A 63204-nucleotide genomic window follows, 5' to 3' on the forward strand; every position below is an offset into this window, starting at 1 on the left:
TGTTCCAAGGACTCTAGGACAAGCCCAGGCTCCACGGAGCAGGCACTTCCTAGCAGGGGGAACAGAAACCCCCCAGAACCCTTCCTTATATTTGGTAGAGCCTGAATTTGTATCTGAGGTTAGGGATGGAAGTGAAAAGGATGTGAGGAGGATGGGGGGGAGGTTGGGGGGACAACCCACAGACTAGGTTTGAAAATAGTAAACCAAACTAGGTAAGATGCTATTTGCCCATATGAGGCCGCCTGAGAGACACATTGGGACTCGGAGTGCGGTAGCAAATGCCTGTAATCCCAGCACTGGGGGAGGCAGAGGCAGGAGGATCTCTGAGAGTGTGAGGACAGTCTGGTCTACAGAGTGAGTCCAGGACAGCCAAGACTACACAGAGCAACCCTGTCTCAGAAAGAAAGAGAGAGAGATAAAGAATGAATGAATGAAAGGAAAAAAGGAAGCAAGAGAGCGGAGGACACAGAAAGTCACTTGTCTCCTTTTCCTTCTTCTCAAGGCCTGGAGCAGCATACTGGAAGACGGAAGGAAGTGGGTGTTGTCTGGGCTGTGAGGTAGCCTGCCCAATTAGGGAGGACCGGGCCCTGGGGCCAGCCTAGAGAAGGAATGATGCCTCAGGGTGGGCAGAGCTGAGTGAGAGTCTTCACACCTCCTCCTTGTCTGCTGAGCATTCCTGCGCTGCATACCCTCTGCTTGAGACATGGCTGGGCCTGGATGCAGGTTTGTGTATATGCGAATGTGTCAACACGTGATGCACATACCTGCATATGTATATGAGTGTGCCTGTTGTGTCGAGGCTTGTGTCCCCTTGAAGCTAACCCTGAGAAACATCCAGTGGGGAGCCATTTCAGGCAGTGCAGCAGAGCGATGGGAAGGAGATGGGGAAAGGCAGCCAGTGAGGGCCGTGAATCGCTACAGTGAACTGCTACAGTGAAAAATGGATAAGGTCCTACTGCGGACCCGTGGGAGCTAGGGGCAGTATGCCTGGTCTCCCATCCAAGGGGCACGACATCAAAGCTTCTTACCCACCCATGCCCACCAGGCACTGAGAGAAGGCTGAATGACCTCTCCAGTACTTTCAGTTTGACCTGCCTCTGGCCATGTGTCATCAAATGCCAGCATGCCGAGCGGGGAGAGGGATCTGGGCAGATGCTAGCACGTCTGCTTAGGGTGGTGGATATGGTGATGTGGACCCCAGGGACCTTCAGACAGTTCCCTATGGCTGGTCTCAGCTGAAGAAAGCTGGCTTCTTCAAGGTCACACTCCTTTCTGGGGGGCCCACAACCAGTGACTGATAGATGAGATCATAGCAAGGCCTGGCTTGTTGCCCTGGTTTGTGTCAACCCTGAAGAGCATCCTGGTCCTACCCTGGGTGGGTCAGGCTGTCATTCTGGACTACATCGAAGTCTGGCCTTTCCTTATTCCAAGACCTGCCACCTCCCTTCCGAAAACACATCCCGTATGCTAATTTCTCTTCTAAGATCTCTGGCTCATGCGGTACGAGTGGCTGTATACAGAGCTGGGTCTTATATGTGGATGTCCATGGGGCGTGGGTTATGTATAACACACCTCCCCAGGGCCTTCAAGAGACAGTGAATCTGAGGCCAGGCCAGCTCCTCTGCTAGGGGTCCAGGAGAGAGAGGATATTGGGGATTTAGTGCTGAGGCAGGAACCTGAGCACTTCCTCTCCACACTTCCCAGGAGCAGCTCTGGGAACAGAAGATGTAGGGGAGCAAACAATGGACAGCAGGGGAGTGGGACCATGGGCATGCCGAGCCCTGTGTCTGCCTCGCATTAGCTCGGGGCAGTTGTGTAGAAGGCAGTCACACTGGTTTCCATCTATCGCTCCCTTCTTGACCTCCAAGGCTTAGAAGAGCTTTTTCTGCAGGCTTGCGCCTTATCTTACCTTGCCTTGCTTAAGTCAAATGCAATCCATCAACCTCCATCCCAGCCACCCCAGGCCGGACATCCAGGAGCAGCACTGGCCTCTAGCCTCTCTTTCTCGAGGGCCGTGTGGAGAGATCCAGAACAACAGACATGGGATAACAAAGGTCAGCGCTGGAGACACGTGGGAGACAGGCACAGGACCACACGAGGCCCCAGGGGGCACCAGATGTTACAGAAAAGTTTATTACCAGGGTAAATAAAGACAGTAAGAGGGCATTAAAACTGCCAGTGCAGGGAGTGGAGGGCGGGTAACCCCTGAAGTGAGGCAGATAAGGAGGTGTGAGAGGCGGGTAGTGGTGGAACCACAACCCCATTTGGGACTTGATGGGGTGTGGGAACGAACAGGTTCCCCAAATCGTGCACAATAGTCCCGTAGCTTGAGTCCCGGTGGGCCTACCTTCCCACTGTCCTGTGTCCTTTGCCCTTCATGTCTGTGAGACCCTGACATTCCATAGTGCATGGGGATGGAGGGGTTTGAAAGCAGTCCTGAGTGATGGTTATCAGTGAAGGTGCTTGAAGCCGTTGCCAACACTACCCCATCATTCAGAGATGGGAGCGTATTGTGACACGTGGAAAGGCTTGGCCTTCCTGTGGGAGGGTTTAGAAACGGCTGCAAAATTACTCCCAACTGGATATTCCAGGTGAAATCTCAGCAGCCCGGGCACCTCCATGGGAGGCTCCTGCAAGCCCTGTCCTCCAGCACGGAGAGTTACGGAGAAGCAAATCCCTTAGACACGTGTCTATGTCCATATCCATCCTCGGCCTACACTTCCCAGTCCCCAGCACCCCTTCTCACCCTTTTCCCATAAGCCTGGATCTAGGACCCCGCACTCACTAGCTGGGGAGTAACAGTACCCAATCTCAGGCTCCTCTGGTAGGGGTGCCATCTCAGGGCCCTTCTAGTGGAGCCCAGAGAGGATGGTGGGATGAAGAACGGGGTCCGAGTTGGCAGGTCATGTGGTCCTGCAGCATTCCAGGCCCCCACCCCATCTGCCTCTGCCTCTGCCTTTTGTCTGGTACAGAAGAGCCCCAGCAACCTGCCCTTAGCACAGAGCTCACCAGCCCCGTCTCCACCTGGGAGACATGCAGTACCCAGAGTCAGGAAGAACAAGGAATGGCTGGGGTCCATGTGTTTCTCTCCTGATTGGAGGGTCTTGAGCATCATGTGGGGGGCAGGTGCTCAGGTTGTACGCAGGTGGGAACCCCCTCGGAGTGGAAGGACTGGCTGGGTCCTTTGTCCCTTGGGCATTCCTTTTCCTTCCTGGAACCTCCTGCTCTTTCTCTGTGGGGAAGATGGTAAGTGGAGGTTGAGCTGCCTGTGGGGCAGAGGCCCTGTAGGGAATGGGCAGAGGGGTTGGGCTCGGCCTGTTAGTCAACGCTGCTCCTGCTTCCCATCCACGCCTGGCCCGCTCTGGGACTGGGAACAGTGGACAAGAGGACAAGATTGCACTGTGTGAGCTGTAGAATGGAAGCCCCCCCTCCCCAACAAGCTATGCGACAGATTCTCTTCAGGGACAAGGCTCTCCATAGAGCACACAGTTCCAAGCCTTACACCTTCCTCTGGTAAGCCAGGAGAGGCAGGATGAAGGTCCTCCTACTGACCACTAGCCATGGCCATTCTGGGACATGTAAGCAGCCAGAGCCACCACCACAGCCACATAGAGACCGGCCCCCACAGCGATGGAGAGTGTGGCTAGGAAGAGCGCCCGACGGGAGGTGGTGCCGGCCAGGCGGAAGTCCCCTTTGGAGATGGCCTTGCTGGTCTAGGGAGACAAAAGGCTGATATAAGGCAACAGCTCCAGTCCACCAGGCCCTTGACCCCATCCTGCAGGGGAGTGTAAAGTCCTCCGGTAGAGAGAGGCATCTCTGGGTCCTCAGGACACTTACCCCCTGGGAGAAGTAGAAGGCAGCAATGCCCAGAGGCCAGAAGCAGCAGAGCATGGAGAAGAGCGTGAGCCCCAAGTGGTCCCTGGGAGGCAGGGTGAGGAAGGCGTCTTCACTCTCACTCTCTGTCGAGGCTGTATCGCTCTGCAAGAGAGTGGAGTTTGGTGGCAAAAACCCAGGGTCCTTATAAACCCTGCTAGACTGACAAGAGTTAAAAACACACAGGTGGGTAAGTAAAGGAGCCGGCCACCAATGGCCACCAATCCCTGCACGGTGGAAGGAGATAACTGATTCCTGCAAGTTGTCATCTGACTCCCTCACAGGAGCTGTGACCGCACATACAGCAAACAAACAGAGACATAAACAAACTTGACAAAACCAAACCAAAGGTAACAAAACAGGTAACACCCAGTGGGCAGGTACAGAGCAAACCTCCTCTGCTGTTGACAGGGGAGGCTGGCTTTGTCACTCTATGCCACTCCACCAGAAGCCTTTTCAGTGACCTTTTAGTGGTACTTTTAGGAACCTCTCACCATGGAAGAAGACAAGTCTCTGAGTCCAGAGACGTTTATCACAGCAGACAGACTGGAAGATGAGAAGCTTCCTCAGTGCCCGAAGACCGGGAGATCAAGTTAACAAATGATGGAAGGGCTCACAATGAAAGACCCTGTCACTTTACAAATCACCTTATAGAAGATATTAAATTACACAGAGCAATATCCTGGAAAATCAGGTTAGAAAGCCCCGTACTTTGTGGGAGAGAGGCAGAGAAGAAGCATGATCAGCTACCAACACAATCACGTTATTTTCAAGTGATTAATAGTTACTATTTACAATGGTCGCTGTTTATCACTTGAGTTGATAAATAGTTAACCCAAGCCAGTGCTTTTCCTCCTCTCTTCCCCTCTTCCTCTCCTCCTCCTTCAACAGGATATCATGCTAGCCTTTAACTTACCAGGTAGCCAAGGATGACCTTGAGCTCCTGATCTGTATCCAGCTCCCAAGTGCTGTGAATACAAGTGTGCTTTCTTTTTTTGAGAAGTCTTACTATGCAGTGCAGGCTGCCTTTGAACTCTATATAGACCAAGCTGACATCAAATCTTCTATCTTCCTGCTTCTGCCTCCTGAGTGCTGGGATTATAGGCATGCTCTCCATGAAGCCCAGCTTAAAACCTACATTTAAAAAAAAAAAAAAAGCTACTTACCTCCTCCTCCTGGCTGTCCTCCTGGCCCTGCAGCTCTTCTTGAACCCCATAGGACACAGTGTGGATGGTGACATCCTCCTCAGCTTGACCAGGCTCTGAGCCCTGCTCCGAGGGCCCAGCTGGGGATTCCCTGGCTTCTGTGAAGCTGGTCTCGCAGCTGCCTGTTTTGGGTTCCTTCACCTTGTCCCTCCCCAGGAGACAGCTGGGCCGATACCAAGCCTCTACGGCCAGCTGCAGGGACCCCGGGTCTAGGAGCTGGTGAGCCTGGGCAGGAGCGGCACCTCCAAGGAGGTAGGAATAAAGCTTCTCCTGGCAGGACCAGCTGGACGGGGCCTCCGAGTAGGCATAGGGACTGCGGAGGTGGGCGGGGCTCCTTGGCAGCAGCGGGTTCTGTAGTTCACTGAGGCTCTCCATGGTTCTGCCAGCAGTTGCCAGGGTGGGGAGCCTTGGCCCGCCACGCAGTCCTCACGGAGCCTGCTGGGAGAGCAAGACAGGTAGTCACAGAGGCCGGGCCACTGGATACGACGCGACCTGGAGTGTTTGAGCGTGTGAATTCCGTACTCCAACATGGCCCTAAGCCCTGATTTGCCGTTTGTCACCTGTGGGGCCGTGAGCGAGCTATTTCTCAGAGCCTCAGCTTCTTTGTGAAGTGGGGAAGGTAGCGGTACTCCCTTCAGAAGGCTGGTTCCATCGTTATTTAACTTGGCACACGTTATCTAGCTATATGTCAGGCACAGTACCCGGTGCTGAAAATACAGCAGTGGAAGAGGCAGCATTCAGGGGGGAGAGAGGTGTGCCTGCTTGTCTTAAGGACAAGCCACCCAAAGGCCTGTGTGTTGAAGGCTTAGTCCATGGTGTGTGGGAAAACTGTGGAAACCTTTGGGAGGCGGAGCCTAGCGGAGGTGTTAGGCCATGGGGGTGTGGCCTTGAAGGGGATTTGCTGGGAGCTGTCTTTCCTGCCCATTCTGGGGTTTTGTTTGTTTGTTTGTTTAACTTTCTGACTCCAGTAAGGGGTAATGGGTAAACTTCTGTTTATTATGCTCAATTATAAACCGGGTGGTGGCGGCACTCAGAACTCGGGAAGCTGTGAGTTCGAGGCTAGTCTGGTCTACAGAATGAGTTCCAGAGCAGCAAAGGCTACACAGAGAAACCCTGTCTCAAAAAACAAACAAACAAACAAAAACAAACAAAAAGGAGGTGGGGGAGACACACACAACAGCTCCCTCTGCTATAATCTCTGCAATCCTGGCTGCCTCACCACAGGCACAAAGCGACAGGGCCTATAGATCTTAGGTGGAAACCTCTGAAACAGTCAAAACAAGCCTTTATTCTTCTTAAATCGATTAAGCATTTCTGTCCCAGCCCCAGAAAGCTTATTTCACACAGAGAGTGCTGAGATTAAAAGTGTCTTATCCACCACTACCCGGCTCCATTTATTTATTTTGAGACAGGAGGCAAGAGGCCCACAGGGTTCAAGGTTGGCCTGGACTACAGAGATACTGGGAACCTAATGGTGGAGCTGGAGAAAAGGGGACAGGTGATGTTACAGGTCTTGGTGGTGGATGGGTCTGGAGGGTGAAGGAGGGTTTATTCTCAAGCCAGGCAGGAATGTACTTAGCTTGGCACAAGGGCTACTTTTACGTCTACAGCTTTTGCCAGGGGAGGGTGCTTTCCCTACCTACCCTCCGCCAAAACGTAGTTTTAAGAAGTGTACTTTAGGCTAATCTGCCCTCTGAGGTAAACTGAGCTTGGGACGTTCCTTCAGGACCTAAGCCTTCCTGCGTGCTGAGGCCTGCATCAGTGGACATGAGCACAGGGTTCATGGGTTGGGAGACACTGGGAGCCATTCCTGGAAGTACACACGCCTTCCGGTCACAGACTGTGGATGTACTGGAGGGCTGCCTTCCCTCCTCCAACTGTCTGTCTATCTGGAAGGTTGGCTGAAGGGAGGAGAAAAGCCATGGATCTGTTGCCTCCAACACATCCACACACTCCAGCAAGGAGGAATAGATATGAAGAGGGTGTTCGAGCAGCTTTAGGGACTTCCATAGTTTCAGGATGGTTCAGGAGTGACTTGCTGTGGATTTTGGTCTGCAGATTTGGATTCTTCCTTGGCTTTAAAGATGCCCGTGAACTTGCATGACCCCGAGTTTCATCACCCATAAAGACTAGATGATACTGGGTGGTGGTGGCACATACCTTTCATCCCAGCACTCGGGAGGCAGAGGCAAGTGGATCTCTTGAGCTTGAGGCCAGCCTGCTCTACAGAGTGAGTTCTAGGACAGCCAAGGCTACACAGGGAAACCCTGTCTTGAGAAACAAACAAACAAACAAACAAACAAACAAAGCAGATGATAATCCTTGCCTGTCCCATGAGGTTACCTTGAGGATCCGAAGAAATGGCTGAGGTATGTATGATACATATATGCATGTGAAGTACAGCACACATGCCTGCTGCCCACAGAGATCAAAAGAGCATGTCAGAACCCCTGGAACCGGAGTTATGGATAACTGTATGCCACCATGTGGATGCTGGGAACTAACTCAGGTCCTCTGGAAGAGCAACAAGTGCTCTTAACCACTGTGCCATCTCTTCAGCCCAAGAGGCTGCAATCCTTATTTCTGGGCTTCAGAACACTGGGGCCATTTCTGACCTCCCAGGTGCCATCCCACTAATGACAGAAGGGAAAGCATAGGGAGAGATTTCTGTTCCCAGGGCTGAGTTTATCTGATCCTTATCCCTGTTTCCAGCCCCTAGCAAGCCTTCACAGTCAGCGCCTGGGAAGGGGTCATTTCTACTCCTGCCCCCGAAGGACACAGCTGGATTTCTAGAAAGATGGTTCTGGAGTAATCTGAAGACAGAATGGCCCCAGGGAAAAATACCTGGGTAGTGGACAGAGGATGGGGGCATCAAGATGGGAGCAAGGCGCATGTGGGCATGTCCAAAAGGTGTTAGGCTCCCCTGGCTGACTCACCATTGGGGAGGGCATGGGTTGATACCCACATGAGGGCGGAGGAATGAGGAGAGGCTGCCGTGGTGCTGAGTCCCTGAGGGTTCTGCGCTGGACCTGGAGCTAGAGAAACGTCTAGTAGAGAATCATAAAGAGCAACTGTGGCCCAACAGTCTGACTCCCAAGGCGGAGAGGGCACAGGTGGTGCTGGGGTGCATGGCTGCCCTGTGTCTAGGGGCCTTGCTTAGTCATCACCCTGCTGTGGGTTCCATGTGGCTGTCACCGAAGCTTCCCAGTGCAATGACGGGGCCTAAGGCGTGGGCTGAGACACAGGTTCAGGTCACCACTGCAGGCTCTCACCTTTCGTCCCGAGAGTCTAAAAAGCCCATGGGACTGCTATGATGGGAGTGGTGTTTCTTCCTGCTGGCAGGTGGCTGGGGTGCCTAAATTACACTTGGGAAGCTCTGGGCAGATTCCTAGCAGGCCCATTCTCTCTGACCCCCCAAGAAAAGCCTCTGAACCCCATGGTATCCTCCTGTCTCCAAGCAAATGTGATCCACCAGTGTGGAGTTGAAGGCCACCTGAGCACAGGGCTCATGGGGTGGAAGTCAGGGACATTGGGTGCCCATTCCTGGCCCATCAGCATTTTCCGGCCTTTCAGTGTCCCTGAGTGACTGTAGCCCTGCCTTCCCAGTTCCACCCATGTCATGTCAGTCCCTGCCTCATCCCTACCTATCTCTCTGGGAACCTAGGCCATAGCTCCCAGAGGACCCCCAGTCTCTCCCCTAGATGGTCTCAATGTCTAGCTCTTGGGACCAGGGCCTCACAGTTGAAGCAGCGTTCTGTCACTCTCTTAGTGGCTGAGGTGTGCGGGAGCCTTGAGGAGGAGTGGGCAGCTCCAGGGCATTTAGAGCAGCTACACACATCAAACTCACTCCTGCCCTAACCTCTAGAGGCCTTGGCAAGTCTCTGTCCTTTCCTTTCATGCCCTCTCCTCCCCACCCCCAAAAGGATGGAGAGATGCCTGGAGACCAGAGGGGGATTCTCAAGCCCAAAGCAGCCAGAGGCAAGTGATCCCAGCTCACTCCCACTTCCTGTCATGTGGGGACCCAACTGAGTCCCCACCCACCCCAGGTCCCCCTCACAGTCCAGGGCATTCAGCCTTTTCTGGATCCCCTCCCTCCTTGTGCTCTGAGGCTAGCAACCCTTCCTGCACAAAGCTGTGTGGTTTTTCTTTTCTTTTCTTTTTTTGCACAGTAGAAAAACGAGAAGTCACTTGAGTGTCCAAGAACTGGAAACAAGTTCAGTAAATGCTGGTGTGCAATCCAGTGGAAAAGGCCTTTGAACAGGTTCACAAAGAATAATGACTTGAGAAAATGCTCATTGCCATTCCAATGAGAAGGAAGAAAAGCAATCGGCGCGTGCAGCCGTCTGTACTCCGCCAAAATGTCAACAGTGATTAGCTCCTGAGGTGGTAGCACAGGTGCTTTTCATTTTCCTCTTCATTCCCTTTTTTCTCCTGTTTCCCACGCCTATCTATTTATCTATCTATCTATCTATCTATCTATCTATCTATCTATCTATCTACTCTTTACAATGAGCATGTACTACTTTTAAATAAAAAAAAAAAATTAAGGGATTAGATTTCTTCCAAGCCAGTTTATCTAAAATCCGATGAAGGCTAAGAGCCCCTTCTGGGTTTGGTGGCTGAGCGCGATTTTAAAGCCTTTCCCTGCCCACACTCCTACCTATGCTTCTACTTTCGAAAAGTCACTGGTGGGTGGTGGCAGCCGAGAGTCATGAACCTCTGTACACCTCACGTCCATCCCCCCACCTCACCCCAGCCCAACAGAGTTCATGGCCTCGTCTCAGGGACTCAACCCTGAGTCCTCAGTGGCAGAAATGATAGTGGGGCATCAAGTCTTCAGTGCCGGTGGCCTGGCTGGACCTTTGGGCCTGATCCTTTGCTCTGCCTTCTTGTGCTTCTTGTTCCCCAGGGTAGGAGACCAAGGCAGGGCAGTACTTGTGGCCATCTCAGCTACCTGGTCTTCCACGGGCTGTGTGTGCTTTCCAGATGCTGGTGTGCTTGCTGGTACACCTGCAAGTATGTGTGTGTGTATGTGTGTGTGTGTGTGTGTGTGTGTGTGTGCACCTGTACTGTGCTCCAGAGGACAGGCATGAGAACACCTGGATTCTGAAGTTCCTGTAATTTACACAGGCTTTTCACGCACAGACCAAAGACAGGAAACCATCCCCGGGATCCCCCAGGGTCCAATTACAGCCTCCTGTGATGATACAGAGCAAGAGTAGAGACATCCTTACCCGGAGAATGTATGGGAGAGTTAGGAGGAGCTGACTGTGAAAACTCGGCTCAGTCGTTTCCCTGGAATTCTATTGGGAGAAGAACAATAACTCACACTTATTGAGCTTTTCACCACGTGCCAGGAACCAAACTGTTCTGAGTGCTCATTTGACTCTATAATTCTGACAGAGCATAACAATAGGGGGTGGCAGCGGCGGCGGCGGGCTTTCTCTTCCAGCTGTGACAGACTGTGAGTGTCACATTAAACTGCCAACAGAAGCTGGGAGAGCTGGGATGGGGGGTGGGTGGGGATGACAAGAGGGCCCCGAAGAATCACCGAATTCAAGGGGTTGCAATACCAAGCAAGATCCCAGAGGAAAGGGAGATCCAGGGAGGTGAGCCTGAGCTTCTCTGTGGGGCCGGCCTCTCCTCAGGGGCCGGTTCATTGCCGGCTGCTCACGGCAGCCTCAGGGAATGACAAGGGAGGGGGCGTCGGTTGACACCTCGATGGGACAGCACTCCAGAAGTAGGAGCAGACCAGAAGCAGATCAGCCCTCACGAGAACTGAGGCCAAGCTTGGAATCAGCCACCGCAAAGTAGACGTTGGCAACCGCACGACGTTGCTGTCCGCCTGAGCGACAGTGGTCCCTGGGCAGGGGTTCTCAGCCTTCAAAGGGCGGACTTGAATTCCACCCCCCGTAACTTACGGGTCTAGGAGAGGGCATGGCCAGTGCATGCGGTGCTGAGAATCAAACTTAGGAGGTCGTGCATGCTAGGCAAATACTCTGCCTTAGCTTTCTCTCTCTCTCTTATGTATCTGGGGCTTGGACCTTAACCATATTAGGCAAGTGCTCTACCACTGAGCTACATTCCCAGCTCTGCTTTTTATTTTTGTTTGTTTGTTTGTTTTGTTTTGAAAGTGGGTTGCCCAGGCTACTCTTGAACTTTCAGTCCTTCTGAACCTAGTCATCTGGGCACCTGTGTACTAGCAATCGGGAGCTGGGGACCGGAAAATGGATGAGTTGGGAGATGCCTGTGATTCCCGGCAACTGGGAGATGGAAGTGGGAGGATCAGGAGTTCAAGGGCACCCTCAGCTACAAATTGAGCTCAAGGCCAGCCTGGACTACCTGAGACCTTGCCCCTCTCTCCTCCCTCCTGAAAAATACACAAAATTAGGAAAGGCTAATCCTGTAGAAAGCAGACCAATGGTTGCTAAGCACAGGGGGCTATGGGGGAGACACCCAGAAGGGGCCCAGGGACTCTGGAGTGACAGGACTGTTTCCTATCCTGGGCTTTGGAGTGGTTATATAAATGAAGGTAAGTACCTAAAATTTATATCAAATATAATATATTTTCAGGTTAGAAAGGGCAAATGCATTATGACAGCGTAAGTGTGGTGGTACATGCTTGGTGTCAGCCTGAGTGCTAAGCCCCCGCCAAATGCTTCAGATGTTAACTATCTTCACGCCTGGCAGAGCTGGGGCCCAGAGGGGCTGATAGCATTTCTAAGATCCCACAGCTGGTGAGTGGCAGAGCCTGCTAAGTCTGTCTGGCCAGAGTACACACACTTAATCGCTAAGCAGAGATACCTCTTCAACCAGGAGGCGTGCGTGTGTGCATGCGTGCATGCGTTCCTTCATTCATAAAAGCATCCATACATGTGTTGGTCTCTCTGTGTGTATACATGTATGTGAGGACATGTTGAGCTTGGGTACCAGTCCAAGATTTCCACCCTGTGTGCAACGGAGTCACCTTGTTGCTTGCCTTTGTGCCTTTTTGTACGCCCCCCCTAGCTGATCCTGGAGCTTCCTGGGACTGTTCTGTGTCTGCCTCTGTGTCCCTGTAGGAATACTGGGGTTACAGATGTGCACCATAACATCCAGCTGCACAGAACAGTTCAGGGGATTTGAGCTCAGGTCCTCTCTTGTGTAGTAGGAAGTCTACCCACTGGCCCACCTTCCAGCCCCCTGTCTGTTCTTGAGACAGGTCTGGGTATGGTGCCAAGGCTGGTATGGAACTTTTTGGTCCTCCTGCTTTTACCTCCCAAGCTCCACCAGGGCCAGCTCTGTGAACATTATCTTAAAACCTTACATCAGAGCCAGATGTGGTGGCAGGAGATTCTTGAGTTCAAGACCAACCTTGGCTACCCTGAAAGGCCCTACAAACTAATAAAACAAAAAGTAACAAAGCTGATTATAACTGCTTCCTGTTATTTGTTTGTTTGTTTTTCGAGACAGGGTTTCTCTGTGTAGCTCTGGCTGTCCTGGACTCCTTTGTAGACCAGACTGGCCTCAAACTCACAGTGATCCACCTGCCTCTGACTCCCTGAGTGCTGGGATTACAGGCGTGAGCCACATCGGATCTCTGAGTTCAAGGCCAGCCTGGTCTACAGAGTGAGTTCCAGAACAGCCAGGTGCTCAGGATGGGAAATCTTTGGAGGCCTGGATTTCAGTTAAATACAGAGTTACTATGAGGGTCCTGAACTATCAGCCACCATCTCTCAGGGCAACAGGAAAGGCACTTTTAAACCAAGTTGGAAAAGCTAGGACTTTCCATGAGGCAGAAGATTAAACAGAAGTGATTACAATCCTGGGAAACAGTACAGTCTTTAAGGACAGGCACCAGCTGCACCACCTTCTAGTCAATAACACATAAACTGTTTGGCCAACTGTAAAGTGCTGTGACTTTGGTAGCTGTTGCTAGAAGGTTTATGCTGGATTGATGACTTTTGGCCCATAAGCAAGAGAGCCAGTAAGTGAGTTTGGCGTCATTAGCTGCAGCTCACTAAATGAGCCAGAAAAGAGAGAACGCCAGGCATGGGCACAACAGGCAAGGTGGTTTGAGCCAAGCAAAATGGAGAACATGGTTTTTTGTTTGTTTCAGCTCAGCAAACTTAACACAATTGATCACCTCCATCACAATTGTCTTCATAGCTCCTCATTCTTCCTAACTGCTTTTTGTCAGTTGTTTGTTTCTTACGGCTCTCTCTCTCTTTCTTAAGCGTCTCTTACACAGACCTTAAACTCACCATGTAGCTGAAGCTGGCCTTGAACTCCTAGCCCTGGGCCTCTACCTCCTAAGTACTAAGGATGTACCATCATGCCTGCTTCTAACAGTTCTTAAGCATACCATAGTCTCCACTTGAAAATGAAAATTGTGGGATGGCAAGACGGCTCAGTGGGTAAAAGGCCACATCTGATAAAGTCACTTCAATCCCTGGGATCCGCATGGCAGAAGGAGAAAAAACAACTCCAGAAGGTTGTCCTCTGACACATAAGCAAAGGCTTGGTCTCCCTGTTTCCCATCCCAGATAAAATTGATATCATAAAAATTTAAGGATCAATCACATCAAGGGGCCAGGGATGTGCTTTAGTTCATAGAGTGTTTACCTAGTATGCACGAAGCTCTGGGATTGACTTCAGAACTGCATGAACCAGGTGGAGACCCAGAGGATCAGAAGCTCCAGTCTTGGATACACTACAAGAGACTCTGGAGCTCGGTGACAGGGTGCTCGTCTAGGGAGCACAAGGACCCGTGTTCAGTCCCCAGTATCATGGAAAGAGAAGGGAACAGCAGGAGAAACTGGCTGCCAAACTTAGCAGCGAGTCCTCAGGCATCCTGCCACAGGAGTTTCCATCCCTGCCCCTCCTCTCTGCTCTGAGACAAGCGCAGAACACAGTGACGGTGGAGGGTGACTTTCAAGGGTAGGCTACAGAAGGCTGTGCGTCTTTCGTCTTCACCTCGCTAACTGGTGTGCCCTCTTGGAACCTCGAGCTGTCCTCTAGCGGTTGGACTGTTTGTGGCCATCGTGTGGTGTGAGCAGGGGTTCCGGTCGGTAGACCCCATGGTCATCAGCAAGATGCCAGACGTGTGAGCTAAGCCATCTTGGGCCCTCTGGAGTGTGCCCCTCTGTCACCAGGTGAGCTCTGTTGGCGCCACATGGAGTTGGTGAGTACACAGCTACTTCTGCCTGAGTGTCTGACCCAACAAAGCCAAGAGCATGATGAAGCGTCTGTTGTTTGAGCCACTGTGTTTTGGGGTGGTTGAGGCAGCAATAGACACGAAGGACACCCTCCTTGGTGCCCTTAGGACTGTCAGCTTCTCTTCCTCCGCTTCACAGCCGTGTTTCTGGGAAGCTCCCCTCACACGCGCTGGCTCACAGCTTAAAGGCCACTTCCTCGGGAAGGCTCTCCCGCATCCTCAGTTTAGATTTTGGTTCCCTGGTTATCTGCGCTCCAGTGTTCTGCGTTCTTCCTCTCAAAATGCTTATCACAGTCTCTATTTATATATGTGTGATTCCTTGATTAGTGTCTTTCTCCCTCACCAGATTGTGAGCTCCAGAGGGGTGGGATGTGAGTGTCTTGCTCATCCGTATATCCCCTTGCTTGGTGTATAGTAAGCACCCGATAGATAACCTCATGAATGAAAGACAGAATTCAAGAGCAAGGGAGCTAGATGTGCTGTACTAGACTGAGGCTCCTTGGAAGGAAAAGACTTTCTAGGGATGTAGAAAGGGCTCAGTGATTAAAAGAACTAGGTGCAGCGAGGCACCGTAGCCCACGTCTTTAATCCCAGACTTGGGAGGCAGAGACAGGCAGGTCTCTGAGGCCAGCCTGCTCTACAAAGCTAGTTCCAGAACTCCCAGGGCTACACAGAGAAACCCTGTCTGGGGAAAAACAAACAAACAGAGAGACAGAGAGACAGAGAGACAGAGGAAGAGGAGGCTCTTCTGGAAGGCCCAGGTTCAGTTCCTAACACCCACACGGCGGCACCAACAGCCTGTAATTGCAGGTTCAGGGGATCTGATGTCCTCTTATGTCCTCTTCTGTCCTCCATGGGAAGCTCCCCTCACACGCGCTGGCCAGGTACACAAGTGGTGCACAGACACACACTCAGGCACAACTTAAACTTAAAAGAAAACATTTTCTAGGACTGGGGATGAAGGGCATCACCGCCTGGAGACGTACTCATCTCTGTTCAGTAAACACGTCGTGGGCAGTTACTTCAGGACATTTCTTGGGATCCAAAAATAGACAGGAAGTGGCACCTGCTACGAGGAGGGGTGTACAGTCCGGACTAGCAGATCCAAGGCTTATGTAGAATGGAGGAAGCTGTGCAGCTGTGCACTGAAGGCAAGGGGCCTCCATCCTGAGATGGTGGGTATTAGGAAAGGCTCTCATAGCAGGCAACGTGGGCAATGAGTCTTGAAGGTTAAACGGGAATCACTTAGGTGAGAGAGTAAGAGCAGGATATTTCTCACAGAGGAGACAGAGGAAGACATGGCTGGTGGTAGGCAGGGTGGATGGAAGGAAGCAGGTGAGGCGAGAAGGCATCCTGCACCTATAGGGGGAAGTAGTGAGAAAAAGCGGGTACCACAAGGTTTAACGTGGCCTTGCCTGTGTTTGAGTGCTCTCTGAATGGCAACAGTAAGTAGAAGGGACGGGGGTGAGAGCTGAGTCAGAGGGGAGGCAAGAGTTGAGAGGCCATTGCTGAGGGCCGGAGTGAAGGCTCAGTGGCCAAGAGCACTTGATGCTCTTCCCGAGGGCTGAAGTTTGGCTTCTAGTATCTACAACTGACAGCTTGCCACAGCCACGCAGCTCGCTATGACTCCAACCTCGGGGGAGCTGACCCCCTCTTTAGGCCGAGACAGGCATCTGCACACACAGACACATAAAACTATGTCCTAGAGGGGACGAGACTGAAGCTGTGGGGCTGGTTGTAATGTGTACCTTTAAGTCCAGCAGTGGGGAGGCAGAGGCAGGAGGCTCCCTCTGAGTTCAAGGACAGCCCCATCTACAAAGCAAGTTCCAGGCCACCCAGAGCTACATAGTGGGACCTTGTCTAGAGAGAGCGAAGGGTCTGACTGTTGTAGCTTTGGTTTTAGTCAAAAGTAAATAAGATATGGAATCAACCAGCAATGAATGCATAAAGAGAATACGGTATATATCTGGGTTTGGTGGCTCACAGCTGTAACTGGGTTAAATAAAATAAGCCAGACCAGAAAGAACGGAGAACCAAACACCGCGTGTTCTGTCTCATATACGGGAGCTTTAACGTGGTTGATCTGTAAGTAGAATAGTTTGGTTATGAGAAGCTGGGAAGGTTGGAGAGGGGTGAGTTGCATACATACCAAACATAACCAGGTAAGCGGGAATAATTTCCCATGCCCCACAACAGAGTGGGATGACTATAATTCATAATAACGCATCATGCATTTTAGAAAGACCTAGAAGACAGTGTCTCCAAAGCTCCAGACATGAAGCGATAAGGAAACACATGCCACAGACCCCACAACATGTTGATGAGAAGAGAGGGAGAGGGCAAGGTGAGGGTGTGATATGACAGAATGGATGGAGAGGAAGTCCTATCTGAAGAGGGAATAGTCGGGAGGCTACCTAGGCAGGAGTTCGTGGTTAACTGAAGAGAGAGAGGAAGGAGTCCAGAATAACTTCAGGTTGCTGGTCAGGCAAAGAGTGATGTGAGCAACTGAGGCAGAAAAGCAATAGGAACCCTCCTGGTTCAAAAGGGCAGCCGGGGCATAAAGACTACTTCTGAAGCTGGGTGTGGTGGCATCCTGGGAGACAGAGGCAGGTGGCTCTCATGAGTTCGAGGCCAGCCTGGTCTACAAAGTGAGTCTAAGACAGCCAGGACGCTATAGAGAAACCCTGTTTCAAAACAAAACAAACAAATAAAAACTCCAAAAACCAACCAACCAACCAACAACAAAACCAAACCACTCTATTTCTTCTTCAGCTTTAGGGCCTGGAGAGATGGCTCAGTAAAGTGCTTGCTGTACTTTTATAAGGGCCTAAGTTCACATCCTTAGAGCTTACATTAAGAGCAAGGCCTAGTGGTGTGTCTGTAGCCTTAGTGCTAAGGGGCAGACAGACAGGACCCAAGAGCTCACTGGCAGGTAGCTTAGCACGCCTCAAAAGTCATGTGGAGACATGCTGAGGAAGGTGCTTGAGGTCAAATTGTCAACTTCTGACCTTCTGGCCTCCACAGGCTTCTGTGCATACCCTAACACACTTGCATGCACAAACACACACACACAGGCTTATTTGAATAGCAAGATGAGTAATTTTGGGGCTGGAGAGATGGACCAGCAGTTAAAAATGCTCTCTGCTCTTCTAGAGGTCTGAGTTCAATCCCCAGCAACCACATAGTGGCTCACAACCATCCATAATGAGATCTGATGCCCTCTTCTGGTATGCAGGTGTACATGCAGATAGAGCACTCACATATAAAATCAATAAATCCTAAAAAAAAGTGTGATATTAAAATAATAAAATAACCAGGGGCAGTGGGAAGCAGAATGAAGCAGGAATGCAGAATGAATCAGGAAGCAGAATGAAATGGATCCCTATGGTCTCAAGAACTACCAGTCAGAACTACAAAGTGACACTCTATCTCAAAAACAAAAAATAAAGTAATAACAAAACTAAAAACCCAAACAGACTGACATCTCTGGGCCAAAACGCTCATTTCCAAGAGACAAAGAGCAGATTATCCTTGACGAAGAAACCTTGGGACCTTCTAGTCCCAACACGAGAGGTAAGGGCAGCTCCCACTCACCACAGCTGCCTGCGGAGAAAACAAACTGTACTGCAGGGGGAATCCAAGTCATTGTCCCTTCCAGTCAACGCCTCCCTACAGTCATAGGTAAAAATGGACAAAGAAGAGTAGAGAAAAATCAGTTACAGCAAACTGAAACAGGACGATATCAGGAGCAGAGAATGATCAAAGAAGATTCCAGAATCATTCAAATTACAGAAAGGATCCTTACAAGTTTTTAAAAATTTATATCCTCAGGCAAATATGAGCATGTCACATCTGTAAAACAAGAAGAGACTGCTATGAAAAAGGAGCATTTCACAAACATGTAGGGTTTTGAAACTGAGAGTAATTCTCTGAATTTTGGAAAATTCAGTGGAGAGATTAAACAATGGAAGAACCATTATCTTAAAAGAAAATGTGAATGGAACTCCCCAAGAAGGAACCAAAAGACAAAAACATGGCACATATATAATAAAGGCGAGGCACAGAGAAGAATATCAGGTCTGTTGCGTGTTTAACAGGACTTTGAGAAAGACACAGGAAGAAAAACTAGAGGAGAAAAATACTGATGAAGCATCAAACTGCAATAGTAACATTGTGATCCGATCCTTATAGACTCAGTTAAAGAAGAGGAGGAGCAGAACGAGGAGGAGAAGGAGGAGGAGGAGGAAGCCGGGCATAGTGGCTCAGGCCTTTAATCTCAGCACTCAAGAGGCAGAGGTAGGCAGATCTCTGAGTTCCAGGACAGTCAAGGCTACACAAAGAAACCCTGTCTTAAAAAACAAAACAACAAGAAGAAATAAAGATGTAGAAGAAGAAAGTGTTTCCTGAGATCAAAACAATATTTGGACTGTGTCCTAAGCTAGAGAAACAGGATGGGAGCTGTGGGTGAGTCTGATTTGAAAGTGTTTGGGGATACAAGGATAGAAGTCTGCCTGTCATCTGATGTATGAAATGGGAGCCCTGGGTGGTGGTCTGGGTTAGAGAGGTTTGAGAGCCAACCAAGGACCTTTGGAGGGAGAAAAGAGAAAAGAGAGGAGAGGAAGAGATGGGAAAGAAGAGGTCAGAAGAGGGACAAATAAAGCACTTTGGGTGCTTTTCTGCTTTCTTGGGAATTGTCTTAGGTGTTGTCTTTCAAGGGGAATCACACTCAGGGCTTCCTTAGGCAAGCCTATTCTCCCCTCAAAGCACAAGCCACTTTGTTACAGGCTAAATGCTGGGAAGACTGGACTGTTGGCTCCGCTACTCAAACGAGTCCTTTGTCAGGTGGAAATCAAATCTTCATTCTCGAGGAATCAACCTGTCTCTCCATTGAGGCGGTTCATTCCAAACCACTTAAAACAGAGGTTCTCAACCTGCGGGTCAAGACCCTTTCAGACCTCAACCCAGCCCTTCCACAGGGGTCGCCTAAGACCATCAGAAAACAGTGTATGAGAAAGAAAAAATAGAGAGGAGGTGAGATGCATTCATATAAGGAACAGGGGCATGGTCCAGTCTTCATTGCTCCTAGTTTGCCATAGGGACCCCCATGTAGGGTGCCAACTGAACATTTGAGGGAGGACAAAGACGAGGAAAATGCAAGTTTTATGAATTAAGATGTTACTGCTTCCCTGATGGAAGAATGCTCCTTCTGTATCTATCTTACCTCTCTAGGACCCATAGACAAATTGGCCTTTGGATTTAAAGGCAATTAGTAGACAATTACAGACATTCTTTGACTGGGCCATTCTTTGAATGTCATAGAGAAGACACTTGGATGTATGTCACTGTCTCAGTTTCTCTTTACACACACACATACATGCAGACATGCACACACACACACACACACTTTCTTTTCCTCCTTCCCCCCTTGTTATGTAGTCTTGTTATGTAGCCCAGAATGGCCTGGAATTCACTGTGTGACCCAGCTTGGCCTCAAATTTCTGATCCTTCTGCCTTAGTCTTCAAAGTGCTAGGATTATAGGTGTGTGCCACTTTGCTTGATTCTGTATACCCTATTTCTTTTATTTAGAATTTAATGTTTGTTTGTTTGTTTTTAACTTTATGTGTGTGTGTGTTTTGCCTCCATGAATGTGTGTGCCTCAGGTCTCCTGGAACTGGAATTAGAGATGGTTGTGATTTGTCATGTGGATGTTGGGAATTGAGCCCAGGTCCTCAGGAAGTGCTTTCACCACTGAACCATCTCTCCAGCCTTGTATACCCTACTAACAACCACATTTAATTTATTCTTCCTCCTCCTCGGCTCTCCTCACCCCTACCCTACATAACTAAGGCCACACACACAGAAAAAGTAGCATTGCTGACTCTTGTCTTCCCTCTGAGGGGGAAGGGAAGTGGTAGGGAGGGGGCAGAAGGGGAGCGCAGGAATTAGCTGATGGATAGCTGGAAAAGGAACAAGATGTTATCTGCCTGGGTGACCAGAGGAACCCTGAACTGAGGGCTCTGGGGTGTGCATGGATACCCACACGCCTGCAGGTGGAGGGAAACTGTATTTTCCTTTGCCTAGTAGCAGTCTGGTCTCCCCGCCTCCCCCCCCCCCGACAAACCTGGAGAAAATAAAACCTCTTTCCTAGCTTGCTGTTGTTTCTGCCACTGTCACTTTGGTTATGGGGGTTAGTGACTGTCCATTAACTCCAGAGAGCTGACTCTCGCCAGTGCCGCACCAACAGCTGGGAGCCAGAAAGCGCTGACGTGGGGAAGGGGGGGCTGGTCCCCCACCCTGGCTGGGCACTCAGGGGATGTCAGAGAGGTCAGTGGCATGGCTTACTCAGCTCTACCAGAGTGCCAATTAGTGAAGGTTTGTTTTTTTTTCCCCCAGCATTGGCTGTGCCTGCCACAGTTGAGGGAAAATGATTGTAAGAGGAGCTTATTTATTTATTTATTAAAAATAAAACAGAATCCTGTCCACATGGATGGGTCTTTCCCTACTGTCTCCTCTTCTAGTCTTTCTAGGAGGGAGATCCTAGCCAACCAGGGTCTCTGGGAAGAGGGGCTCAAGTCCTTGGCTTCTCCTCCAAGTCCTCCTTGGTGGGGTAGTCTCTGGTCTCTTGGCTTGGAGGCTAAGGTCCTACCAGCTCCATCCCTCTGTATACACTGCAGCTTCCTTTGAGAAATAAGGAAAACAGGGATGCTAAATGTACAAGTGGCCTCTTCTGCTTCTTCTAGCTTTCCTCCACTCCATTCGTAAAACCCACTTCATCACGGAAAGGCCATTAACATACCCGCCACACCGGGTTAATGAAAGTGGTACCCTGTATCCAAGAAGAACTGAGAGGTTTGCTGTTCGGGACGGCCTCCGAGGGCTCCATAGAACAGCAGGCCCTGGGAATCTTAAATCTCATCGGATTCCAGTCTCCCCTGCTATGGAGGAGAAAACTGAAGGGAAGACACCTGCCTGAGACAGTCATAGGCAGATCTGGAACCGAACTCGGGGGGGGGGGGGGCTGATTTCCAGTCAAACTGACTCTGATACATTTTCACAGTTCATCCCTGTGTTTTGCACCCAATTACTGAGTCCTTACTATCTTCCAGGTGCTGTGGGGGGAGGGGCGTGGAGGGAAGCAAAGAGATGAAAACAACACAATCCTCGCCTTCAAGGAGCTATTTTCCCTGGATCTGCGACTCTTGGGGAAATATAAAAACAAAAACTATGAGTCAGGCTCTCGCCCTATATTATCTTCCATAGGTGTTGATGGAGGAAGGGTGCAGGAAATCCTTTTATTTCCTGAAGATTTATGAGTCGGGCTCCATTGTTTCTGGGACTCCTTAGAGGATGCAGGCAGAAGGAGCCATGGCTGGCCTGCAGAAGAGAGGGTGAAGATGACAATGAACACATCACGGTCAGCAGGCCTGTCTAGGGGATGGGAACAGTGAGAGTCACTGTGGGGGATGCGCCTCCAATTAATTATGTTGCTTCATGGAATCTCAAGACAGTTCCCCGAGGTGGGCAGATACCCAGAGTTCTTAGCGTCGCCTTAGGAATGAGGAAACTGAGGTTTAGAAGCTCCGGCAACTTGATGCCAGTAATTGGAAGCTGCCTACCAACCAGGCTTCCTATCTTCCGAGGGGAGAAAATTAAGCTGGGGGGGGGCAATGAACCAGTACGAAACCAGTGGTCGGCCACAGCGGTGAGCTAGAACTCCTTTTGTGCAGTTTTATTTTCACTGGTCCATTCTGCCACTCACAGAACTCTGCACTGAAGAACTGGAAGCACTTTGCAGGCCCGAATGAGCTCATTCAACACACTCTTGCCAGAGAGAGAGAGCGAGAACTCCAAATGGAGGCTCTGTCCAGGGTCATCAGCATTCAGGCATATAATAGAAAACCAGACCAGGTCCACTACTCTGTCCTCTCAAGCCAAGCAGTGCGATGAGAAACTGGCCTCTTTTCACGAGAAAGAGTGGCACAGGATAAAGCTGAGTTACCTCCTGGCATTTTTTTTTTCTTTTCCTCAGAGAAATGTATTAATCACTATTGAGGAGATAGACACCCCCACTTTCTTTGTCCCAAGGGCTATTCCAGGTCACAGAAATCTAAGAGCAAAAAGATCACGGCCTCTCCAGTCACCCTGGTGACCAGGTTTGGCTAGGGGAGAGGAGCTGAGTGAAACCCACTCGGGTTTTTACCAATGTCACGGAATTTTGGTGGAGGCTCCTGTGCCAGGGAGTCTGGGAGACTTAGTGTTCCTGCAACCAGTAAGCAAGGCGTCTCAGAGCGGTTTCGGGTCAGGGTCAAGGCCTGGAGTGCATAAGGGTCAAGGTGCTCGGGTGACTATCATAGTCTGGGTTCCTCCTAATGTCACCCAACAAGGAGGTGAGGAGTGGGGATGGACCTGGCCACAGCTCTGAAGGAGCGCAAGGACCTGTAGGGGCTTCATTGCTGGGAGGGTCCCCCAGCTCACCCCAGCCCCTTCGGAGCCTAGCTCCGCGCTCCCGCTGCGCCCCAGGAGGGCATCTTACCTGTCCCGCTGCGGACCGTCCCGCCTCCTCGCGGGGCTCGGGGACCGGGCATGGGCCGGCGAGCGACGGTGTCCCCGCCTCGCGGCCGCGGTGGAGCTTCCGGGAGAGCTCCCTGCTCCCGGCCCGAGTCCCTGTCGCTGTCGCCCGCCGCCGCTTCAGCACCGCGGACAGCTCCCGCGCGCCCGCCACCGCCCCGCGCGCCGAGCACGGTCCCGGGAGCCCCGCATCCCGGCCCCGCCGCTGCTCAGCGCTCAGCCTGGCTCGAGGCGGCTCCGCCAGACTTGGGGGAGCGGCGAGGAGGGTCCCCGCCTCCCGCCGCCACCGCCTGCCTCTCGCCTCCGTGCTCCCTTCCACGCTCCAGAATCAGCCCACCAGGCACTCCGGACCCAGCTCCCGGGAGGGGCGGGGCGGGGCGGGGCGGGAAGTCGGGGAGCCCGGAGGAGGAGACGGCGAGGGGCGCGCAGCTGGAACCGGCTCTTCTGCTTCCTGGAGCCAACCCCTCTTCTCCAGCCCCTCTCCCCTGGCTCCTCCCGCACACCCCAGAAGCGTTGCCTACAGCTCTTGGGCTTCTTAGGGCGTTTTTGGAGCTCCGAGGCTCCCAAGCTCTGAGTTCTAATTATCCATCAGCCCTAAAAGGAAAAACAAACAAAAAGCATTTATTGAATGCCTCTTAAATGCCAGACACCAAGCGGGCTATTTATTATTTATTTAGACAAAGTGATCTCATTTAATTGTCTTAATAACTTACTGGGCACCCTCTCCCAATATGGATGAGGATGCTGAGCTGAACACAGCTAACAATTTCGGGATTTGGGGATACCAGTTCTGTGTTGGGAAGCACATAGATTTCATAGCCCTCGGATCCAAGTTTTGGGGATGGCTCGTTCCACCACTGTGACCTGGATGAAGTTACCAAACCCATCAAATCCTCCAGACAGAATCCACCTATGGGAGGTCATGTAAGGACATAAGTGACACATTGGCATCCAATAGACCCAGCGGGTGAACCTTCTCCCCCTGGCCGTTCTCCCAGGGGGAGGCCTGGGATCTCACCATAGGGTTCTGCTGCTATGCGTTCTCCACAGGGCTCTTCTTCTGTGCCCCCATTTCCTTTGCTTTCTTTCTTTTTTACGTTTTATTTATTTATTTAGCAAGGGGATAGCCCTGCCGTGAGTGTTGTCAATGGATAAAGGTTTTTTTCGTGTCCTTCCCTCTACCCATGACAACGTCTTGAGATTCATCATGGTCCCCAGAGGTCGGGGGTTGGGGGTGGGAGGAAGTATATTCTCCTCAAAGGAAAATAAACAGGGGTGGGCAAAGGCATCTCCAGAGCAGGTTGAGGCCGGGGCTGCTGAAGGATGCTGGGAATGAAACTGGACAGTGGTCCCTCCCTTCTGCCATCCGGGGAAGCCACAGCACATGGAACACTGAGCTCCTGTTGGTGTGTGACATCTAAAGCAGTCCCCTTTAGCTCCCAGCATGCGGACAAAGAGCTGAGATCCAGCCCTCGTCTCATCGTTAATAAGGGGGTTGTGTCTCCTTCCCTTCAGACTGGCAGAGAGCTCCCTCGGCCTGGGGTCTGTGTCAGGTCTGACATTAGCGGCTAGCTTGCTTTTCCTGACTCTGCCCACTACAGTTACACTACGGAGGCCCTGGGGCCATTGGTACACAAGTGCCCCTCCCTATGGCATCGTCTGTCTCTTGTGCCACTTTGTTCACTTGTAGCCTCCCTGTCATAGGAGTACAGGGTCCCTACTTGGCTTTGGCTCCTCTCCTTGTCCCCTACTCAGCCTGGTTTTTCTCCATGCCTGTGCTGCTTACTGAATCACTAATTAAAGTATGATGATGATGATGATGATGATGATGATAGCCAGTGAAGCAAAAGCTGCATATAAATCCAAATACTAACGTTGATAATTATGTGCTGCTGTCTGGAGGGAAGGCTCCAAGAGCGTGTCAAGGGTCATGGCTTCGGCTCCCAGAAACCTCAGGGGCTGGCCTTGTTTTGTCACTGACCGTGCAACTTCTGGCAGTTGCCTAATCTTCTTGGGCCTTTGTTCCTTTAGAATTCTAAACCTTTCTGTAGCTTTGAAGCAACTGTAAGGAGAATCAACACTGTGTGAAATTTGTAATGGGGAACAGTTGGCTAAGGCAGCGATAAGCGCTTCTAGGGAAATTACCTTCTACTGCCTACAAGGAATAGGTGGAGCTGGGTCTACAATTCTGTAGATGTCCATTGGAGGTTTTTCCTATTTGCCTTCTCTCCCTCCTTTCTCTTCCCATCGTGTGATGTGATGAAATTCAGCAGCTGAGAATATAAAGTAGAGGCTCAAATCCAGGTCTTTGAAGGGGCTACACCGACGGGTTCTAGAGAGATAGGCACGTTGGCCAGTGATTCGACTCACGGTGACAAATGCTATCATGACGTGTTTAAAAAGTGCTTTCTGGCTTGGGATGTTCTAGAAGGCTTCCTGGCGGCAGTGGCGTTTGAGCTGAGTTTTGTTAAAGAGCAAGATATTCTCACAGCAGGATGGGAAGGAAGGAGGCAAGAAAGGGAAGCAGGAGTCAGCCAGGAAAAGATAGTCTACCAAACAGATGATGAGGAGTTGGACTGGGTTAAGTCAGAGGGATGAGGAGCGAGAAATGGGATTAACACCTTAGGAGAGGTTCCTAGGTGGAGCATGCCTGTAATCCCAGAACTCAGGGAGGCAGAGGAAGGCAGTGGCTACATAGAGAAACCCTGTCTCGAAAAAAAAAAAAAAAAGAGAGAGAGAGAGAGAGGAGAGAATGACTGCATGGAAGAGCACAGGAGTCAGGAAGTCAGGAAGTAACATTAGAGCTGGGTGATGTTGGCGCTCATCTTTAATCCAGGCACTCAAGAGGCAGAAGCAGGCAGATCTCTGAGTTGGAGGCCAGCCTGGTCTACAGAGTGAGTTCCAGGACAGCCAGGGCAACACAGAGAAACCCTGTCTCAAAAAACAAAAACAAAACAAAAAAGTTGTAGTCTCTTTGGACATACATTCCTTCTCTCTCTCTCTCTCTCTCTCACACACACACACACACACACACACACACACACACACGCAGGCACATACAAACATGCCACTACCACCACTACTGCCTGTCTTTCCATCTTTCTTGTCTTTATGGAAAGGTAGATATCCTAGTGTAAGCCAGGAGAGGTGTGTGAGGCAGAAGAGTTCTAGAAGTCCGAGGGAGGAGAGAGCAGATGTCTCCCTGGGATGGGAGCAAGTTCCACCAGAAAAGACAGAACAAACATCTGGGAGGAGATGCCCCTGTCCTCCTCCCACCCCCTGACAGTCCCCAGGAGAAATTCCACACTGTCGGGTTCTGATTTTGTTGGAGTCAGCTAATCCTTTTCCACCTGGGGACTTCCTTTCATAAGCGTTTTCATGCATAAAAACTCTAAGTTCTCTTTACAAGGGCTTGATTTCTCCTCACCGGTTCCCTGGGGAATGTAAATCAGCACCAAATGTGAGGAGACCTGCTTCCTTGCTCTCCAATAAACCACACATACAAGGAGAGGCTCCCACAAGGAGAAAGACAAGGCCTACCACTGCCCAGTGAGCCTAACTTCTAGACAAGTTCACAGTCAAGTCTATGTGTGTCCTACAGGCCCTGGGAGATGGGAAGGACAGACTGGAAGAGGACAGGAACAATGAGCCTTTGGGCCATCCACTGGCCAAGCCCTGCACCCATGGCATGACTCCAGCAGGACAGATCTTCCAGGTGGCACATTTGCAGGAGCAAGCAAGTAGTTGGAACCAATTCTTGACTCTGGACCTAACAGAGAAACCTGGCAGGCCTCGCTGTGTCTGAGTCATGTCCTGTGGTTAGAAGCAGACACCCCAGCAATTGTGTCTGAAGCTTGTCTCTTTAAACCTCTCATTTGGGGGCTTTGGAAGTACGATACCAGCTGCTCACTTCCTCTCTCCATGGGAGATCACAAAGATGAGGCCATTTCTTTAGAAACACACTGCTTCATTACGGGGAAAGGAGATGAGGGAGGTTCTCAGCCCCAGTTCTGCCCAGCCACCGTCCAGCTAAGCAGTGTTCGTTCACTCCAGCCTGGGGAAAAGAGTGCGTGCGTGAGGTGGTGCAATCTGCAAGGCAGAAGAGAAGCGTGACATGCAGAAACAGCCACCGCAGCCTGCACAGCTCAGACCTCCAGCGCTCTCTGCCATCCACAGGCTGCCTCGGGCTATGGAAGCATTTGTTCATCGGCAGAGAAGCTGCACTGTTGGCACTCTCTCACTTTTTTTTCCAGGGCAGAGACAAGTGAGTACGCCTGTGCGAGGGCTTGGGGTGCTTGCTGGGTGAAATGAGCAGCTACCAGCTGACCAAAAGAAGCCCCAGCAGAGGAACCGGTAAGGGAGAACACTTCCCGTCTGCCTCACGCTCTTGCAGTTTGAGATGCATCTGCTCAGCCACTATCTCATTTAATTCCCATCGACATGCATCACTGACAATGTATAGATATGACCAACAAGTTCCAGAAGTTACTCCCAACTTGAAAGAAAAAAAAATAGTCACGATCAACACCGAGCGAAAGGAGAAGAAAGGAGACGGATGGTGACTCCCGCCCTTCATCCTTGAAGCCAGAGCCTGACTGCAGAAGGGAGCCCTCTTTACCTTGACCTTGGGCAATGCTGAGTAGGCCCCAGACTCCTCTCCTAAAAGACTCTAACTGGAACCCTCCGAAGGGCTGACAGTCAGAGGAGCCAGGTGGCTTCTGTGTGTACATTTGCATGTACACACATATGTGTGCCTGTGTGTGTGTATGTGGGGTGTGTTTGTGTGAGTGTGAAAGCCTTTAACTGCCCCTGACTCCTAGTTACTCAGATCACAGGTATGTGACATCAAGCCTGGCTTAGGCAGTTTTTAGACAAGGCTCACAAACGTTAGGCCAAGATGCCAGGACCACCCATCCAGTGACGGGCAGGCACTGTTTGGAGCCAGCCACTGTCGGATTCCTTTCCCCATCCCTCCCCCCATAATCCTTCTCATCCTCATCATTGTTTGAGGGACCTGGACATTTAATGATGGAGCAGGAAGAGAGACAAGAGGAAATAGCTTTGCAGTGTAGAAGGGGCCTCAGGCCACATAGCCTGGTAAGTAGGATGGCTCAGGGTCCATATTTTCTACAGGGTCAGGAGCCTATACTGGTTGGGTCAAAGGCTGGGGATTTCTCCCCCTCACCCCCACCTTGGTCTTTGGTTTTCAAGACAGGATTTCTCTGTGTAGCACTGGCTGTCCTGGAACTCTGTAGACCAGGTTGGCCTCGAATTCACAGAGATCTGCCTGCCTCCGTCTCTCAAGTGCTGGGATTAAAAGTGTGCACCATCACTGTCAGGCTCTTTTTCCTAAGATGAGGTCTTACTAGCCTTGCGTCAAATTTGTGATCCTCCTGCCTTAGCCTCTGAGAGCTAAGTGTGCCACCGTGTCCCAGTAAGGCTGAGGATGTGTATGTGTGTGTGTCTAGTAAGGCTGAGGATATGTGTGCTCGCATGTGTGTAAAAATATGTGTGAATGTGTGTATGCCCAGTGTGTGTGTGTGTGTTAGCACATGTATATGTGAATGTGGCACACATATGCACATTCATGTTCACATGGGAGCAGCCAGAGACCAACCTTTAATCCCAGCACTTGGGAGGCAGAGGCAGGCGGCTCTCTGAGTTTGAAGCCAGCCTGGTCTACAGAATGAGTTCCAGGACAGCCAGGGCTACACAGGGAAACCCTGTCTGGGGGAAGGGGAGGAAACCAGTGACAGACAAACAAACAAACAAACAAACAAACAAAAACCCTAAACCGAAACAACAACAAACCAAAACAAAACCCCAAGCACCCCTACCCCTCCTCCCCTATCAACAACAACAACAACAACGCCTCCATACTCAGTAACAGTAAGTCTCCACCTTGCTCTCCAAGAGTGAAAGGATGAGGCTGGGAGGAGCCTTGGGAATCCACCTCAGGGCATACTAACACGTAAGGAGAAACTGACATGTACCGAGGCACTTTTCTGACTGCTCTAGATAGACTGTCTTATGGAGTTCTAAGCATCCCGAGAGGAGGACCCTCTCATTGTTCCTTTGTGCAGATGTGAGGCAAGAAACATCACTTCTCCAAGGCTGTTTGACGTCTGAAGGTAGAGTCCAGATTCCAGCTTGGGCAGCCAGGCTCTGCGGCCTGTCTTCCACTCTACTATGGATGGCTATTGGCTGTGTGTGGTGGCACATGCGTTTAGTCCCAGCCCTCAGGGGATGGAGGCAGGAGGATCTCTGTGAGTTCGAGGCCAGCCTGGTCTCCACAGTGAGTTCCAGGATGGCCAGCGGTTTCGTAGAGAGACCCTGACTCAAACCCACCCTCTCAAAAAACAAACACAAACAAAACCAAAACCAAAACTGTCAAGTATTAATTCTTGTCACAGAAAATTTGGAACACACGTGAATGTCCAACAAGCAGGGGTATGGGTTTACATAGCTGGTTTGTTGCAGTTGCCACTAATGTTCTGAGGCAACATCTCACGATGTAGCCCAGGCTGTCCTCAAACTCGAAACCCTCCCACTTTTTAGTTTTCTGAGCACTGGGATCACAGATGTGTGCAACCCCACTCAGCCATAAATGTAAAAAGAAAATTTTTCGAGACAAGATCTTACTGTGTAACCTGAGCTGACCTGGGACTCACAACCATGTTCCCACTGCAGTCCGAGAGCTGAGATCATAGGCATAAGCCACATACCCTCTCTAAGTGACATTTTACAAATCGACAATGCCAGAGCCAGGTGTGCTGGGCATACTTGCAATCCCACAACTCAAAAGGATAAGGCAGGGTGCTATCCCAAGAAACAGAGGGTGGGGAGACAGAAAGACAGAGAGACGCGGAGAGAAACACGCAGGGAGAATGTACAGCAACATGAAGAGATTGCTCATGAGGGTGCTGAAACAGTTTACCAAATTGCACTTATACTGTAGCTGTAAGTATGCAAATAAACCTAGAAGAGAAAAAAAATAACATAGAGGAGTGAAAACAAAAATCTCATTAAGGCTTGTCCCTTGATGGAGGCCTCTACAGTTTGTCTACAGGAATCAGAGATTCCTCCTGATCCCCCTTTTGCATTTTCTCTGTTCTCCACAATATGCCTGCGCTACTTTAAAATTATCTTAAAGCTGACATGAAAATAAATATCCACGGAGTAGAGGGCAGCTACAGTAGGTACTCTTGAAGGACTCGTCTCTTCTCTCAATATCTTCACCCTCAGCAGGAACAGCGACAGGGCCGGGAGATGACCTCCACCCCTGGCCTGCCTCAGTGGGAGAATTACATTAATGAGGTCATATTTCTAAAAGATAATGCTCTCCTTACAGCCCTAGTGATCCTCCCTGGAAAAAAATACTGAAGGCAGAAAAGAAAGCGGTGGGGAGGGAGAAGAGAGTGGGAAACATAATGGCAGGGAAGGAGGAGGCAGATGAGCTGGTGGGGAGGACAGGAAACAGAGCTGGAGCCTCCAAAAGGGTCAGGGAGCTGGCAGAACAGAAAGTGAGGGAGTGAGGAGGCAAGATGAGGAGAGGGGGAGGGAAGGAGAGGAACAGGGAGGTGGGAGAGAGAGGAAGGAGGAGAGGGAGAGGGAGAGAGGGAGAGGGAGGGAGAGAAAGATTATAGCACATTGGTAAGAGGTTTAATTATTTTCACACGCCAAGGTTCATGTTAAGCTGCAGTATGTTGCCCCAATATTATAGAAACCAGTTTTCCCCCCTGCAGTTAAATGCTTCCATTTAGGGGAAGCCTTTCCCAGGACTGGCAACTCCAGTCTCTTTCCCAGCAGCCTGTCCTCACCCCCAGTCCTCACTGTTCCAGCCAAGGACCTTCCTGGACCACAGCCACTGCAGTTTGCCAGGGACAACTAGACCCATGCTCACTGCAGTTCCTCCAGCCCATCCTGGGAGCTTTGGTACCAATGGACGGATGGACGTGAGTCAGGATGTAAACACTGCGAGTGAGGCCCAGCTGTCCCAGATCACAGTGCAGGGAGGGTGCTTAAAGCTTCCAGCTTTGAAACAAACAAAAACAGTGAAAAGGTGTCATGGAATAATGTGAGATCTTCAAGAATCATTTTTTGTTTGTTTGTTTTTATTTATTTATTTTTTATAATTTATTTCAATTTTATTTTATGTGCATTAATGTGAAGGTGTCAGATCCCTTGTAATTTGTGCTACAGACAGTTGTGAGCTGCCATGTGGGTGCTGGGAATTGAACCCGGCTCCTCTGGAAGAGCAGACAGTGCTCTTAACCACTGAGCCATCTCTCCAGCCCCAAGGGGTTATTTTTCAAATCAGCTGTAAAGTGAGAAGTGAGGGTCAGAGACAAGAGACTGGGCTGTGGCCAATAGTCAGTTGGCAAGCGCATCCGGCCTTAGAAGTTCATACTGGGTTCTCTAGAATGCTCCCTCAAGAGTATTGTTCTGTGTCTTCAAGGGGCCTGTGTGATGATGACACTTCTGCTTTTATCCTGTGTGTGTACAGAGAGTAGTAACTCAGGAACAAGCTCTACTTTTGAAATTAAAATACTTGTTTCTCATTATGTGGTTGTATGATGTATTCGTGTGTGCACACACCGCCTTGACATTGGCTGTGTAGCCATGTGTGCAGCAGTCAGAGGACAACTTCCCGTTTCGAGTTCTGGGGGACTGAACTCAGGCCATTGGGCTTTGATGCCAAGGGCCTTTACCCGCTGAGTCATCTCTCTGGCCCTCTACTTTCAGGCTGCAAAGCAGCACATCACCCAGGCATCACTGGGCAGATCACTGCTGGTTCTGGGGCTCCAGAACAAGAGCCTCTCTTGCTCAGCCACATATCTTGTGGAAAATTCCAGCCACGGGAACACAGGAGCAATTTCAATGCCTGCCTCTTTTTCTGGACCGTCCAGGCCAAGAGTCCTTGGGGCAACACAGCAAATATTTGAGGCATACATTCAGAGCGAGTGTGCCCAGGTTCCCGTTCGCATGTTTTGCTTTTGACCACAAACTCATCTACACTGCTTCCATTCCAATGGGTAAGGCCCTCAGCCTGTTTTCCTGGGTAATCATGGATTGGGCACACAGGGGACAAGGTAGGAGACACAAGTCAGGGCCCTGGTGGTCAGAGAACGGAGTCTCTTAGCTGTGGGACAAAGCACAGTGCAGACACACTGGAAGTAATGGGAATTCTGGGTCTCCTCACAGAATTTTGCCTTCGGATGGTTGATCCTCTCTCCCTGCAACCTCCTGCTCCAGCCATGTGCCTGTCCTGAAAGCTTAGCTCAGGGCTTCTCCCTCAGCCTGGATTGGCTGCCATTTGTCTGCCATCCTGTAGGCCTTATTTCCATACCATAGTGCTCAGTGCACAGTACTTTTACATCTGACTTCTCTGTCACTTGCCTGAGCATCTTGTGGTAGGACTGGGCTATATCCTCTGTGCCTTACTGGTGTCTGATGTAAGTAGATACTTCATAGATGGTGCTGAGTAAGAAAAAGCATATATTATGCTTCTACCGTCTAAAATACATAAGCTCTGAGCCATCTCATAGCATTTGCTCATTTATTTATTTTAGACAGGATCTCATGTATCCCCGGCTAGCTTAAAACCAGGTCTGGTGGTGGGTGTCTTAAATCCCAGCACTTGGGAGGCAGAGCCAGGTAGGTCTCTGAGGTTCAAGGAAAGCCTAGTTTACATAGCAAATATAAATCTAAAATATATTATATAAATATAAATATAGAGAGACCTGGCCTCAACACACTCAACACACACACACACACACACACACACACACACACACACACACACACAATTTCCCCAGGCTGTTCTAGAACTTAATAAATAGCCAAAGATGACCTTGAACTTCTAATTTTCCTGCCTCTACCTTTTGGGTGCTAAAATTGTAGGCATATTCCACCATACCTGGTTTATGCTCTGCTGGGGAATTGAACTCAGGGCCTCATGCATGCTAGGCAAGAAGCGTTCTACCAACTGAGCTACATTCCAGCTCAGGTACCAGGACCTCTCACTGGTCATTTGAGGAATATATTTTGGTGTCAAAAGGAGTAATCTCTTTTGTTCCTTATTTTATTGTACCGCTTCCCCCGAAGGCTCGGTCTCATTAAGGGCAAGCATGACTTCACTCAGCAGGAAAGAAGTGCCTTGCTGTGTCGCTAGTTCGCCCTCCAGGACCCACTCATGGCTTCCAGCATGCCTGTTGTTAAGGTGACTAGAGCAAACTGGAGTCCGGGGGGAATGTCCTGAACACTCATAACATATCTTAGCCGTTTACCTGGTTGCTGGGCAGGTGAGGCCGGGAAAATTTAGTGGCTAGGCAACACATAACACCCCGGGAAAGGAAATTAGCTGGGAGTATTTGCAGATTAAAGTGGCAAGGAAACTTGATGGAAACAAACATTGGAAGTACCTGCCAGGCTTTTAATAATGTCAAAGGAGAAGAGTCTGGAACCAGCTGGTGGGAAAAGATAAGGAACGCATTTTATTTCCTCTCCTCAGACCACACCAACTGTCCTCCCGCCCCCACCCTAAAGCTTGTGTTTTACTATTAGAGAACAATCGGTTGCACTTCCCAGGCAAGCTTCCTTGTGTAAGCAGCTCCATAGGTAGGAAAAAGCATCCGGTCCTTTAGCAAATGCCTTTGGCAGCTTCCCAGGGGCTGTGTTGCTGTCCGAGGTGCTGATGTCCTGATCGGTCCCCAAGGCCTCTTGGAGTCTTAGTCAGGCTCACCTGTGCCCACACGGGATACCGTGACAAATGACAGAAAAAAACCCTAGCTGGGGGCAAGAGAAGCCCAAAATCCTCCGGACGCACAGGCCTCCAGTCTCGTAATTGAAACCCCCAAGGCAGGACACATTACAGGATTTTTTTTTCTTCAGATTTTAATAAGGTGTTATGGTAGAGGGTGTAAAATCCTCATTTGGGTCTGGGGAAGTACCACACAATCAAGCAGGTCAATATTTCTCCAGGAAAATGTATGAGCAGCCTCCCCGGTGTAATCAATAAATACGTTAAATGTCCTTACTATTGGTTAGGTCAAGGTCTTCCTCCAAGTCAGCTCACCTCAGACTTGGGGGGGGATGATCTATTTGGATCTCTCTCTCCTCCCCCCTCCCTCTCCGACCCATGCTATTACTAAACCCAAGGCTTCAAGTACAGTAGTCAGGCACACGCCACCACTGAGGTACATCCCGAACTCTGGATTTCAGGCTTCTTTTTAAGAGTCTACCAGGTCCACTGCAGTGCTAACCTTAAGTTGGGTCAAGCTGACCTGTGAAAATTTCCATAGCTGATCAAACTTTGTGAGTTTGTACGAAGCAAAATAAACCCTCTGTAAAAGCAAAAAACATGTTTGCTTGTTGTTTGTTTTTTGAGACTAGGGGTTCTGGCCAGGCTGGCCTCAGATTCTCTGTGTAGTTAGGGACGACATTGGTCACATGATACCGAGCTCCTGATCCTCCACAGTCCTGGGATAAAAGCCAGAGCTTCGTGCACGCTAGGAAAGCACCCCGACTCCAAACAACAACTTTCTTTCTGCTGTCCCGGAACTTGCTCTGTAGACCAGGCTAGCCTGGAACTCACAGAGATCCACCCGCTTCTGCCTCCCCGGCGTTGAGATTAAATGCATGCACCACCACTGCCCAGCCCAAACAACAACTTTCTAGGCTTGTAAACACACTAGCTAGGGGCAGGAGGCAGAGGGTGGGTGAGATGAAGGAAACTAAATAGCAAAAGCAGCTTGGACCATCTATTCTTTAAGCTGCAACACACACACCCCAAGAGCCGCAGCTACAAATAGTAGCTGGAGATCCTGCAAGCTTCGTGAGAGGTCCACAGATGGAAAAAGAAAAGGCCATTAATCCTTTCTCCTAGTGACAAGCATAACAGCCCGTTGTCTCTGGGCACGCTCACCTCTCTCATCACACAGGCGTGAGCTGGACCTACCGTGATGGGGAAAGCATGTTTTCTTCTGAGGGCACAAAGTCACACTGGCTGGACAGCACCTGCCAAGCTCTGTACCAAGTGATGACCTGAATGACCTTCCCTTAGACTATGCCGCTAGACGGTGTCAGCCCATGTCATATCTGAGGAGACTGAGGAGAAGAGAGGGTGAAAGAAGCTGGTTAGTGGTGGAATCGGGGAATGGAACCCCGATTAAATCACCAGTGAGGTAGAACTTCACCATTTCCTCGCACTGTCTTCGTCAGCACAGGCTCGGGGCAGTGAGTTGAATACGGATGGGGCACCGGGTTGATACTTAATCTAAGACAGTCAATTTTGTCTGCAGTGGCTCTTGAATTAACCACACCATAAAATATACATTATATATACATTAAATAGACACTATAAAACATACGATATACGTTTGCGGTATGTTTTCAAACTTTAACAAACTCAGACGGGCTCAGCTAGATATGGTAGTAGGGTATCTGTCATCAGCTCATCAACACTTGATGGGGCTGGCGAGGTAGCTCACTTGGTAGAGTGCTCACCTAGCATGTACAAGGTCCCAGGTTCGAGCCCCAGCCCTGCAGAGGCTGACAATGGCGGCACACACTTGTAGTTCCAGCCCTTCAGGGGTGGAGGCAGGCAGGTCAGAGCAGGTAAGTATGCCCAGGAGGAAGCAGTGGAGTCGGAGCCCGGCCAGTGTAGTGGCTTACTCCCAGGCAGGCAGATCTCTGTGAATTCAAGGGCAAATGGGGCTACACAGAGAAACCTTGTCTCAACAAAACAAAACGAAACAAAAAACCAAAAATCAAACACAACAAAGACAACTCATGCTATATAATCAGAATGTCTCAACCAAGAAACAAAATAAAACAAGGAAGTGTAAAGAAGCCAAGCTAAACCAACAGGAAGTGCAAGAGAGCTGTGGCGGAAAGGAAGGCAGCGGGCAGGTGGGAAGGAGACAAGTTTGGGGAGGGGAGAAGCAGCATCCAGACCATAGTTAGTTTTTACCTAAAACCACTAGGAAACACGAAGGTTTAGTACGTAGGGTCTGGGGTGGTCAGATTCGCCCTCAGAAGATCTCTAACTATGGGGGACACAGTTAAGTGAGTTTAGGCACATCAGTTAGGAGGTCGCTACTATAGCCAAGATGAAGTAAGGCAGCTCCCTAGGATGCAGCAGGAATAGAGGGAGTTAGAAGGGAGCAGCTTAGAGAGCTATTTAGGAAAGAAAGGGGATAGGAGTTCGTAGGAGGTTTGATAGGGCAGAGTAGGGGATAGTGAAGAGAGGAGGAATGTCAGATAGGCCCAGGTTTCTGGGTTTGTCGGCAGCTGTGAGGTGGACGCCCACAGCAGCCTGAGTTCTTTCTTTAGATTCTTTGGTTTAGTTTGTTTTTTCAAAACAAGTTTCTTTGTTTAGCCCTGGCTGTCCTGGAACTAGCTCTGTAGACCAGGCTGGCCTCCAACTCAGAGATCCACCTACCTACCTCTGCCTCCCAAACACAGGTAACAAAGGTGTGCACCACCACATCCTGGCTAAAGCAAGGATTTCTTGATTTCATTACAGAAGAAAAAAAAAATCAGGATGAGTTAGTGTGAGGAAGATTTGGAGTTTGTTTGTTTTTTTCCAGAGCTGAGGACTGAACGTAGGGCCTTGTGCTTGCTAGGCAAGCGCTCTACCACGGAGCTAAATGCCTCATTTAGCTCCCAGGTTTGGAGTTTGTTAAGAAAAGGCTTGGGGGTTAGAAAGATGGTTCAGTGGTTAACGGCCCTGGCTGCTCTTCCAGGGATCCGGGTTTGGTTTCCAGCACCCACATGGCAGCTCATAACCAGCTGTAACTCCAGTTGCAGGGATCTGGAGCCCTCTTCTGGCCACTGTGGGCACCAGGCATGCGCGCGATAGCGATACTGACAGGCACGCAGGCAAAACGCTCAAGATGTACATAAAATAATAATTAAAAAAAAACATTTGGGTTGGGGAAGATGGTCCGGAAGGTAAATCACTTGCAAGCGTGAGGACCGGAGCTAGCATCCCGAGAACCCACGTAAAAGCTGAGAGAACGTGGCAGCCCCCTCCCCTGGAACCCTCATGTAGGAGTTGCAGACAGAGAATTTCTGGAGCAGGCTGGCCAGCCAGACTAGCTAAAATGGAGTGGGTTCAGCTGAGAGATCCTGTGTCAGTACAAAAGCTGGAGCGGGGTCGAGGAAGACACTGGCAGCCAGCATGAGCTTCCAGAAAGAGTCACTGCGTGTGTTTTAGCCGTGGCCGTTTGTACGATTCTGGTGGCTTCTGAAGCTAAATGCAGACGGTTGCTAAGGAAATGTTCTCCCCTGTTGGTAAATGCGATAACAGGGTGGTTCCTCAGGTGCCGCAAACATCACCGTCTGATGAGCTCCATACCGTTCACTGAGGCGACACCAGGGGATTAAGGCTTGTCTTTTACTGTAAATAGTTTAAGGTCCTCCCTATGAAGTTCCTAGAGAATTGCAGGTTTGTAGCTGGCAAAAAAAAAAAAAAAAAGAAAGGCCACCTTCGGTCATACACGCTTAGGCCTTCAGCACGGTTCATTGCTACTTTAATAGACTTCTCTATTAAAGGGATATGGTCTCGACGTGGGCAAACGTTGCAGCAAGGTCTGTTTACTGTACTGGAATGCTTCGCTCGTAGCTGGTGAGAGACCCCAGGTGAAGGACTTTTCTTTCTTGGGCTCCCTTAATTCTACTTGTCTTTCTATTCTGCCTCAGCTTGGGCAGTTGAGGGTCAGATGGTCTTGCCATCTGTGAGAAGGACTCCAAGAAGAGCAGCAGGTATGGGGGTGCCTCTGAGCTGCCCAAGTTGACTGAATAATGGGCAGCTGGGTATGTGGGGCTAACATAGAAATACAGACTTGGGGGAAATTAGCGGAGACAGGAATCAAAGCGCACGCACGAATGCACATTCTGGGGGTAGGCATAGTTAGAGAGGCAAGGTCCCAGCCTCCGGGACCCTGGCACGTAACTAGTTGGGTGAAAAGACTGAAAAGGAAGTGAAGGCAAAATCAAGCCAAATATCAGACTGTGGGCACAGACGTGAAGGTTCATGAAGGAGAGAGTGTTCAGGTGTAGAAATAGGTCAGGTCAAGAAGGAAAAAAAAAGGACCAGGGGCTGAGAGAGGGCTCAGAGGTTAAAAGCACTTATTGATCTTGGGGATGATCTGAGTTCAGTCATTGGGGTTCCCTGCTCTCATTTGTTCACACACACACACACACACACACGACAAAAAGGTGCATGCACATTGCATCATGCACATTGCATCACGCACTGGTGAAGCCACTGGTGACCCTAGGAGGCCTGCGTCTGTGGGGTGGTGGAAAGAATGGAAAGAGGGAACAGCTGTAGCGGCGTAGAGCTTTCCTGCAGCTCTGCTGGGAGCGGGAGGCAAGGATGGGGCAGTGGGCAGAGAGTGCGGCCTGCTGCAGATGAGCTGGTGTACTCGGCCCTGGGTTTGATCTCCAGCATGACAAAACAAACAAACAAACAAACAAACAAACAAGAAAATGCTTAGGACAACATGTTCCCTAGAATAAACCCAGTTACCTGCTCTGGGTGCTGTCATTAACATGAGAGGGACTTACGGGCAAATCCAGAAAGGGGGAGAGAGAGGACAGCTGCTGAAAGAAGGGATGAAGTAGGAGCTTCACCTGCTTCTGGCCTCAGGTGGTCCTAGAGTGGCCCGAGGGAAGTCAGGAACTGTGGAGGAGTGAAGAACAGAGAGGAGTGACCCGGGCTGAACCGCCAGGACTAGGGTCAAGGGAAGCATTCTGTGCCTTCAGTCACTGGCACCCCTTGAGGCCAGGAGCACTTTGAGCCCTTCTAAGGCGAACTGAACGGCAAAGTGGTATTTGTCAAGACAGGGTTTACTCTATAAGTTCAAATTTTATACTATTTATGATAAAAACGGTTAAGTGAGGCTGTACTGATGTGGCAAGCATAAAAGTTCCATTGTTTTGTTTTGTTTTGGGGCAGGGTTTCTCTGTGTAGCCCTGGCTGTCCTGGAACTTGTGACGTAGGCCAGGCTGGCCTCGAACTTAGAGATCCTGCTTGCTTCCGCCTCTCTAGTGCTGGGATCAAAGGTGTGTGTCACCACTGCCTGCCTATTCTATTCTTTTTTTTTTTTTTTTTAGTAGTGTGTCTGGAAGCCGGAGAGCAGCCTGTGGGAACTGGCTCTCTTCTTTCACTGCGTGATTTCTGAGGACTGAACTCAGGCTTGGCGGCAGGCACCTTGACGCCCTGGGCCATCTAGCCAGCCCAGTATTCTTTTTTTTTTTTTTTTTTTTTAACGTGAAAGGAGCTGGAGGCTCGGAGGGGTTAGGTGGATCTCTATTTTTGGAGACACGAACGCCTAGTGTGAGAGTTGACAGAACGAAAGTGGTGTCACTGGTGTCAAATCCGAGCAAACAAAAAGAAACACGGCCTGGAGGTTAGGAGGGGAGGCCACGTGTGCCTGCGCCTGAGAACGATTATGAAGACTCTCTCTCTGAAAGGCTCATGCCCGTACATCCGTAGCAGGAACTTTCCTCAAGGACTTTCCAAATTGCAGCTCGCTGCTTGAGTCATGAGCACGGCTATCCGGATGCAGGAGAACGCGTGCCTGACACACTGTCTTCACTGATGAACTGATGTCAACTCCTGAGACAAGACCTTGCGACTAATTTTCTCTCTGTCGCTAAGGTCCTCTCTTTTGCTTCTGTTTGCTTTCCTTTCCTTTCTTTCTTTTTTAACCCGGGGAACAAATCACGGGCCCCGCGTGTGTGCTCGGCGCGTGCTCCGTCACTGAGCGGCTGAGTCTTCTTTTGTGAAAAGTCTCTCTGTGTCACGGAGGTTGGCACTAAGGCACATTGTAACCCTTTGAGACATTTCCGTTGAAAAAGCTGGGTCAGGGATGGTGGTGCGCCCCTGTGATCCCAGCGTTCGGGAGGCTGAAGAGGGTTGCCACATGGGGTTCAAGTCCAGCCTGTGCCACATGGTGGGTCTGAGGTCATCCTGTCTCAAACACTCAAGGAAGGAAGGAAGGAAAGAAAGAAGAGACAGAGAAGGAGGAAGGGATAAAGGGAGCGGGAGAGGAAGGAAGGGCTCAGTTAATGCAAAAGGAGTTAAGAAAACCAAAAGAGACAAAAGATGGGGCAGGGGCTGGAGAAGTGGCCCAGTGGTTAGGAGCACATACTGCTCTTGCAAAAGACCAGAGTTTGATTCCCAGCACCCACCTCAGCAGCTCGCAGTTGCTTGTAATTGGATTCGAAGCTCTAAGGACACCCAATGCCTCTGGCCTCATTGGGCACTGCACTCATGTACATAAACCACACAGCTCTCCTATTTTTACTTTTTAAAGATTTACTTATGTATATGACTGCAATGTCTGCATACACATCAGAAAGTTAGTAGAGGGCATCAGACCCCAATACAGATGGTTGTGGACCACCACGTAGTTGCTGGGAATTGAACTCAGGACCTTTGGAAGAGCAGATAATGTTCTTAACCACTGAGCCATCTCTCTGGCTCCTTTTTTTTTTGAGACAGGGTTTCTCTGTGTAACCCTGGTTGTCCTGGAGCTCGCTCTTACACCAGGGTGGTCTCAAACTCAGAGATCTGCCCGCCTCTGCTGCCCAAGTGCTGGGCTTAAAGGTGTGCTCCACTGCTCAGTTTATATAGTTTTAAAAAATCTTAAAAGATAAATAGAAAGTGCAAGGCGCAAGGCAGAAGTGATTCCATATATTATTGATTGCAGTTATATTAAATATAACTCGATTGGGTGCTACGCTGGAAGGTTTTCAAATTACGTTAAAAAAAATAAGAGCCAGGGCTGGGAATACAGTTCAGTTGGTGGGGTGCATGCCTGAGGCTCCAGGGCTGTCTAAACCACGTATCGTGGTGCATGCCTGTAATCCTAGCACCTTAGGAAGGTTCAGCCTTATCCCCAGACAAGAGAATAGGGGCCAGAGACTCCACCTTAAAAAAAAAGAAAAGTTTAATTAAACAATCAGCTAAAAATTACTAACTTCTTAATAGCATGACCTCAGAGAGGTAGAGAATAACAATTAAAAGATTAAAAAGGAAAGCCCACAAAAGTACACTGTTATAGTGGGAAATTTGAACACTTCTTTTTTTTTTAAGATTTATTTATTTATTATTTACACAGCATTCTGCCTACATGTGTGCCTGCACACCAGAAGAGGGCACCAGATCTCACTACAGATGGTCATGAGCCACCATGTGGTTGCTGCGAATTAAACTCAGGACCTTTGGAGGAACAACCAGTTTCTTAACCTCTGAGCCACCTCTCCAGCCCCAAACACTTCTTTCAATGACTGATAGATTAGGTGGACAAAAAAAAAAAGTGGGAATTCAAGGGAGAGTTGGAACACAAGTAACAGGTGTGGTCTAAAATTAGAAAGAACACTTGGGGCTGGAGAGATGGCTCAATCATTGAAAGCACTGCCTGTTCTTCCAGAGGACCTGAGTTCAATTGCCAGCAACCACACGGCAGCTCACAACTGTGACTCCAATTCCAGAGGATATACCACCCTCACACAGACACGCAGGCAGAATACCAGTGAAAGAAAGAAAGAAAGAAAGAAAGAAAGAAAGAAAGAAAGAAAGAAAGAAAGAAAGAAAGAAAGAACACTTCACCCCAAATCAGTGTCCGGGTGACTTTGTATTATCATCTTGACACAGTCTAGAGTCCCCTGGGAAGCTCAGCTGAAGAGCTGCCTCTATCAAGCTGGCCTGTGGGCATATCTGTGGGGCATTGTCTTGGTTAATAATTGATGTGGCAGTGCTCAGCCCGGTCCGGCCCCCTGGAGAGATGGTTCAGCAGTTATGAGCACTTGATGCTCTTGTGGAGAGCCTGGGTCAGTTCCCAGCACCCACACGGTGGCACACAGCCACCCGTAACTCCAGCTCCGGGGGATCTGACACCCTCCTCTTCTTCTTCTTTTTTAGTTATTTTTATTTAATGTGCATTGGTGTTTGCTTGATGTGTTGCTGTGTGAGAGAGTTGGAACTGGAGTTATATTTGGTTGTGAGCTGCCATGTAGGTGCTGGAAATTGAACTCTGGTCCTCGGGAAGAGCAGCCAGTATTTTTGACCACTGGGCCATCCCTCCAGTCCCCTGACCAGTCTTCTGACCTCTGCAGGCACCAGGCACGAGTGTGATGCACGTTAGAAATTCTAATTAAAAAATGCTAAGATGATCATTTAAACCTTACCATTTCAACAATCATATCAAAGATAAATATTCTAAACATCTCCAAATAAAGACACAGATTATCAGATCAGATTTGTAATAAAACACAATCCAAGACCCAAATATATACTGTTGACAAGAAATATACTCTAAACTGGACCAGGTGACACAGGCCTGTAATCACAGATCCTCAGGAATCTGAGGCAGGAGGATTGCTGTTTGATGCCTTATCTACATAGCAAGCTCCAGGTCAGCCAAGGCTATGTAGTGAGACCCTGTCTCTAAGAGGAGGAGGAGAAGGAGAACTCGAGGGACTCTTTCTGGATAAGTACCCTGGCACCAGTGAGAGCGCAGGAGAGACGTCACGGGTGGGCCGAAGCCAGGACAGCTCCCGTAAGGCCTCAGTTTCAGGTCCAGCCTGAGTGAGATTGGTTGTTAAGGGCAAAGGTCTGTTGTTTCTGCTGTTTCTCCAGGTCATTCTGTTCCAGGTGGCAAGGGGAGTCAGGCTTAGAAGTGAGCGGTGCAGGCAGTGCTTGAGGTAAATTACTAAATAAACCAACAAGCGGTGTCTAATAACTGATCTTTCTACCTTATTCTACTTTAAGAGGAGGAGGAAGAGGAAGAGGAGGGAAAGGAAGTAAAAAAAGAAAAAGAAGAGGAAGAGGAGGAGGAGGAAGAAGAAAAAGAAGTTCTTGTTGTTGTTACCATCCAGCATGAGCAATTTAGTGAGACCCTGTCTCAATACAAAAAGTAAGAAGAGCTTCAAGATGTGTCTTAAAGTACTTGCTTGGTATACACGAAATTCTAGGTGCAATCCTGCAAGAAAAGAAAGGACGGACAAGAAAAGGGACGTAGACTATAAAGGTGCAGGGTAAAATTAAAGAATGAGCACTGGAGAGGCAGGGGCAAGAGGACCGTCAGTTTGAGGGTAGCCTGGGCAACAGAGCAAGTTCAAGACCAGCCTCTCGTACACAGGGGGACCCTGTTTCAGCCTCATAGCACAGGCCTGTCATCTCAGGCAGAACTGCATCCTCCTGTGTCAACCTCTGGGTAGCTGGGATTGCAGGCCCATTACCAGGCCCAGTTAGAAAGAATATACACATAAAAAAAATTCAATCCTAGAGCTGGGTGTGGGGGCCCTCCTTGTCGCCTGGATCAAGTATCTGACAAAAAGCAATGTAAGGACAGACAGGTTGCCTTGGCTCATAGTCCATCAGGGCAGGCAATAGGAGCCGTCCATGAATCCAAGCGGAAAAGACAAAGAGGGGAATGCCAATTCAAAGTTGACTTTTTCCTGTTTCCCTTTTTGTTCAGCCCAGGACCCCAGATCACATTCAAGGAGGCTCTTCCCTTCCCAGCTAAGTGGCTCTGGAAAAACTCTCACAGACATACCCAAAGCTGCAGCTCATCAATGCCCTACGGTTTCTTAATCTAATCAGGTTGACAAAGCTAGTCATCCCAACTGGGGAAACTGAGACAGGAGGATTAAAGACTGGAAGCCGATCTGGGCTGTTTAGTGAGACTCCTTCTCAAAAGAAGCAAATGAGCAAACGAACAAAAATGAATGAATTGAACCGGGTCGTGGTGGCACGAGCCTTTAATCCCAGCACTCAGGAGGCAGAGGCAGGTGGATGTCTGTGAGTTTGAGGCCAGCCTGGTCTACAAAGTGAGTTCCACGACAGCAAGGGCTGCAAAAGGAAGCCTTGTCTTGGAAAAACAAACAAAATAACAAAAACAAAAAACAAAAAAAGGTTTAATGAGATTTGAAATGCACAAGCTGTCTAAGATGTAGTCAAAGAACAGTTGCGTTGGGTTTGAACTTATACCTTGTAACTAACAGAAAATTACTTTAAAATGGCGACCACAAGGGTCTGGAGAGATAAAAGTATGTGCTGCTCTCGAAGCTGACCCAAGTTTCCACTCACGTAACTCCAGCTCCAAGGGGACACATCGCCCTCTTCTGGCCGCTGGGGGTACTGCATGCAAGTGGTGCACATACATGCGCGCAAAACCCATAAAAATAAAAATTAAGAAATAAAAGCCCCCAAACATAAGAATATGAAGGAAGGCTGACTAGAAATCTTTTAACAACCGAGCTCACAGAGGCTGACCGTGACTGGGAGTAGCTGGGACTTCACAGAGTGCCGGAGCATGGAGTGGTGTCCTTGCTCCTGAAAGTTGCCTGGCTAGGGCCGCAGCTCGGGAGGGGTGCTCCCCCGGCATGCGCGGAACACAGCGGTGCACACGTGCAGTCCCAGCACTCGGGAGGCAGTTCAGGGTTACCCTCCTGTACACAGGAAGCTCAAGGCCAGGCAGGGCTTCCTGAGGCTCTGTCTAAAAAACAAACCAACAAAAACAAACCAACCAACCCCAGGAAGCTCGCCTTTTCTTTCTTCTTTTATTTTATTACTTCAAAATTTATTTTATTATTATTATTTTTTAGACAAGGTCTCACTATGTAGCTCTGGACCTACTGGAACTCACTCTGTAGACTAGACTGGCCTCAGACTCTCAGAGATCTGCCTGCTTCTGCCTCTCATCTGCTGGGATTAAAGGTTTGAATCACCACGCTCAGCTAAAGGGACTATTTCATTTTCTTTATTTCCTTTTTACTTATTTGTTTTTGTTTTTCAAGACAGGATTTCTCTGAGTAGCCTTGGCTGTCCTGGACTCAGTTTGTAGACTAGGCTGGCCTCGAGCTCACAGAGATCTGCCTGCTTCTGCTTCCCCAAGCGCTAGGACTAAAGGCATGTGCCACTACGCCTGCCTAAGTGACTATTTCTTAAAAGTTAATTATGTACCTGTCAAATAGTCTTTTCTTCCACTTTTAGAAATTTGCTTAGAAGAGAGAGAAAGAAACAGAGAGGACTAAAAACCCATAGAAGTCAATGCAAAGATTAGCTTTAAACTAGAAACACCTATAAACCAGTGAGTAGAGGAGCGAGTCATCATTCATGTGCAGAAGGAACCACTCACTAACAATAAAGTGGAATGATGTATTAGTGGATTAAAAACATCACGAGTGGAAGAGATAGATACTGCCCCCCCCCCAAAAAAAAGTATACACAACATTACGTCATTTTCACAGAACTCTAGAAAATGCAGGCTCATCTATAGAGATGGAAAGCATCTGGGTAGAGCTTGGCATACGAGAGAAACAAGAAGGGGATATGACAAAGGAACATGAGGCCATTTTGGGAGTGACGGGCATGTCCACTACAATGCTGGTTCATGAGAGTATAGGTTGACTTGCACCAGGTCATTCAGTTTAAGTACATGAAATGTATGAGGTGGCAGCTGTACCAAAATAAAGTTGTTTTTAAAAAAAGTTAGGGGTAGCAGGTAATGTGTGTGCTTATGCATAAGGGTGAGGGCTGTTTTATTTTTTATTTTTATTTTTTTAAGATTTATTTATTTATTATCTATAGTGTTCTGCCTGCATGTACACCTGCATGCCAGAAGAGGGCACCAGATCTCATTCTAGATGTTTGTGAACCACCATGTGGTTGCTGGGTATTGGAAGAGCAGCCAGTGCTCTTAAACTCTGAGCCATCTCTCCAGCCCCGGACTGGGGTTTGGATGCCCTGAAATCCATGTGAAACCTGGGTGGGCCTGCTAGCCCACCTGTAACCTCAGCTCAAGGGGCGTGCACACAGGGAACCCCCAGAGCAAGCTGGCTAGGCCAGACTAGACGAATCTGAGAGCTCTGGGGTCCGTCAAAGGCCCCACTTTACAGAGTGATGGAGGGACACGCCCAAAGCACGTCCACGAGCCCACACACATGCAAGCACACATGTGCTTACGTGACACACATGCTCCGCAAAGAAGAGGAAACAGCTGAATAAAAACGCAAAGACACAGAGAGACGCTGCGGAAGTCGATGAAGCAAGCTGAGGAGGTTGTCCAAGGTCACGGAGTCGTCCACCAGCAGAGCTGGCCCACACCCCAATCTGTCTGACTCCCACACCTGTGTTCCCTTCTTAAAGTGAAGCGCCACCATAATTTTCCCAGCTCTAAGCTTGAGGTGCTTTGTCCTCTCAAGACCTGCTATTGTTTATTTTTGCTGTTGCTGTTGCTTTGTTTCGCTTTATTTTTTTTGACATAGGTTCTTGCTATGTAGCATTGACCAGACAGGCAATGCTTTCCTATCTCTGCCTCCTGAGTGCTGGAATGACAGGTGTGAGCTATTAAGACTGCCTTTCATGCTTAATTTTATACGCCAGTTTGGTCACATTACATTCTCATTCCTTCATTGGGGTTTGAGTGTGAATCTGTTGTTGTTGTTGTTCTGGTTTTTCAAGACAGAGTTTCTCTGTGTAGCCCTGTCTGTTGTGCTCTGTAGACCAGGCTGGTCTCGAACTCATGTAGATCTGATTGTCTCTGCCCCCGGAGTGCTGGGTTTAAAGACATGCACCCGCCCAGCTGGGTGAAGCTGTTTTAAAGAAGAGATTAACATCCATATTCCCTTGACTTTAAGTAAGAGAGACTGACCTTGGCAGTATGGGTGGATTTCATCCAGCAAGTTGGAAAATCTCCGAGGAACAAATTCTGCCTCAAGACTATAAAGGCAGGATCCGGGCTCAGTGTCACTGCCGGTAATCCCAGCACTCGGGGAGGCAGAGGTGGTCAGATCTACTCACTCCGTAAGTCAGATCACTCTGTGAGTTAGAGGCCAGCCTGGTCTACAGAGTGAGGCCAGGATGGCCAGGGCTACACAGAGAAACCCTGTCTCAAAGAACTAAAAAGGAGAGACTGTAAACCCAGGGTCCTGTCTGTGGGATCCCAGCCTGCTGGCTGTCCTACAGGCTGCCGGCTCTTACAGCTGTGGGAGCCAACTCAATGCAACTCAATACCCATTCTTTTTAAGGCTGGGTAGGAAGGGGTGTGGCTTAGTGATGGAGCACGTGAGCCATTCTCCCTCCGGCCCACTGCTGATGGGGCCCTCTGTGGACCTGTTCTTTCTGAAAAATGTTAGCAGGATTTCTTTAGCAGGGCCTCACGCACAGCTCCCGGGAAGAACATTTCCTGCTGGGTTCTGTGTCATGGCCTCCAGACTGCAACAAGGAGGGGGCAGCCTTCCCACAATACAGGCGATGGTCCCTTCTTTCCTCTCTGCACTCTGAGAAAAGCCCCTGACAGCAGACCGAAGCAACAGCTCCGGGGACACAGCCTCGCTCGGGATTTCCTATGGAGGTCCGCCTCGTGCCTTGAAGGTAGTTGAAAAGGAAAGAAAAAGATGAGGTGGAGAAAAGCCCCTCATACTGTGCCTATCCTGTGCCAGGACAAGAGACTCTCTTCTGGAAGATGATTTGAGATGATGACCAGACTCCATATGGAAATTACTACCCCCACCGCCCGCCGTGCAGATGATAGTGAGACAAACAAGGTTCAATCACTTGCTGAAGGTTCCACAACCCAGGAATGGGGAACACCGAAATCTGATTCAGGAGTACGACACTCACACCATCTCATCCAGCTCAGGCTGGCCTTGAACTCACTATGTAGCCGAAGATGACCTTGAACCCCCAATCCCTCATCTCCACAGTCCAAGTTCTGGGATCACTGAGCAGCACATACCCAGTACGACTTTTCTTAAAAATCCGTAGCTCCAGGCAGTTATATATCTCCCCCCGAATCTTATAAATAAGGAGAGCCACTGGAGCTTAGAGGTGAGGGGTCATGTGGTTCATTTCCTGCCAGGCGGGAGCTGGAACCTACAATCCTGCAGCCTGGCGTATCAGTCATGGCTGGCCGAGAGTAACGGGCGCTGTGGGTCTGGAGAACAGTATTCCGGGAAGCACGGTGGAGCCCCTCCTTGGAGGCCCTCAGTCTGTGCCACAAGGCCAGGCTGAAGGAGGGAGGCCAGCCCGGACCATTCACCGTGAAGCTGCTCTGCTCGCAGTGGTTCCCGGTTTTGAGACCGGCCCTGAGAGAGATGCTATCAGGAGGCGTGTTTAATGGGTTTGGAAATTGCCTAATTTTGTCGCAACTGTCTGACGTCGTCCGGTGAATGTTAAGCATCTAAGGCTCAAGTGGGCTAGTGAGTTGGTCCAGAATACCCAGGGCCCTTCAGAGAGACATGACATCAGGAGCGCAGGGCATGGTGCCAAAGAGACTCCAGGTGATTTCAGTCCAGCAGGTCAGCGCCCTGCCCTGTTCTTCAGAGGGCCATCCCTGCCTTTCCACCTGCTTCGTTTAGCTCCCATCCTGCCTTAACGACGTGGGGCCCCTCTACCCACTCCGGCCCACAGGCCTTCCTCCAGCCCTCGGCTGAGGTCCCCATGCCGGCATCCCATGACTCGGGTCGGTAAACCACCACCAACCTGCCCTGGGAAGTGACTGAGGCTCCGAGCATGCGTGACCCCCCGGGAGCTGCTCTCCCACCCTCCCTGGGCCGCCTGTGAGCTTTCTCCATTCCCCAAACCGCCTTTCCTCCTCCAGAGACACCCGCCATCCATCAGCTCTCTGCCTCACTGCTCGCATTCCCTTTTCCCCGGCGGTCTTTGGTTTGGTTGTTTATTTTCTCCTTGCTTCCTGCTCCCTTTCTCCACTCGCTCCCAGACTCGGGTTGTCCCGGGTTGTTTGCCAGGGCTGTCCTGCAGGAGGCAGGAAAGATCCCCCAAACAGAATGCTGCCCCCATCCCCAGCCGCTGTACCTTCTCCCGGCACACACACAAAAAAACCATTCTCTCTAAGATTTCCCATCGTGGAGGCCACAGCTGAGGTCATTTCAGGGTTCAAGGTGCTGTAATTGATTCTGTGGGAACCTTGAAAAGGCTCATTAACCTCTCTCTGCCACACTTTTCTGGTGTAGGAAATGGAGCTGGGGGAGACGGAGGGAGGAAGGACCAGCCATCATTTACTGAGGACAGACAGGCTGGATGTCAGGGTTCTTGTCTAGCGTTTTCAAATACAAGTCCATTTAAGCAAGCTAACATGCTTTGTGCTAGGCAGATGCTAGCTGTACAGACAAGCCCAGACAGGTACCACTGTGTCTCCTTGCTTCTCTCCTGCGCTCAGAAATTAATGAAATGGGCCCTTTTGAACTGTTTTGTCAACAAAAAAGTCTTCCACGTGTATTTTTGTTTGCTCTTTGAGACAGGGTCGTGGTGTGGAGCTCCAGCTGGCCTAGCACCGCCCATCCATCCTCCTGCCTCAGCTTCCCAAGTGCAGAGACTGAAGGCGTGGATGCTTTTTTAAATTTATATTTTATATTTTATTTTATTTTTAAAGATTTTATTTTATTTTAGATTATGCATGCCTGTGTGTGCACAGACCAGAGGAGGGCATCAGATCCCTTGGAGGTGAAGTTATAGGTGGGTTTCATCCAGCTGATACACTGCTGGGAACCAAACTGAAGTCCTCCACAAGAGCAGAGAAGCAAGCATTATCACCGCTGAGCTGTCTCCAGCCCACCCGGCTGCTCTGTTTTTGGGGACAGGATTCCAGTATGGAACTCAGGTTAGCCTTGAACTTGTTATGTGGCCCACCCTGACCTCAAAATCACAATCCTCCTGTCTGTGCCTCCAGTTTTAGGATTACTGGCATCACCCACCAAGCCCGACTTCACCTCTCTGATCTGCACGTGGTTTTCTAGGAAGCAAGCAGGCTGTGCCTCCTTCTCCCAGCCTCTTCAGCCTTCTGCCACGGACTGGACAGTGAGCCTGCCCGTCTGACGGTCAGCAGGGCGTGGGCAGTGTGTGTGATTGCCTTTGGATGTTCAGGGTGTGGTCAGGGTCTTGAGGATGGAATGAATGGGATGTCGGGTGGAGAAGTTCCCTGCAGCCTCATTCAGGGCAGTTCTGAGTACCCAGGACTGTGGAGTCAGCAATCCTTCAGAAGAAGAGGGCGGAGTGGGGACAGCTCTGGGGCCCACTGCGCTCAGAAAGCAGCCAAGCCAAAAACACCCTGTGTGAGCCAGGTGTGGCGGAGCGAGCCTGCGATCCCGGTGCTGGGGAAGAAGATTGTTCCCATGTCACCACACGCTGCGCTTCTAAACGTGAGGCTCTGAACCAAAGGGCCTCACAAGAACAGGCTCATTCCTGCCCACTAACCTCAGATCAAATAAGTTGCCTGCCACGCCATATTTCATAACTGAGGGCACAGTGCCACACTGCAGTCCGGGAACCTGAGAGTGAGCTGCTCCAGCCCTTCCCTCCCGGGAGTAACGGTTCAGGCTTCAGGGAAACACCCAAACAAAGTGAAAGCAAGCTGTCAAGGCAATTTCTTTTAGTAAAAAAAAAAAAAAAAAAAAGTGTGTGTGTGTGCCATGACCCAAATTGCAAGCACACCTGGGCAGCAAGTCCACTTGGTTTTTATTCTAAAGCAGGTAGGGACCGTGTCTCTCATTGGCTGGAACGTTATCCTACAATCTGGATGCTATTGGCTAGTTCGTAACGGGCATGATTAAGGCAGTGAAGGACAGGGAGAAGAGGTCAGCTGCTGTGGGCCAACAGGCTCCAGGGAACGCAGCAGTACTTTCCGTGAACAAATGTTAATGCCTGCTGTGGAGGATGAAAAGTTTTGCATCGAAGTTTTACAAGGTGGGGCATCTTTACGGAACATCATTCCTTGGCTATCCAGCTACCGTTAGAAAGGGAAAGTTCATTATGAAGGGGCACACTTACAGTCATAGCTCCTGGGAGGCTGAGGCAGGAGGATGGCAGAAAGTTCAAAGCCAGCCTGGGCTCTATCCGTGAGTTTCAGGGTATCCTGGATTACAGAGAGAGACAGTGTCTCAAAACAAAACAAAACAAACCCCGAATAATGCAAATAAGAAGTGGAGAGGCCCTAAGAGGAAGGAAGGCTGAGGTGGTGAGTTAGATGGGGAAATTGGCAACTGAGACTTATCAGCCTTGGCTAGAGAAGCTGCGGGTTCTCTGATTGTACATTTCAAGTCTAAGGAAACCTCGAAGAGTGTAACCAAAAGCCCGACTCCACCAAAGACCAAGGGTTAAATGTAGTAACGGCAGATCCAGGTTGGAGAGAGAAGCGTTAAATGCCAGGAATCAGCTACAGCAGCATGACCTCTGATCAGCAGATTTTAAAAGTAGCCTAGGTTTTTGCACTTATAAGGGGATTCCTGGAGTAACCCATGATGCTTTAGTGCAGACCGAAGGTTGAGCTGGGCTCAGAACCTCTCTTCCTGTACACATCCAGCAGCCTACTTTGACTCTGGCACCCCTTGGCATGTGTTCCTACGGTGTGACAATCTGGCTACCGCCCCCCGATTGCGCCAGACCCGAAAGAAACCAGAGGTAGGGTGATGTTAGGAGAGGGGCAGGGAAGAGGCAGAATCGGGAAGAGTAACCTTGGTGAAGGATGGGTTGCTGTACTCTCTCCTTCAGGAAGTCCCCTCTGCTTGCCTTCGGCTCCCCTCTGTGTTTCCATGACACCCCGAGCTATCTTATTGCCCAAATTGAGTTCAAGATGATCTAAGGGTTTTCCATCTGTCTTCAGTGTGAGCCCTCAGATGGCAAGAAATGTTTTTACTGCACATCTTTAGTCTTAGCTACTACGCAGGAGGCTGAGGCAGAGGGATTGCTTGAACGGCGAAGTTTGAGGTCAGCCTGGACAACTCTCTCCCTTCTCCTCCATTCTTCTCCCCTTCTTTCTCCTCCTCCCCCCCTCTTTCTTGCCCTCCCTTCCCCTTCTGTCCTCTTCTTCTCTGCCCCTCCTCCCGTGAGTGTGTAAGTGTGCTGGGGATTGAACCCCAGGCATTCTGCCATGGAGTTACACCCCTAGCCCTTGTTTTTCTGAGACACTTACATCTTACTATGTGGCCCCAGCTGCCCCGAAATTTGGTTAATCCTCCTGCCTCTGCTTCCTGAGTGCCGATCTTACTGGGTACACTCCACCATACCCAGCTGAACGCCCATCTCTCAAAACCCAGTGGAACCAAGGTCTGCTAATAGTCATCTGTGGGCCCGGACACATGGTGTGTGTCTCAGGAAGTACTGCAAAATGGGTGTTTATCAACTCACCTAGGGAAAAAAAATGCACTGCTTTGGGAGACTTTGCGCTTAAACCATCCTCACAAAGGAACTTCAGAATAGCCTAGCAAAGCCTGGGCTTTTTGGGACCACTTTTCAACAAGACAACTGGAGCCATGACCCAAGGAAACCTCAGCCTGGCTCTCCTCAGCCATGGCTTAGCAGTGTGATTTGCATCGCCATGCCTCAGTTTCCCCATCTACCCAATGGGGGCGATGACCCTACAGATGCACAGGGTTGTCCTGAAAAGTCAGTTGAGCTCTTGGGTGCGAAGGCGGTGAAAACATCTTGAGAAAGGTCTCTAAGACTCATACAGAGGTAAGACGTTATTAATAGCCTCATTATTATTCTTACCCAGAATGCCCAGGGAAAAAGCAGCATGTGGCAGCCCCAGCCCCCGCACCCCACCCTTCCATACTATTTCTGTACCTGGAAAGCAGGTTCTTGGAGTGTTCTTCCGTGTTGTGCCTGTGGTGGGGGAAGAGGATGAATTCTGGGTAGATGGGCCTTCTCTGACCCTCCAGCCTGCTGCTCCTTTGGGGTGCTCACCAAACCCTTTGACTAGAAAGTGTATCTGGCAGGAGACTTCGGCCATCTGCAAGGTTGTGGGTGGCATCCTGTCAAGGTACAGAGGTGACCACGCCTCAGGAAGGCCTGGGTAAGTCTCTGTTATTGAGGTAAACCCGAGGCAACTTGAACCCATCTTTCTTGGAACTTCTGACCTTCTTTAAATCCATTGGGTTTAGATTTCAGTCAGACCCCAGTATAAAAGGAAGCTGCGTTTCGGTCTTCTGCGTTTCTGAAGAAAGGTGAAATGCTCAGGGAAGCTCATCCCCCTCCTCCCACTCCTCCAAAACCCTGCAGCTCCATCATCACCAGAAGTCCCTCACACCTGGAGATGGGGAGCCATATCCACAAGAGGGAATGTACCTCATTTTTCTCCTCTCTCACACCATTGTTGGTCTCAGCTGGCCTGTCCTAGGAGCAACAAAAGGAAGCAGGAAGCCTAGAGATGGGAGAGGAATCCAGATGGGTAAGGTCTGATGGTGACCCCATGATTTCTCAAGGGCTACAGGCAACATCCGGGTTCCATGTCAGCCAGTAGAGACATTCCCTGCCCCCTCTGCCCCAGGTCTGAGTATTTCAGGCTCCCAGCAGAAGGCCTGACTGCTCCAGCTCTGGGCCTCACCTTCCAGCCTTCCCCCACCCTTAAGGGAGCCTGTGAACATTGGCCTGAGGGCATGCCAAAGCTGAAGATGCAGGCTTTTCACTGTCTGTGGGAATAACCAAAGCCTCGGCTCAGAGAAACTGTGGGGACAGAAGATACAAAGCCTGGAGAAAAAGCTCTGAAGCCCAGGGAAGACCAGAATGTGGAATGAGGTGTCATACTGAGGCGCTATGAGCCCCCGCCCAGGTCTCTACCCCCAGGAGGAAAAGCAAAGCAGCAGCTGTCTCCTGAGCGTGGCCCATTATAGAGAAACATAGTGGCGGTTTGGAGGAGGTCTTCTGATTCCCCAGCCCCAAGATCTGCCAGTTTGGCTCAGCTCCCCATCATGGCCAGACAGGTCTGCTGCTGCTGACTCAAAATGCTGCCCTCAATTCTATCTTTAGCTCCGGCTGCTGGGAGCCTGAGTGACAGGGTTTGTGCCGGGGTGGGAAACTCTTTCAGTTCCCAGGTTTGTTGAGAAGGTAGTTCTGCCTGCAAGGATCAAGGCCTCTGTAATATTCATCGCCACGTCTGTGGTCCGTTACAGTGGCAGGTCCAGCGCTCCGTGGACGCTAGCTGGGTGAGCGGATGCAACCATGCGTGGATGGAGTAGAAGGCCTGAGGAGTGGAGGAAGGCAAGGCCAGCCCGTCCATAGACCAAGATACGAACCCTGAAGGAGCACTGCGTGATCCTGGGTCTGTCTCAGCCTCAGTTTCTTCTTCGTTTGCAAAAAAGGGGACCAATGAAGCGTCTCTCAGTCTACCCCCACAGACTGATCAATGCCCTCATCCCTATATCCTTACACATCACCCCCACAAACAGGCAGCCCTGCTGGGTTTGAAGCGGAAGAAGGAAAGTATTCATCTCGTAGGGATCCCCTACCTCTTCCTTCATTGCTGAGCTGTTATCAACTCCGGGTTTTGTTTTGTTTTTTTTTTTTTTTTTTCACTTAATTTAATTATTTTTGAGACAGAATCTCTAGCCCACACTATTTTTAAATTTACCGCCTAGCTATCGCTGGCCTTGAACTTAACGCTGATCTTCAGCTTCAGCCACTGCACCCGACTCCAATCCAATGGTGAACTTCTCACAGAGAACGTCACTAGACAAGGGTCCTGCGGTGATCAAGTGGGGCCTCTACTGGACTAAACGTCTGGAAAGGGTTCCTTGTGATCCGTGGAAACGTTTAAGTCACGAGGCTCTCACTGCTGGCAGCTGCAGAATCCCTGTACGTTTTAACAGGGACAGAAGTGGCAGAGATCCCTGGATTATCTCCTTCTCTTCTCCCAGAAGTCTCCTCAGATGAGAGAGAATTCTTTGAGCCGCGTAGCTAGAACGGTTCTAATTAGCAGCTTTGGGCATAGAGGCACGTTAGAGTCGTGGCTTTCAGAGGGATGGAGTCAGGTGCTCTGACAAGGGCCGAGCAGCCCAGGTTGGCCTCTGTCCCCACTTGCTTATCTTAGTCAGAAGCCAAGGACTTGGGAGTTAGGAGGGTGGCTCCGCGATTGAGAACACTTACTGTTCTTGCAGAGGATCTGAATTTGGTTCCCCGGCGCCTGGCACCTGCGCTGGGTGACCTGAAACCTCCTGGAACTCCGGCTGCAGGGTCTCTGGCACTCTCTCTCTCATGGATTCTACAGGGCATCTTCACACACGATCATGTATTGCCATCCCCAGCTCTCTGTATACACATAATTAAAAATAAAATATCGGCCGAATGACAAAAAGAATCCAGGACCTTTTCAGCCCTGGGACAGCTCAGTCCATAAAGCTGTCACCCTCTGTTCTCTAGGGGAATGCAGTCCCCAAAGTGTATTCAGACTAGGCAGATTGAATTGCCTCTCACAGCAGGTGTCGGTAATAGCCTTCAACCGCCTTCACCAGAACTGATATGAAAAATCCTTTCTCTGAACAATAGAACACAGCAAGCCCCCATCCAGCCAATTGCTTTTTTCCAATAAGAGATCATCTCCCAAGGAGGGATGAGAAAGGGCTGAGGGGATTTCACTGGCAGGCAGAGGGAAGGGAGACACACAGGGACAGGCTATGGCTGAGGATCCATCCATCCCTCTCCTGCCAAGCCTGAGGTCCTCCTCCGCAGGGCACGCAAAGCCTTTGTCTGAGGCCCCAAGCGGGGACCTAATGGCCTCCCCTGCTGGGAAGCTGGATGCCCCTTTAGCAGGTGCCCGACGAACAAGGTCACTGCCCAGTCAGTAAGGCTGTGTAAGGAAACCTGGCCCACTGAACCTCTCTTCCTCCCCCATGCCATCCTGGGAGCTTGGACCACTGGTCCACTGTGTCTCCATTTCCTTTCTCAATTCTCCCTGCTCACTTCGTTAGGGTGTTCCTGATCAGGATGGCGGCAGACATGAAGGTATTTCTTTTCTTTTTCCTTTTTTTTTTTTTTTAAATGTAACTATATTGGCGTAATTTTGTTTCCCTTTCTTGCATAGAAGGTATTTAATTATTTACTTCCTGAGTCAGGGTCTCATGGAGCGCAGGCTCGCCTGGAACTCAATAGACAGCTGAGGGTAACCCTGATTGATCCTCCTGCTTCTACCTCTCAAGTGCCGGGGTTATAGATACACGCCACCACAGTTGGCTCTCATTCATTCATTCATTCATTCATTTACTTATGATGCAGGATTTCATGGAACCCAAACTCGTCTTGAACTCCTGATCTTCCTGCCTCCCAAGTGCTGGGGTTATAGGCATATGCTACTGTAAGACCTGGGGTCTCACAGCTCAGGAGTTCAAGATCGCGCCCTTTCCAGAAACTCTCACAGACCACAAAACTCATTGCAAAAGCAAGAGGTTTAATTTAACCATTGCGCAATGGGCCACCCCTGCCGGTCAGCAAAGAGTGGCACTGGGAGACAAAGACCTTAGGTTTTTAAAAGAAAAATTGCAGGAAATTTGAAGTTGCAGTTTTGGCAATTTAGGATTGGATGAGGAAGGTATAAAGTAAGATAATTGGTTAGTCTTAGGTGCTCAAGCTTGGCCAGTCCTGCCAAGTGTGGATGCAGCTGCAATTGAAGATGGGGGTGGTTGGCTCATCCTTGAAGATTAGGGCTTCGGGCTCTTGGCTGGAGGTCAGAAGCTACTCAGAAGAAGTCTGGGTTGGTTGCTAAGAAACACTATCTCGAAGACAAGGGTCTGGTCCTTCTTTTTGCTGAGGGAAGGTCATTGCTTGCTTGCTTTTTTTTATATCTGTCCTCACAGATAGGGTCACATTCCTCCATTCTCTGGAAAGGTACTAAGAGGTTTTGGCTTAACCTGGACCTAAAACTCAAAACTATAGGCTTTAGAAGACATACAGGTTACAAAGTTAGTCTAACCCTTTCACTACCACATCAGTCTTTCTTTCATTTTCTTTTTCTTTTTTTCTGAGACAGGGTTCCTCTGTGTAGCCCTGGCTGTCCTGGAACTCGCTCTGTAGACCAGGCTGACCTTGAATTTAGAGAGCCTCCTGCCTCTGCCTCCCCAGTGCTGGGACTAAAGATGTGTGCCACCACTGCCCGGCTATGATATTTTATTTTTCAAACACTGAAACATCTTCCTGAGATGGGAGTGTTGGTACACACCTGTAAATCCCTGCACCAGGGGTCTCTCCAGGGAGGATCAGGAGTTCCAGGATAGCCTGGGCTACATAGCAAGGTCCTGTCACAACACAAAATAACTCCACGGGAATTATTCAATGGGCAGGGAGCTCTAGTTGGCAGGCAGCCTTCTGCTTCTTCTAAGCTCTTCTTGCTCCTGCTTTTATAAACTTTGCCCGGTAAGGCCCAGGCCACGCCCTTCCTTTTCCTTTGGTCTCTTCTGCTTCCTCCTGGGGAGGACAAGGGTGCTGTCATCCTCCTTTTCTGTTTTTGTAGCCTGTGCTTTGTCTGCTGGGCTCCCGTGAGGTGGCCAGTTCCTGTTGGGGCCCTGTGCCCCAGCCCCTTCTACAGGCTGTCTGGGATTATTACCCACTACATGGAAACTGTGTGTGATTTAGGGGCACATCCCACATCACGCCCGGCCGACTCTTTGAGGACTCCGCCTCGGCTCGCTCTGCTTCAAGAACAGCTTCCTCCTGTCTGCAAACCATCTCCAGGCCCGGCACCTGTGGTGCCCTCCCTTCCTCTCTGCTAAATCGAGCTAAAACGCCCTTTGAACAATGTGTTAACTTATCTCCCCTCCCCCGGGAAACCTTCCCCGAATAACCTGTCAGCAGTTTTCCCCCTTCACTCCTAACACCTTGCAGACTATAACAGGATGGGTTTCTCCGTTGCTCTCGAGCGTGCGAGTTATAGGCCTGCGGTTCTAAATAATAGCAACAATGACAACAACATTTAGTGTGTGTGTCTGTGTGTGTGCCCCAGAGCACATACGGGGATCCGAGGCCAATTTGTGGGAGTCTGTTCTCTCCCTCCGCCATGTACACCTCGGGTCATCAGATATGGCAGTAAGTGCCTTTACCTGCAGAGCCGCCATCCTGCCAGCCTGTCCTTGGAGGTTAGGTACTCTAAAGGTCATCCCTTCCGGAGGGGACCATGACGCTGGTTCCCAATAGTGAGTTTGAGCAGCTGGCAGCCTTACTGTTAGGCAGATGACGGAGTCGGGATTGGAATACAGGCAGAAGTGGGGACAGTGTCAGGTGTGGAGGCTGCTGTGACCTTAGGCAGGGTGACTGCTTGGAGACTTGCCATGGACTCTACAGAACTCCTCACTCACGAAACAGGAGTTGTGGATGGCCTACAGACATGGTCGCTGTCATCCACAGGGGAGCTTGGCATGGCTCTCTGCCCTGCCGAGAGACGAGGCTGGGCTATTTAGCTGTTCATATTCTGTTCAGCAGATAATCCTGGACTATTTTGTAGTCTTACACTCAGAGCGGCCATGCTCAATGCACATTTGCTGCTCAGTCTGGTCATTAGGCTTGGAGTAACCTTTAGGTGCCTCCTGGCCCAGCAATTTCTTTGTTTGTTACTGTTCTGGGTTGGAAAAAATGAAAATCCCTCCCTGCCAGCGACTAATTTACCAAAATAAACAAGATTTCTGCTTTTTCATGACAAAGACTGCTCCTGAATGCCAACTTAGGGCTGCCAGACTGCGGTTTCGAGTGGGTCCAGCCAGAGGACTTACAGCTGGCAGGTGATGATTGACTGCCCAGGGATGAAGGAAAACTCGGTCAAGACAAGGTAGAACAAAGTGTCTCCCGGGCGTTCCTGGACTTCTCTGCCAACAAGTCCTCACTCCCTTGGCTCGATGCTCTCCTTTTATTCATCGCAAGCAACTCTTGGTTTCCCTCTGTCCTATTTGGTTTATTTACAGCCTTCTCCTGAAGGAGTGCCGTCTGGCTCTGCTTCCAGACTCTGCCGATGCCCAGTGGCGTGTCTGTGATTTTTTGGTTTTGCTTATTTCTTATTACTTTTAATTGATTATTTGTTTAATGTGTATGGGTGTTTGGCTGAGTGCGTGTCTGTGTGCTATGCGTGGGCGTGTGCATCGCGAGTGCTGAGATTACAGGTGTGAGCCAACATAGATGGTAACAAAATTTGGACTGGAGTATTGCCTACCTCCTTGTGTTCCTCCCTCCATCTTTCCCTTCCTTATCTTTCTCTTTTTTTTTAGGAATTATTTTATGTGCATGTGTATTTTGCCTATATGCCTCTGTGCAACACATGAGAATCTGGTGCCTGTGGAGGCCAGAGAGGGCATCAGAGCCACTGGACCCAGTTATAGAGGGCTGTGAGCTACCAGGTGGACGCTGGGAACCAAGCCCAGGCCCTCTGCGAGAGCAGCAAGCACTCTGAAGTGTCGAGTCATTGTTACAGCCTACCTTTTTTTTTTAATGAGTGTATTTACCCATTTTTAATGTATTTTTGAATTTTTGAGATTATAATATAATTAGATCACATCTCTCAGTCCCCTCCTCCCTCCAAACCCTTCCATATACTCCTCCTTGCTCTCTTTCAAATTCATGGTGTTGTTTGTTTAATGCATACCTATATGTTCCTAAGTATAGCTTGCTCAGTCTGTATAATGTGACATGTGTGTGTGTTTCAGGACTGACTATTTGGTATTGAATAACCGGTTGGTGCACCTTTTTCTGGGGAAGACTATTTCTCCCATTCTCTGCATTCCTTAGTTGCTGTCCTTGTGGGCTTTCCCCCATCATCCATTTTCACATGCTTCTTGATATCATCCTTGTTCAGCTCACATTCTGGTGTCACTTTGGTGAGACTTTTATTCTGACATCACCAGGAGACACAATCTCACAGCAGACTCCCTGATCTCCTGGCTCTTACAATTATTCCGCCTTCTCCTCTGCCATGTTCCCTGAGCCCTATGTGCAGGAGTGTGTTTGGTAGACATAGCCATGGGGACTGGGCTTCACGCTCTACGTGTTGATGGCTTGTGGTTTTCTATAGTGGCCTCCATCTGTGGCAAAGAGAAGCTGCTGACTACATTTATAGTTCCAGAGGGCAAACCCATGACCACCTTGGCAGGGGCCATGGCAGCAGGCTGGAACCAGGTGCTGGAACAGTGGCTGAGAGCTTATATTTGATTCACAAATAGACGGCAAAGAGCCCTTTTTGTTGTTGTTGTTGTTTTTTTTAAAGATTTATTTATTTTATGTATATGAGTGTTCTATCTGCATTTACATCTGCCAGAACAGGGAATCAGTTCACATTATAGATGGTTGTGAGCCACCATGTGGTCGCTGGGAATTGAACTCATGACCTTTGGAAGAGCAGACAGTGCTCTTAACCGCTGAGCCATCTCTCCAGCCCATTGTTGTTTTTAAAGTAAGATTTCTTTTTATTTATCTATATGTATATGCATTTGTGTGACTTTATACCAAGTGTGTGTGTGTGGGTGCCTGAGGAGAGCAGAACAGAGTGTTGGATTCCCTGGAGCGGAAGTTACAGGCAGTGGTGTGGGCCTGATGTAGGCGCTGGACACAGATCTCAGGCCCTCCACAAGAGTGGCAAGCGATCTTAGCTGCTGAGCCATCTCTCCAGCCTTTTTGTTTCTTGAGCCCGAGTCTCGTGCAGCCCAGGCTGGTCCCAAACTTGCTGTGTAGCCAGGGATGCCTTTAAATTCCTGACCCTCCTGATTTTATCGCCCAGGAACTGGCATCACAGGCATATCCCACCACACCCAGACCTTTCTTTTTAATGTAATTAATTTGCCTATTGGCATTTCGAAGCCTTTTGCCGTCCACGATTCTTGGCCTGCTACGTTTGGCGTATGGATCTTGGTCTTTCCCCTAAGAGCTGTTTCTCGGGTGAATGACTGGAGGCCACAAGCTGGAAATGGCTTCTACATTGAAGGTTCGCTGTCCTTCCCAGGACCCTGACCATGATCGTGCATTGCCCAAGCATGGTTGTGGATCTTCAGCGCAGAGTGCTGAATGTTGGCAAGGCTGTGCCCAGGAAGGCAGCACACCAAGAGGAGGGCTTGAGAGCCCCCAGGCGACAGCAGTGGGGGGGGGGAACCATGAGAAACAATGTTGGGGGAGTTAAGAGAACACTGTCTCCCTCCTTCCAGCCCCAGCAGGGAACCAGGCTCTGTGACCACACTCCCGCTCTCCAGGAGCCTCCTTAGACTTAGATCCGTCATTGGCTAGTGGTTCCCGCCCCCCCCAAACACCTCTTCTAACCCCCTTCTTTCTCCCGCTGGGCTATCTCTCACAGGATTTTATCTCCAGGCATTTTATCTACTTAGATCCCAGGGATTCCCTGGCCCAGGCAGAGAGCCAGCATTGTGCATGGTTTTAAGATGCCTAGTGTTAAAACAGACAAGAGTTTGAGCTTCAAGGGGCTCACGGTTGCTCCTGGGGTCAGGGAAAACAAAGATAACACTGGCAACGTGAAGAGAATAATTTCCTTATAGACAGCTCAGGAAATTTCATTCTCTTTATTCTGCTTTCTTCTCACCCTTGTTGCTCCTACATCTCCCCTCCCCCGCTCTGATTTGTCCTGGAATAGTTTGGACACAGCGGCTCTCGGTGCCTCTTTATCTGGATCATTCCCAGAGAGACAAAGAAGTGGCCTTGAGTGTCTCTGGAGTGTCTAGGCGGAGAGAGGAATCCAGATGAGATCTAATTAACAGTTTACAGACTAGACTAACCGCGCTGTTTGCTGGGGGAGCTCCTGTTGAGAACGCACAGCCACCATGCACTGTGCTGGGCTTTAGGGGATGAGTGGGGAGAGGCACAAAATGAACACGGACAGCTTTACCCGTTTCCTATGTGTTTCTGGAGTTACTTGATCTCCAAAGCTTCAGGCTGTATGGAGTCCTCAGTAATATAGTAACTTGAGGTGCTGGTATAAATAAGGTGAAAGGTGAAGACTACCCAAGAGCAGGGATTACAGGCATGACTCTCTTATCTGAGTTTTGATCACCCTAAGAAGTTTACATTCTATTCTATAGAACTGTAGATTTTAATACAAATGAGCCTCCCTCCCCTTCTCTAACTTCCCTGCTCCTCAAAGTTAAAATTTAACATTGAAGCAGCAGGAAAGTGGGTTCATGCTATCTCTCTTTCCACTTTTTTTAAAAAAAGATTTATTTCTTTATTATGTATACAGTGTTCTGTCTGCATGTACACCTGCACGCCAGAAGAGGGCGCCAGATCCCATCATAGATGGTTGTGAGCCACTGTGTGGTTGCTGGGAATTGAACTTAGGACCTCTGGAAGGACAGCCAGTGCTCTTAACTTCTGAGCCATCTCTCCAGCCCTCTTCCTGGTCTTCTTGACATATTAATTTACACCCAAGGGACACATGTGTCCCAAGCACGAGAGTTATACCTACCACCTGTTTATCGAGTCTCAACCCAGAGATGGGTGAGATGGCAGAGATCTGCCTTATCCCCACTCCTCAGGCACCTGCTGGCCTTGACCTTGCTCAGAAGTTCCACCTTTTCCTGCCAGGACCTCCATCCTCTCAAAGCCCTCTCGCTCTGGTCCAAGAATCTCTCCCTCAACTTACCTTGTTTCTGTGCCTTCCTTAGACAAGGCTCCCTGTTTGGCTCTGGCCCTTGTTTTTGTGTTTGGTGCTGTTTTGAGGTTGGAGGACACAGCCATCTGAGCCCAAGCCAACCAGTGGTAGAACGAGAAGGCATTGATTATTTCATTCACCCTTCTGGGCGTGCGTGTGATGCACATGTGTGGCCTGTGCGTGTCCGCATCTGTGTGTGTGAGTGTGTGTGAACAGATGTGGATGCCAGTTTTCCCCTCATTTCTAAGGTTCTTACCTCATTTCTAAGGTTCTTATTAGATCCCTTAGAAATCCTGCTCCCTAAACTGTGCTCCACAACCGGGTACAATGTGATGTCCAAACAGAAATGTTTTCCCAAGCATAGTGCTGTGTGCATTTTCCTGTAGTTGGGAAGCAGAAGCAAGAGGATCAGGAGTTCCAGGCCATCTTCAGCTACACAGTAAGTCTGAGGCTAGCTTGGGCTACAGGAGACTGTGTCTCAAACATATGCACATACATAAAACCAACAAACAATCCAGGTGCGAGGTGGTGCATGGCTTTAATCCCAACACTCAGGGAGGCAGAGGCAGGGGGATCTCTGAGTTTGAGGCCAGCCTGGTCTATAGAGTAAGTCCAGGACAGCCAGAGCTATACAGAGAAGCCCTGTCTTGAAAAAAACAACAAACAAACAAAAAACCAAACCCCCAAAAACTAAACAAACAAACCTAAAACAACAACAACAAAAAAAAACCCAAAGGAAACGAAACCAAACCAACAACAACAACAAACAAGCCAGGCAGCAGTGTGGTGCACATGCTTTTCATCCCAGCACTGGGGAGGCAGAGGCCAGCCTGGTCTACAGAGCTAGTTTCAAGACGGTCAGAGCTACACAGAGAAATCCTGTCTCAAACAAGCTGAACAACAGGAGAGAGAGAAAAAGAAAAAAAATAAAAGCGCCTTTTGTATCCCAGGGATGTTTGTCAGTTGCTGGGGAAGATGTAGCGC

The 63204-nt window shown here is 49.7% G+C and overlaps 1 protein-coding gene across 4 annotated transcripts; it reads right to left on the reverse strand.

Moving 5' to 3' along the window:
- Positions 1-2117: 2117 nt before the first annotated feature.
- On the reverse strand, positions 2118-23304 carry Syndig1l (synapse differentiation inducing 1 like). Of its 4 annotated transcripts, none has more exons than XM_060387864.1 (5): positions 22809-23304; positions 8015-8113; positions 5040-5513; positions 3838-3978; positions 2118-3713 (listed from the first exon to the last, which is right to left on the reverse strand). In XM_060387864.1, exons 3-5 carry the CDS (start codon positions 5451-5453, stop codon positions 3555-3557), a joined length of 714 nt encoding a protein of 237 aa, XP_060243847.1. In that variant the 5' UTR covers positions 5454-5513; positions 8015-8113; positions 22809-23304; the 3' UTR covers positions 2118-3554. The 4 variants fall into 4 exon arrangements, with proteins under 4 accessions (XP_060243847.1, XP_060243846.1, XP_021489835.1 ...); XM_060387863.1 differs by having other exon boundaries at positions 5040-5516; XM_021634160.2 differs by lacking the exon at positions 8015-8113 and having other exon boundaries at positions 5040-5516; positions 22809-23303.
- Between the last annotated feature and the right edge of the window lie 39900 nt (positions 23305-63204).

The sequence above is a fragment of the Meriones unguiculatus genome, chromosome 7 (genome assembly GCF_030254825.1).
Source record: "Meriones unguiculatus strain TT.TT164.6M chromosome 7, Bangor_MerUng_6.1, whole genome shotgun sequence".
NCBI lineage: Eukaryota > Metazoa > Chordata > Mammalia > Rodentia > Muridae > Meriones > Meriones unguiculatus.

What these genes read in the sequence shown, in the direction of transcription:
- Syndig1l (XM_060387864.1), bottom strand. Translation starts at nt 5,453, where the DNA reads ATGGAGAGCCTCAGTGAACTACAGAACCCGCTGCTGCCAAGGAGCCCC. An exon ending in AGGACAGCCAGGAGGAGGAG is followed by an intron (nt 3,979 to 5,039) that starts GTAAGTAGCTTT and finishes ACTCTCTTGCAG; the next exon opens with AGCGATACAGCCTCGACAGA. An exon ending in CCTTCTACTTCTCCCAGGGG is followed by an intron (nt 3,714 to 3,837) that starts GTAAGTGTCCTG and finishes TTGTCTCCCTAG; the next exon opens with ACCAGCAAGGCCATCTCCAA.